The following is a 72,089-nucleotide window of genomic DNA, read 5'->3' as shown; positions in this document are numbered from 1 at the left end:
GGAGTATAAGACAAGTCAAATCAATAATTATACATAATACATAATCAACACTAAGTTAACATAATTCAACACTAAGTGAATCTAACCTAGTAGGTTCCATAATAGCAAGTACAAAACAGGTCTGTTGTAATTGATGCTTCATTCTTCTTGTTTGTAGTTCAATCGAGTAGTAGTAGTTCAATACTTGTATGTTTGGCCCAATCTACTAACGCACTCACTTCTCAAAAACATGAATGTTGCTTATAATATTAATTCAGTGCTTTCTTGTAAAAATTAGACTAATAAATAAATAAAAATAATAAAATAAATATAATACTGATTCCTGGAATGGAATTATTATTATAAAATATCTTATAATGTTCATGTCTAGCGTAGCATACAACGACTATCATATAATGTAATCTAGAATTTTATCATGTAAAAGGAAAAGAATAGGCCATAGAAGATGAAGTATTTTCTATTTAAGATGGGGCGACAAAAGTTTAATATGATTCACCTTAATACACGTCATTCTTTACCTCTTCCCGTTTTTTCTATCGTTATTCGACTGTTGATATGTTATTGAATGAATAATATGTGCAATAAAATTCAATATTCTTTCAATAATATGCTTATGAATTAGTTTCAAAACGATTATTGGATGATAATTATTGGGGAAAATAATACTTATTTATTAAAGTTACTTATAAATTTTATTCAGCAATTACAATTTTTCATCAATAATCTTAATGTATATAGCATATTTCCACGTACAAGAATTGTCAACCATATCAATGTTACTTCAATTTTTTATATACCTCCCCTACCCGAACTCAAACTGGTAAAGCACTCTGAAAGAGAAGGTAAACCTTGATGAACGGACGTTTCCTGAAAGAAAGTACAAACAGACAGAAACGAAGACATTCCTCTAAACGAATATAATAACAATAATTTCAGCAATAAACCTACAGTGAGACTCACTTCAAACTTACAGCACTCCTTACGGATAACATCAAATGCCTCTCATATAACCAATGCTGACGGTTTAAATTGAAGCTCAGTTTAGACATCCACCAGGAACTGATCCTGTAGAGGATTACAACTACTGTTACAGTAACAAATGAGTTGTCATGATTTTTTGGGAAGAGAACTAGAAGGATAGAGATTCCAGTGCGTCTTTTGTGTGAGCATACGTTTATTGGCAGCGTGTGTAGCGATGCTCAGTTGTCCGCAAATGCGTTACACTGAGATTCACTTTCTACTGTCAGCATTGGTTGAATGGGAAGCATTGATGTGATTTGCTATAAGGAATGCTGACAGGTCAAGAGTAAATCTCATGATAGATACAGTGTTGATGGTGCTACCATTCTTCGGAGAAAGCAGTAGGAACTGGATTATAGAAGGCTACTGATACTGAGCTGGCTGTCACTCAAGATATTCAGAAAAAGTGGTGGCAATCGGCTGGAATTATATGTACATTAGAATGTTGATGATCATAGTGTGGAATAGAGGGATTATGGAATATTATGTAGTGTGGGCAGAGCAGTTGATGATTTTGTTGAGGAAGTTCTCAGGAGAAAAAAAATTGTTTGTTTGAATCCTGTCATGAAAGTACAGTACTAAATAGAGTAGTAGTTGGTGAGTAATTTGAATAGTTCGGCATGATGTGATAACGTTTTTGTCCCATGGAAGATGTTGTGGGATTATAAAATGTGTTTAGCGTGGGATTGATTGTTAGCAGAGAGTATAGAATTTAATGTGTTAAAACTCTCTGATTGTTGGTTAGTTAGTTGGGGTTTTTCAGAAGAAAGAGGAATGTATCGAGTTAAGCTATTGCGTCTTGGGTGAAACAAAATCTTGGTACAGTATAGCAATACTACAGGATATATTCTTGAATGAACTATTACAAAAATAATCCCGTTACAAATATTTGGAAAAAGTTTTGATCGAATAATTTTTGTTATAATATGATAATTTTTTTATTGTATTTTACATTGAAAATACAAAATAGGCTAAGAGGAATCTCATTATCGCTGTGTGTACTATAATAGTATGAAGTATAAACTTCTGATTTTTTATCAAACGACTTATTTTTAAATTCAAGGAAAACTATTATGAAATTTGAAACACAATTTGGATAACAATTTTGCTATTCTTATGATAAAGACACGAAACTAGGCCTTAGAAAATGGAATCAATTTATGCTAGCTCATTATTCAATTACCGTACTTATGATTTTATTAACTCTATTTTTTAGTTGTAAGATTTATATTTCATTACTTCACCTGAAAAAGCGAAACCTCTTTCAAGGTAGAACTGCCTCTAGCTTAGTGATCAATTTGATTTTTGATCATGGACATCATAAATTGATATTGATATTGACATGATGAAATGGGAATCTGGGTTTGTAACTCAAATAACCAGGAAATATAACTTATCATATAATATACTAGCAGGGTACCCGTGCTTCGCTACGGGAATTAAATGATCAGATTATTTTTGTAAAATATTTATAACCTGAATTCTACCAAAGCCGTTATAATCGTTTTTGAGATCCATCATACAAACAAAAATTGCTTGCTGAATATAACTTGAATAATAGATTAATATAGTCTCGTCACTGTCATAGAATTTTGTATCCGAAAAGGTGCTCTCCCTCGATGAAAATGTTATTATATATAGGACCTTATTATATAAGTTCCATTCAAATATATTTCTATTATACTTGATTACCCAAAAATCGTTGTAAATAAATGTGATGATTAGTTGCGTTGCTATCACCTCAGTTTGAACAACACATTCAACTCTGTTGAAATATACATTCAACTGCGTATTTTAAAAAACAATCAAAAGTTAGCGATGCCTTATGGTGTCACCCAGTTGCTCTTATGCACTCATCTTGACATCAGGGAATATTTTTATTGGATCATGCAATGTTTTCAAATTATATTGCTAAATGTTATAACCACAGCTGTTAATTTTCTCTCTTCCTCTCTTTAGTTTTCAACAAACAATGGAAATTTCTGTTTCAATAAGCTGCCACTTGGATGATCAATTTTTCCTTTCAAGCTATCTCAGAGATGAGACTCAGCTCAAATTTTTGTATCACGGACCTACTATTTGCTAGGAGCATCATATGATCTGCCCTCTATCGGTAATAAATAAAGAAATTAGGCCACAGCTTGGCATGCAAATCATTGAGTCTAATCATTTGAATTATCAATTGATGTGTTGGAAGTGCTCTGTATAATAGTAGACTAATTGCAGTAAATTTTGTGGAATATTGGACGGGGCTTAAGAGTCGACCTCGACTTCATCCATTGGCAATTAATATTTCTCGTTGATAGTTATCAAATTAGCAGTGATCATGCTATTTTTGCTTTTGCTTGATGCAATTGAAAATGGAATTCCAAATCAAGTTTATTTGGAATTGGTTGACTATGGTTTCCATGGATCTCTTGCTTATTCTGGAATTTCTGGCATAGCCTATCGCTTAAGCTGGTTTACACCGAAGTTATTGACAAAATGTTGATAACTTAATCCTTATGGATTCTATTAGATTGAACGGGACTTGACTAACACATATGTTCATCAAATGTTTACATATTGTTAATAACTTTGGTGTAAACACAGCTTTACTCTTCGTTCCACTTATTCGAAAGTGTAAAAGCAGTCAATCCACTCATTCTTTCTTCCATGGGAGTCCATTTATATATAAGAGTCCATTCATAATAATTAGTCTAACATTCAATGTGGCTGATTTCTCATGTCCCAAACTTTACTACCATAAATATTAGAATAAGAATTTTTAAGTGAACATTTTCATGTCAATTTGAATAATTCTGAATAGAGTTTATTCAATCACTTTGATTATTGACTACCATTATATGATTTCTTTCTTTAATCTTAGCTTGAAACCAAAAGCTTATGTATGAAAATTTGAATGTAAATTAACATGTAACTTAATTTAATTTCTATATAAATTGAGAACTTTAGTATTAACTTGTGATTCATCAATATAAATATCAATAGGTTTGTCTTGTGTCATGTAATGACATCAATATCGGGGACCGAGTTTTTTACTGGAGAACAAAAGCATAAAAAATTAATTACGAAAGAAGAAATTATAATATCATTCATAGATCATACAGAAATGTTCTATCTAATCACAGTAAATTGAGATTAATTCCCAGAGGAATGCAAAAGTTTCCCTCAGAAAGGCCCGGTTGCACAAAAGACGGTTGAATTTTAATCCTGATTAATTTTACGTGAACCAAATCAGAGAAGACCATTTCAAAAAGATGGATCTACTTAAAATTTATCAGGACTGGAAATAGTCCGGCTTTTTTGCAACCGGCACCAAGTACCTGATTGAATGATTGCAAAAGTTCAACAGCTGAGTCATAATTTTGACACAGTCCCACACACATGAACTCGCTCACTCACTTCCATCATCAACAGACGATGAAATAATTATTATCAGCTGTTTTTCCAAGGATGGATAATAATTATCCTTTCAATGTCATTCAGCGAGTTTTCCCAGTGATGAGACCTAGTGCAATCGAATTTTTATATTATAAACCTACTATGCTCTGAATTTCGTGAGAATCGTTAGAGCCGTTTTCGAGATCCGGTGAAATACAAACATGTAAACATCTAAATATCTAAGCATCCAAAAATCTGAAAATCTTGACATATAAACAGAAATTGCTCGTTTAATAGTATGGGATGGGAGGAAATAGCTGATGGAACATTATGTTTTTTCGATATAGTTTTTAGCTGATTTTGCAACATGAAAATATCAGGTGCAGTAGCTCAAAAGCCTGTTCAATTTCAATCATGATCAAATTCCATGAGAATTAATCAGAGCAGGGGTTTTTTAAATAGAAGGCTTCTCTGATTGGTTCTCGTGGTATTTAGTCCGGATTAGGAATTAACAGACAGGACAACTGACTCTCTCAAGGCCATGGCTGCGTAGAAACATAGAGCAACAGAGGAACCAATACAACAGAAGCTGAAGAAATTAGTCGCATTTCTATCACCTCACAATAAACATCAATTCAACTACCATATGTTTGGAGAGATCGATTTTAAATTTATTTTGCCATCATCCGGTCACTTTCTGTACCTATTCTTCCAGATGTTCCATGAATACTGCAATGTTTTGAAATAAGATCGCTAAATTTGGTAACTCAACTACAGCTATTATAATCTTTTTCACTTGCTCACACTTTCTTTCTCACATTTTCAACAGAGTATGGAAACTTTTGATCAGCTGCTACTTGAGGGACCAATAATCCTTTCTGAAAGAGCTTCAGTGATTTTTCCCAGAACAGAGACCTGTTCCAAAATATTTTTTTCATCGCAAACGTACTCTATTCCTGATTTAATGAAAAAATGTTAGAGGCGTTTTCGAGATCCGTCAGACATACATACATACATATCCGCAAACACACATATTTAAACAGAAATTCTTCGCTTTAAGTGACTTCAATGATTTTGATTTCATTTAATGAGAGCTTATTTCACATAATAATAACAACGGGTATAAAAAGCGAAAATGTCAAACATAATTGAAATCGAAACTAATAACAGCTGGCGTAAAAAGCAAAAATGACAATCATAATATTGAAATCGAAACAGTAGCTATCATCTTATCTCCATCTGATCCAATGTAAACAAATTATAGTAAGATTCACATCAATGTGTCAGCATTATTTGAATGGGGAGCATTGATGCTATTAATGAGGTATACTGACAGTTCAAGTGAATATCAACGAATTTTTATGCATATTCTCCAATATTTTTATCGAAAGCTACCTTCTATTTTCTTTGGTAACACTACTAATGTTTGGGAATAATTGATTCATGGGAAAAGCGCCTTACTACTATGGAAGATATTTTTACATTAGGAAAAGCAACAACAGCGTTTTAATAAATAACCCCTTTCTTTCGTCAAGTAATTTCCTCATTCTTTGCACACAGATTCCACAACGGACACTTCTGAAGTTTTAAAAATACCCTTCATTAATCATACTGAATAATTAAAATTTCATCGAAATTGTTTAAGATATTCACGCGATCTGTCAGATATACTAACAAAATTAGATTTAACAAAATTTAAATTATTCAACACGAGACGTTTAGACTATAAATAATGCAATTATTGAGTGATTGAAAAATAAATAATAAAATAATATTCTCAGTAATAGCTCTGATTGAAGTAGCAGTACCCAATCAATTTTTCCGCGAAAAAAGAAATTTAATCTTCAACTTGGTGCCAACCTAACAAAGTTAACTCAACTTAATGCCAACCTGACAAAATTATCAATTTGGTTGCCAGTTAACAACTGTTTCGAAGAGGTACTCTCTCTAGATTATGGTTCTATATTAACATATGGTATGGACATTTCAATATTATAATTGAGAGATTGGAATAAGAAGAATATACATGCTAAGAGACGAACTTCAAACCCTTGAAAACCACCCTTAGAGTTAAAATATCGCCAAAAGATTTCTTAGTGAGCACCTAGGACTTATAAGGAAGCTATATTTCAAGTTTTGTTGCAATCCGTCCAGTAGTTTTCCAGAAATCGTGATCAGTGAGTCAGTGAGTCAGTGAGATAAGAATTTTATAAGTATAGATCATAATACCAACACAATCATGCTCCTCTTAATTGTTAAAGAATAAAGGATTAAACGACTAGAGATTATTAAACTGAAAGATTTATCTCAAGCTACTTAATGTATTGCGGTTCACTTCACATAATGGCATTCTCTTATCCATTTTTTGTGTAATTTATTATACAATAACCTTTGTGTGTAAATAAAGTATACATAGAGAATATAATACAGACCAATACCCAAAAACGACTTCTTTGGAGTCAGGGGACCTTGAAACTTATAGAAATTGGGGTACCTTAATTTTTTTGGAAAGCAATACTTTCCTTACCTATGGTAGTAGGGCAAGGAAAGTAAAATGATAGTACGTGTTCAGAATAATCTAAAGTATCAGCAAATCAGAGACCACTGAGAACTGTATTAATTAAAGATTCTTAAATGTTCGTTCCTAACAAAGCATACTTTGAGAACCTATCAAAGCCGGCTACAAGAATTACCTGAATCCTATTGTTGGTTGCTTGACGACTTTAACAAGTTTGTTGAAAAACGAAAGTACCTTTTTTTGTTTTAAAAAAGATAGTATGGTATTATTTTTTAACTAACAAATCAAGTATTTCTGGATGAAATACGTTATTAGACCATAACAAGTATTTGCCTGACAATAATCTGAAGAATTGTATTCATTAATAAGGCCCTGAGTATCAGAGCTCCTCCAGACAGATGAATCTCTTTGTTTATGTGATGACAAAATGATATATTAATCTTCATTCCACCGTCATATTCTATAATTTCCAATAGTCGATTACACTAGAATGATCATTATTATTAATATTCTCTTCATTAATAGACTATTCGTCAAAAATGATTGATTATCAGATACGTTATCAGATTTTTTTACTCTTTTCCAATAAACATCCAGTTTCATGATTGTGTTGAAGAGAGTGTATGGATAAGAGTGGTAGAGATCACTTCGATCTACACCTCTAAAGATTTCTAACACATAATATTTTGATAAGACGAAACCGTATTTATGAGATTCTTGAATGAAAAATGATTTATAGCTTAGTTTGCAGACTTTTTTAGCTGACACAGGTTGTAAATTTTTTTCAAAATGAAATATTTATTTTTAAAATATATAACAAAACTGAGTATTATATTATGTTCTCATATCATTTCTGAATGAAACGCCTACCGGTTGATTGGATATACTTTTTCATGGACTTTGTACATTCCATTCTGTGTTATAATGATGAAAAATATTGTATGAATGATAATTATGATACCCTGTGAGTTTGAACGATTTAATTCGAAGGATAATTCATCAAAAAATTATTTATAATCATTCTCTTATCGCAATAATGATATACTTTTATATACCTTTTTTATAATTTTCTCTCTGAACTACAACAAAAATAAATCTTTTCTTCGACAACTAATAAAAGAATAACCAAGAACGAATTACTTTCCATCATTGATTAATTCGAACATCTACGCATAAATTATTACAAATCAGGGTGGAACAACAGGCTTAGCCCAAAACTGTTTTTGATGAATAGAGACGAGTTCCAAAAGAAATTACTTTTCTTTACCTCTCAAGATTAAAGTTAATCACAACTTGATTTTTATTTATTTCTGATAAAGTACAGTGCAGTTTGATTGAATATATAAATGACTCTACAATAACTTGAATCCCCAGTATTATGCAGGAGTATGGAATTTTCAATAAGTCATGAGACTATCATGTGATTAAGTATAGAAGGACAAGTTGACCACGCAAAGATTATTTCAAGTGACTAGAGGCCAGCATTGGTATCACAACTACTGGACTGATGGATATTTTCACTATTGAATTATCTTGAAATAACAAGAGAGATATTGGAATGTTGACAACAATAAAGTACTATAACCTAGATAGTTTCATTTTATTTTTATCAAGCTGACAAAATTCAAAGACTAAATATTCAAAATATTTAAAAGACTAAAATAATAAAAGACTAAATATTCAAATATTCAAAAAGACTAAATATTCAAAAATATTCTTGTGAATTTATGTATGTGTGTGTCTTATGTGTTTGCCATACGCTAATATCTTATTAAATTAAGGGAGCAATTTCTGTATTTTTATATCTGTTTATTTATGTTCAACTAGGGATGTCAATCCCGGGATCCCGGGATCCCGAATCCCGGGATCCCGGTCCATTTTTGATACCTAACAATCCCGGGATTTTTCAGCGTCGATCCCGGGATTTTCGGGATTGGAAACCTGAAATTGTGAATCATATTTTTCCAAAACCAATTCAATATGGACTTTATTTATGGTGATGAATATGAGTTTCTTTAACTAATTTATCGTTCTAAGTGTTTGAATAATTTATTTTACAGGCACAGTCTACAGTTACATAATAATAAGGTCTATAGTATACATAATAATGATTGTATACTGTAGCCTACTCTTTACTGGCTTAATAGAATTCGCATTATTAGTTCGCATAATTGGCAGAATGGTTGTTGATTGGTTGTTATGCCTCTACATTTGTTTCTGTTTACACAGCACCGCAATTACCAGTCTAGACGGCGCAATATTTGCAATAGTGCTGATGGCATTTCCTTGAAATGCATTTCGAACTTTGAAAAGACTTCAGAAATCAGAAATGAAAAAGCACTAAACTTAACGATTCACTCTCTGTCTAATACTTATTCCTCTCCTCTTCTCTTTCTCTATCATAAGTAGAATATCTGGTTGAAGTAAATATTATAGTTGCTCTACGAAATTTCATTTAGTAGTGTAGTGGTTCAGTTCTCGCGTTGTTTGGTCGGTATGGCGTTACGGTCTTACAAAAAGTATTCTATTTTATTATTAATATCATTAATCCAAGTAATATTAATTCACTTTACAGTATTTGACGTAATTAAAGTGTGAGCTCTGTCCCGTCCTGATGTAGGATAGAAATGCTTTTGTCTACATAAAAAAGACTCTGATGAGTTATCTTGCTTTCCTCAGTTCTCACTGTCATCCAGGATACAGCAAATTTAAGGTAGTACATGGAATAAAACAGTTACTCCTATAATCTTGAAAACATTTATAGAAATAGAATGTTCAATTTTAATATTATTCCCAAGTATATTTTTTATTTTAATAATAGCCTCTCCCTCTTTAATGGGCCCTTTTTCATCTCCACACACCGTTACTGAACATGTAATTGAGGAGGAACAATTGGTTAAAAATGCATTAAACTGATTTTTGCCAATCCCGGGATCAGTCCCGGGATCCCGGGATTGATGTTGAATAATCCCGAAATACCGGGATTGGAAATCAGTCCCGGGATTGACATCCCTATGTTCAACGGATCTCGAAAACGGCTCTAACGATTTTCATGAAATTTGGAACATAGTAGGTTTATGATACAAGAATTCGATTGCACTAGGTCTCATCCCTGGGAAAACTTGCTCAAACACATTAAAAGGATAATATTCATCCTTGCCTGAAACAGCTGACACTTTCGTCGTCTGTGGATAGTAAAAAGTGAGCGAGTGATTCTGTGGAAAATCAAAATATCGAATCCCCGAAATTCATAGGCTGACGTATAGCCAGCTGTGAAATATAAACACGATCATACTAGAGAATTGTGTTCTATTTATCAATAAATGAAAATAACGAGCGAAGCTTGGTGCCCCGATATTTAATAATAATGAAGTACTGAACTCTAATTATTATAATATCAACATTATAATATATTTATTTTTATTGTTGTGAACTACTCTCCAAGAACTCCATTCACTTTTTATAACAGTCACTTTCCAGTACAATCTTTCTCACTTGGACCTTTACAGCACTATTGTTATGATAATTCGAATTAAACAACCATACGGTGTCATTGTTTTTTCTGGAATATGATAATCAATTTCCACTTCTATCACAATACTGATACTGACTCTATATTAGAAGTGGTAAAAATGAAAATTCTACTAGTTTAAGGATTCATTTGCATACTATAAACTCTCTCAGAGCAGCAAAGTGTACAGAGGCAACTTACAAATTTCCTGTGTTGAGGGTTGCCTATGTTCGGGTGACTAGGCGTTAGCATTGACGCAGGTTTCTTTTGCATTCTAACTCCCTGTTCTAGAATGCTTCAAGGATTTCAATGCACAAATGAACTCATCATTGTATCAGAAAAGAGAAATGTGGCAATTCCCTCCTCCCGACTGTGAATAAGTTTTGCTACAAATCTATTAATCAGAAAGTCGTTTTCATTATTACTAGTGGTTCTGTGAACAATAGACCTCACGCAGTATTCTCATCCACAAGTACCTGATTGAAACTATAGACCTTATAGAAATAGGCCTATAGCAATAGACTGGCTTCTCCATACATCTGTGTAATCACTTGTCAGCTGATTTATGATGAATAATTCTTTTTCTGATTTTTACTCTAATATTGGCGTATGAAGGAGGCTCCTTTTTCCTTTTATATTGTCCTTGAAATGCAAAATTTCCAAAAACCTTGTATATACGTCGACGCGCAATTAGAAAAGGAACATACCTGTCAAATTTTATGAAAATCTATTACCGCGTTTCGCCGTAAATGCGCAACATATAAACATTCAAACATTTAAACATTTGAACATTTGAACATTTGAACATTTGAACATTTGAACATTTGAACATATGAACATTTGAACATTTGAACATTTGAACATTTGAACATTAAGAGAAATGCCAAACCGTCGACTTGAATCTTAGACCTCACTTCGCTCGGTCAATAAATGGGAAGTTACACTAGGGCATCAAAACATGGGAGATATGAACTCCACCAATCCACTTTGCTGAAGTTTCAATATGAATTGATTAAGCGAGGTTATCCAATTGATTCAATTGGTTGTTTCTTTATAATATCTCCTCGTTCCTCGTTCCAGATTCATTCCCCAATTTTCAAGCCTTTGTTTCTCTGAACCACGCAGCGTCACTGTAGATTCCGTTCCAATGCATTCACAGTACTCAAATGAACAGTCGAGGCTTCCAAAAGTGGTTAAACTCTCCTTCATTGATATTCCATATTTTCATCCGTATAAATGATGGGATGACTAATTATACAGCTTTATCGGAGGGATGAGAGCTATACAGGATATGGATAGATAATGAGAAGACACATCATTATCAAGTGAATTCTTTTTTCAACATTTAACAAAATTACATAAATAGAACAACAAACACTCTTGCATAATATAATTTACAAAACTAAAAATAAATATACAACACAAGAAGCAAATAATATAAATAATAATTATTATTACTTTAACAATAATATAATTATTTTGATATCAATATTTTTAATGTTTGATTTACATTAATGATGGCGAAAGGAGGTGGATAAAAATTATAGAATCATGCAAGAATAGAAGTTTTTGAAGTGTGCTACTTTTACAAAAAACGTTATTAATGAATAGGTGAGTATCATGGCAGAAAGAGAAGAGGAATTCATTAGATACTACTAGTAGGAATCAAGTTTAAGAATACACAAATAAGATACATTATAGCACATGAAATAGGAAAAGGTTCGGCTAATCATATTTTACAAGATTAGTGTAATCAACCGAAGTACTGAAGAAATAGGTCAAGATGAAGACAAAGATAACAGATAATATTATTTCGAAGAATATTCTCCTAATTCTTATAATCACAGTCTCTCCAATTCCACATGAGTATGTGGAACTGACAACATATTTTTCATTCCACCTTAAAATGGATGAATTGACAGCATTTCTGTGTCTACTGCTGGAGTATTAACGATTTTGCGATTTTTCTCGTATGAGAAGTAGTCATTGAGACTTGTGGTATTAGCAGTGATAGAAGAAGAGCAATTAGAATGATTTTAAGATACCTAAAGTATTACAGTAGATAGATGTCAATTAATGAAGAGAATAAGCATCTTGCGAGACAAAGAAATTACTAAATAATATTGACATCACTTCCATTCTATGAAGAAAGTCTTTTAAAGACATGTTAGTTCAGTCGTGGAATAACCAATCTATCGATACTTCATGGATCAGAGAATAGATTTCTAGAAAGTAGAAGAAGGAGGAATATGATAGAGAAAAAAGTTATTTCGATAACAAAAGTTGATTCAAATAATTAAGGAAATACATATTAGTGCCTATAAGCGCTTGAGTGGTAGGCGCTTGATGGTGAGGAACTTGACGAGTAGGGATAGCTTGAGGAAGAGTACTGCGGAGAGCTGTAGTACGAGTAGGGAGACGAAGCTGACGACGAGTATGAATGTGGCGAATAGGCCTGGAGGGAAGCCTCAAATGCCTTTGAAGTGTACAGAGATGAAGGAACATAGGTGGTTGAAGGTGAGGAAGCATATTGGGATGATGTGGAGGTTGATGAGGATGATGGGGAACTGTAACCGTGAGATGGGTAGAATGAGGAGGAGGAGGAAGATGAGGATGGTGATGAGTAGTAGGATGAGGAGGATGGGTAGGAACTGGAGGAAGAGGAGGAGGGGTAAGAGTAGCTGGAGTAGGGTGAGGATGAGGGGTAAGAAGAAGAGGAGGAGGATGATCCACTGTTGTATCCTGAGTATTCCGAGGTGGCATAACCTGAGTGGGAGGATGAAGATGGTGATGAGGAGCTGTAGTAAGGGCTGAACGATGAGGATGATCCTGAAGATGCGTAAGGTGAGGATGTTGGTGACTGGGAAGTTGATGATGGGGAGTAGGCCGATTGCGAGTAGGCAGTTGGTGATCCATAGGTTGGTGAAGCAGTAGAGTAGAGAGGGGTTGGGATGGCAGTGGCGTAGCTTGACAGACCACCTGAAGGTGCAGCCGCTGCAGGGTAGGCATGTGCAGCTGCAGCTGCCGGGTTGACAGCAGCTGGACTTGCCAGGGCGAACGGGAACGGTGACAACTTGAACGCTCCTAATCCCCCAAACTGCGACGCTGATCCCAAACCACCAAACTGTGACCCATAGGATCCAAAGTTGAGACCTCCATATCCTAGTCCACCAAGTCCTCCATATCCCAGACCTCCATACCCTCCCAACCCTCCTAATCCTCCAAAGTCTTGGAGGTTGAACGAGTGTTGGTTGGGGACGAAGAGGGGTGAAGCATGTCCTTGTTGTTGTTGCAAGGGGTAGGTTGCAGGGAAGGGATAGCCAGCGGCTGGGTACCCAGATGCATATCCACCCGCCCCAGCTGGCATGGCAGCCGTTCTCTTGTCCTTGGGGGACGTCTCCTCATCCTCTTCTTTCACAGCTGCTGCGTTCACTAGTTGTGTCGCTAGTAAGCTGATCTGTAACAAAAATTAGAATGAACAGAAAATTAGTTTCCATGAATATTCACGATACTATAAATCTGATATTATTGAGCAGATCAATAGAGTAAAATAATATCAATTGATCATTAAAAATTAGGATAATTGAAAACATGGTTTTTTTTTATTTTATCAGATATGATAAATATGAGGCAAATAATATTTGAACTCTGAAAGTGAACAAATTTTGAAAATCAAAAACAAAGAGTCCACTTATTAGAATTCAAAGTGCCGGCTGCACAAAAGCCTGATAAATTTTGATCATGACTAAATCCATGACACCAATCAGAGAAGGCTAATTTGAAAGGTAGGCTTCTCTGATTGGTTCTCTTGGAATTGATCACGGTTGAATTTTAACAAGCTTTTGTGCAACCGGCACATAATGTTTTTACATGTGAGTAGTCAAAAATAGAGTGGAATTCCGATGTTTACATTCACTGATGTTCTGAACAAAAATCGTTCCATGAAAATTCTCATCTTTTCAAACTAAAATTTCAATTCACTCCGTAGTTTGAGATCCAGTTCCACGTATGTCTATTGAATTAAATTGAGGTTGAAAAGCGTCAACACATTGTCATTATGATAAATTGTCTTGGATTTATTGGATGACACCATTTAACAGCCGTTGAGTTTAATACGTGGAACCGATTTCCATTGATCGTAGATAATTACTTATCAGCACCAACTCTTTCCCTGAATTTTCAGGAATACTTCTGCATATCATGACGAATTTGAACTCAGCAATAAAAATTGCATAATAATACTCCTATACGCTATCTCCTGCTGTTCTAGATATCTCTCTCCTGCTGTACAATATTGAATACAACTTCAACTTCAACTTAAACTTCAACTTCAATATTGTATCAACTTCAATAGATAAACAGCGGATATCACCGGAAGACTGTGAAACATGTTCCTTCCTTGAGAAGCAATAAGGTTTAGGTCAAAGGTGAGTGAGTTCAAACATGTTTATCACCTCCTTCCTCCAACGTGCCATCAAGCTTAACGATCTTCAACGCTCCACGTTATATCCATATTAGCAACATGCTATATTGGCAACACGTGTGCAATTATAACTGGCAAAGACCTTGTGAGCAAAAGCGGTCGCCAAAGCACGTTATTCTTATGAAAAGTTGGCACTTGCCAGCAGTCGAACCAGTGGAAAGTAGCGAAAGTGGTCTGGCCGGGTCCTCTTTATGTTTGAAGGTTGCAACTTCCGACAGAAAATATATTATGCTCCGGGTGCTGTTACATAGTCGTTCTGAAAGGTTTCTCATGGAATATGCTAATCTGAGTGTAGGATAGTTTACTTCGAATTCAAATCAGGTAGTATTCTCTTTAAGAATTTGTAGTTGTGGTGAGTCAGGTACTGGTGAGTTACGAGTTTTGCCCATTGTAGGAATGACATTATATTATAAATGTTAGAAATAGGCCTAGTTTTTTCATCATAAAATGCCATCATGATTCTGAGAGTTTACTATGATAAGTCTACTCTCATTTTTATATTTTTCTCTTTGCATAATAAGAAGGACAATGATAAGTCTCCACCCTTTTTTTCCAATGGGCATTCTTTAAGTGTATCTTTAAGTGATCTATCACATTCCTCAAGATTATTTTTATAAAAGTCGCTAATATTTTGTAATGTCTAGGAGTTTCTCAGTTGAACTATTTGAGAAAATTGTACACTTATTCAAAAACAATCGAACATACAAGAGTTAGAAATAATATTTTTGATAGTTTGAAATCCTCAAATGATACAACAATTTTATTTTATTTATTTATCTATATTTTCTACAAAGAAACACTGATTAGGAGAGAAAAACTGAGGATACTCCTTGTACTATTTCTCTCCCAAATTTAGATAACATTTTAAAAGTCCAAAATAGGGTTATGATTTCACTTTACTAAAATTTAGTCCATTTTCACTCAAAAACAACGAAAACTTTAAATTGAAGCTTCCCTATAAATATAAGCACTTCCTTCCCTATAAGCACTGATGATTAAATATTAATGCTGGAAGTTTATAATGTATCTCACTACATGATATCCTTGGTGACGGTCATGTTCTTTGAGGTATGCTATCAGTAATAGTTTTCATCCCAGTAAATTATTTGGAGGTTTCCAAACTCATTAAATATCCTTAAAATTATCCAATCTTAAACAAAATTTCAAATTTAAACTTCCCATACATGTGTAAACAGCAACATCTTCAACGGAAACGGTAGCACTTTCTTTCCTGCGGAATCTCCCAGTGGATTAATGTGAGATCATCAGTTACATTCTCTTATTATGTGTTGAGCTCCAGCCTATGAGTCACTCAACCGTTAAAAAGTGTTTTAGTTGATGATGTTGTGGGTGAGTAGAAAAAGTGTATTACACAGGAAGAGCAAGAGAGAGAGAGAGAATGAAGAGAAAATATGAACGAGATGTAATGTAATGAATGAGAAAGCTTATAGAAAAGTGAGAGTGAGTCCAGTTAGATTTGGTTGTCGAAGCACGACTAACTTTTACAGTTCGTTCAACTTGCTGAACGTGAGTTGGAGATGTCAGCTGTCCAACCGGTAGCGATTACATAAAAAATTAATGTAATATTGAAAGAGCCGTTTGCAGCGGTGATTTCTGCTGTCACGTAATAGGGAGTTGATACACGTGACCTTGAGATTGTTTTCATTTTTCCCTATCGTCTCCTTCCGACACGTTTCCCTTGTAATTTCTGTTTCAAATTATTTTCTGAGAGATATTTCCTTTCATTGAGAGAACTTTTCTGAGGGACTTTCCTTGCGATATCCAATAAGTAAAATACAAATGATTACTTTCAGATTTATTTAGCGTATGGCCCTACGACACAAATCTTTATGTTATCTAACATAAGTCAAACATATAAACAATGAAGTCATCTTAGTCACACATTACTTTCAGAGTCTGTAAGAGACTCTTACAATAATCTAACGAAGCTAAATCTCATTCAGATCTTACAAGTTTGGATGAGCTGCTTCATTATTAATAGAGGGATACAAATAATATGATAATTATAATTATACAATTATTGTGAATAAGCTTTATCCAGGTATAACACGACCCGTTAATATGAGAGTTGATCAATAAGTGAGCAGTATATTCATGAAGAACTCATTTTCCAAGGAGTGAGGAGTAGCCTATACTCATGAAGAAAAAATATGCTTCAGCGAAGATTTATGAATTATTTATTTCAATATTATTGATTTCGCGAGCTGCTTGCTTAATGATCTGTAATAGGCTACTATAACTTCAGTCTGCTGAGTTTATCTTTGTCACGAGTTTGAATCCCACCAAGCCATGGTTGTTTTATCATATCACTTTATTCAAGCACATGGTTATGTGGGCATATCGAAGTATTGAGCATTGTTGAATAGGTCCATCTATAATAGTAAATTACAGCACATCCAGAAGATCTGATAGATTGAAATGGCCATGTTTAGTAGGACACATGAGAAGATCATAATATTATTCAGCAAGAACAGAATCAATTAATATCAATCAGTCGTCCTATCCATCAATCAAATCCCAACCCACTGGTCTACTGCTTGATCTACAACAATCTGCTCAGTATGACATAATTATATCGAACTAAAAGCAACTCAATTTGAACTTTTCTAATCACAAATCATAGTATGAACAAGAATAAAAGTTTAACATGCTTAACAATGTATGTTTCTCTTCCAAATTCCAATAAGACAGTAATTTGTTTCAAATTTCACTCTAGACCTCTAGAGAGTGAAAATTAGAATTCAATGAAGAAATGTGAGAAACTTGAATGAGACCAGAATGAATGGAGAGAGAGAATAAGTTCTCACTCTACAATAGAAACAATAGGTTTAAAACAAGTTCATCAGCAAGCTTTTGAATTTACTGGTAAGAAGTAATTGAAACCTGTCGGGAACTCTCAACTATGATAAAAATGTATTCCACGCTATAATCACTGATATTACTTTGCAGATCCAGTCAGATCACGTTTTTCTACTGGTGATGACAAGAAAGTGCTACCTAGACCTACATCACAGACACAAATATTTTCACCAGTTGCAGAGTTAATGACAATGTCAGTGAGCTTTCTTCCAAACCTGAAGAGCATTTGCACTTGAGCGCTGATTTCAATGGATGTTACTTGTAATAGAAGGCTCTACTAGTTGATGGAAATACACTGACAAAATCGAAAGTTGAGATCAGGCGATGAAGGATTAAAATAGTTAGATTAAGCGAAAGCTCCAGTCATGTTTTGCCACCTTTTTTCTATTGAAAAACCTGTATTGATGATATGAACTAGCTTTGCAAATTTTCCTGCGGTAATCCACAGTCTATCAGATTCTATATCTTTGAGGAAAGTCAATCAATTTTTGCAATCTAATTAGTTATAATGTGAAGTGATTCTCTATGAACAGCTTAAATTTGATTGGTATGTACTTAAATAAACAAATACGTTGAAATATCAAGTTCAATATTGTTTGGATTGTTTTATTGCAATCTTGGAAAGTTTCCAAGCGTTACCAAGGGGGAGGCATAAGAAAGGTTTTGATTATAGGATTCATTATATACTGTTTATTTATTCATTATATACTGTTATTCATTATATATTGTTTACTGTCCAATTACAATGATGATCACATCATTGTAATTGGACAGTAAACATCATAGTAGATAAGGACTACTAGCTTCATTATCCGATACATGTTCACGCATCTGTTGAGGATGGTCTCCATGTTCATACTGTAATCTCATTACATAAATCATAATCATGAACAGGAGTTGACTAGATGTAGTTCACATAGGATACAAGCAGATTTATTAATCATTAAAATGAACATGAACGTCTATGCTTATGCAAATGATTATCAGAGAGCCTTCCTTATATATTTCTCAGTAAACTATGTATTTCCCAATCATCATTTGAGAACATCTCAACTCCAGCGATTGATCAATTATCAAATCACCTACCTATATCATTCAGAAGAAGATCCACACTTCTGTATACTTCACTCATGTGCCTCAATGCTACAAAAGTTCCACTTCTAAGAATAATGAAAGGTTGAAGGAAGTTAAGGCTGTGCAAAGGCTAAAAATAAACTTTCTACTCGTGATATTTTTCTAAGTTTTTCGATTTGTATATCATCAAGCTATTAAAATGAAAAAGTTTTCTCGAGAAAACAGTTTTTTTCCGATCATTACTTTTTGAGATATGAGCGACTGAAGCTTGAATTTTTTGGACAGAACATTTCAAATTCGGTAAGATATAAATCCATGAGATTTAGAGGATGGATTCTTCATGGTATTATTGATCTAGTAAAACAAAAATTTTCTGGAAATATCAACTTTTGGAGAAGTTATTCAATTTACCAAAAATAACTCAACTAAAAGTTATTTTTGGTTATTTTTAGTAAATTGAATAACTATCTTAAAAATTGATAATGTGATTTAACAGTGGAATTTCTCCTTTAATTCTATTTGCGTTCGATTAAATTTTTCATTTTGATTTCAAGGGTGGTATTTCAAATCCACAGTGCTTCAGTATTTCAATTAATAACACTCAAATTTATTGTACTATATTCATAAAATAATTCAGAATGAGGGTTGCTGTTCCCATTTCTTCTTTGATTTCATTCTTTCTTTTCACTCTCCCTCTCATTTTAATAATGTACTTATTGTAAGAATGAAGAAAAAATAAAGAATAAGAATGTACGTTCATATCATCCAATTTTAAGCCATCATTAGAGTTGATCTAATTATTCATGAGTCCCCCTTGAATCATTATGTTGATGGAAGCAAAGGATGCTAATTATTGAAACTTATTTCAAATCAGTAACTTCTAATGATAAATTGGATACCTCTTAATCGATTATCCTTATCAATTCATACAAAGCAGGGGACCAAAAATATACCTGCAAGATAGAAGCAGCATTCGAGAATATTATGATTATGTCACGAAATAAGGAAAGAGTTTGTGAATCCGTGTGAAGGATTAACTATTACATAGCAAGTAATCCGATTGAGACAAATTTGACCCGATAGCTGAGCACAACAAAACAAATTGTTTCCTAATCAATTAAAAAATATAGAGAACTAGAACTGTGAAAGTAAATGTTATGTCATTTTTATTGCTTCGGCTTGTACTATTTTGTATTGACTATTCACGGAGGGGAAATCACATAACTTGAAATGGGAAATTTCTAATTAATCTATAAGAGATATTTCCATTGTATAACAGATTTTCAATAAAAATTATTTAGAGGAATTTATCATTGTCTATCATTGTCATTATGAGCTGTTATTAGTTTCAGTTGAATAATATAAATTTAGTTGGATTTTACACATTGAATTCAACTTTTCAAAATGATAAAACACGAATAATATTGTGATTTCATTGGTAGCAAAGTATCAAGGTAGCAATAATGCACTTGTATCCTTAATAATAATGTATCCTTTTGGAAAAGAAGATGTTACGTCTTTGTTTTGATGAGAGCTTAAATTTATATTATTAGTCTAAGGATAGTAGGCAACAGTGGAGTAGAAACAAGATCAGTACAACTATCGTCACAATGAAATAAATGTACCCAGCGAATCAGCCATTCCAATGAAGAACATTGACGGAATGAATTTGAAACTGTGGAATGACAACAATTACAGTGAGAATTTTAATCGATTAAGATATTTGATTAATCTACTTCTTCATCCATTTGCTTGCTAAACAAACAATTCATTTATGAAAGTTATTTTTGAATTGTTATCCAAAATATGTATAATTAAACAATGGAGAGGATATCAGTAATAAATTATTAGTGAGCTATGTTCAGTGTTCATTCCGAAATTTCTCAACAATAAATATTATATCTCTTTCAAGAAACAGGAAGTACTGTGAATAGAAATCTCTGGACTTGAAATACGAGGGTCATTCAATAAGTAACGAGACAAATGACCAATTTTCAACAACAGAAACGGCTAAATTGATCCATATCAAACTTTCAGGACATGAAGTTGGAAACCTCATATGAAGTTGTTCCAACATATTTCGTAAATATAATCGCAAATTGACTCAGTTAACAATGGCGAGTCCGCTTGAAAATTGCACCGTGGAAGACAAAGTGCCGTGATCAGATTTGACTGTCTGTCGTTTTGACTTTGGCTCATAGTGGTGGATCCATGCTTCATCACACATTCTTTCGAATGAACATTCTCCTTCTGTCACATACCGATTTTCCAACTGTTGACTGATTTGAAGCCATGTTTCTGTGTGAGCATCCGTGAGTTGTCTAGGCTCCCATCTTGCACAAGTTTTCTTGTACTGCAGCTTGTTGTGAATAATGTTATGGACTGTCCCAACACTCGTGTTTAATTTTTTACTTATAAATTCAACATTCAACAGTGATACGCCTATTGTCCCGAATCAACGAATAAATTCGAGATTCGAGAGAGGAATTCCCAACTTTGACTGGTCGCGTCCACTGCGTTGATTGTCACAAACTTTTGTACGGCCACTTTGAAACTGTGTTCTACCCATTTGTAAACATTTGAACGATTCAAACAATGGTCTCCGTACACTTTTAACATTATTTTGTGGATTTCACTACCTTTCTCACCTTCTGCGACTGAAAATCTGATCACAGCACGTTGTTCTTTCACGGTGCAATTCACAAGCGGATTCGCCATTGTTAACTAAGTCAATTTGCGATTATATTCACGATATACGGTGGAACAACTGATAAGATGTCATCACAAGGTTGCCAAGGTTGTCCTGAAAGTTTTATATGGATCAATTTAGCCGTTTTTGAGAATTATAATTTATAGTAATTTGTCTGACCCTCGTATTAAAATCAAATCTTTGGCGATTTAATATTTTCCTGAAGAAGCTAATATCTTGAATGTCATTTCTCCATCAATATTCTTGACATAATATTCGTCAACTAACTTCTTTGTGCTCTCTAATGGAGATGAGCCTACTGCTGGATAATATTTATAATGAATCATTCGAATACTTTCTTCTGTTCATTGTAGTTTTCACATTCATAATTCTTTCCATCATGTTTCTCCTATCTTGAATCTTCATGATCTATATTATAATCTTCGTCACTTTCAATTCGCAAATAGAACAGATTTTTGAAGTCGCGTTTTGGAAAACTTCATTCTGAACAACCCTTTTTGAAAAATCCATGGAGAAACTAGCTATCAATGTGGAATCATTAATTATAATAATTAATCATTGATGTACGGAGTATTGTATATTTCAGCCTGAAAAATATTATTCTCTGATTTAGTTAACCGATTTTTTTATTTGTAAATTCTCCATGAAGTTCTATAAAATTCAAATCTCATAGCTCACCATGAACCACAATCTGAACTAGACTCACACCTTCTCCCAATCAATTATTACATTATTGATTCTCCTAATCAGTTATAGTCGATTCTATGTATCTATTAACGAGTCATAATCACTCATTGTATCCTCTAGCAACAAATAAAGAGTATTTTCAATTTTAAAACGATGGAAATAATAATTTTCCACTTCGAACACAATGATAGAATGATTAAGAGTGTTGAAAGCATCAATTTATTAATAATTATAGAAAGATTTAAATAAAATGCATACATTATCCATCAATATGGGAAAAATTATCCACATAAATTTAGAAATAGATTTATGAATGGAATGATAATAAAGTTGCATTTAAGAATTATCAATGCATTGATGGGTGCATTCCATCAGAAAAGGTGTTATCCACTGGTGATAGAATTCACAACATAATTTAACGATAATAAAAATAGAAAGAAAAATAAAAATCTCAGTGCCCTTTTTGAATTATTTAATCACAACATGTTTCAACATTGATGCCATTTTCAAGTGATAAAATTTTTAAGTGATCACTTGAAAATGGCATCAATGTCCGAAACATGTTGTGATTAAATAATTCAAAAAGGGTACTGAGATTTTTATTTTTCTTTCTATTTTTATTGCAAGTAGCCCTATACAGAAAAGAGATTTGACGATAATATATTTCACTCATTAAAATGTAATATTGCAATTGAATTAATTGTTGTGAGCTACTGTAGCATCAAAAATAAGAGTATAATAATTCAATGCTGAAAATGTATATCTACCAATCAATATCACTATTTCAATTGAAAAGAAATGGAGAATAGTGATAAGAATGACACCAGTTGAAAAAGTTGTGAATATTCAATCAATTACCCGAAAAAAGGCACTTCCATCCCAAATGGTAGAAAAATTGAAGAAAATTATAGTTTGGAAAGTTGTGAAAATGGCTCAATATTATAAGAAGAAAATTATTGAATCATTGAGGACTCGTAAAACATATTCTAATTACTAGTAAAACATAGAATAGAAAAATATTTTTAAAAATCCAAACCTACCAGAGCAAGTCGGAGCACGAAATCTAACAACACTGTTTTGCTTCCCATGATGATGATGATGACCGGTGAGCTAATAACTTTGCCGATGTAAATATTGAGTTGACTTTACTTTCACTGAGCCGGTGGAACTTGTGACTTGCACTCCATCCTCCTCTTGCATTTATAGCCTGCCTTTCTGCGATCACCCTCTCCTCATTCACTGTTCGAATCCCTCCTCATCTATCACTTTTTATCCCGATAATTGTGCATCTCCCTGCAGTTCGCATCCATCCAGGATTATTGCATTGTCCTGTCTCACCTCTCACTCATCCACCTTGAATGGAAAGATCAAATTTGCACTGAATTTGATCCTGTTCGAGTTGATCCAATTTTTTCCGTACTCTGAGTTTTTTTCCGTTACTTCTCTTCATCCTCTATTCTTAAATTTTTCCCTTCTCCTTCTTCGTTTTTATCTCATTCTTATTCATTCTATTTTGGCTTCCGTGTTCTCTCCTTTTTTCATCTTCTTCCTGAATCCTTCTTATCATCATCACCTTTTCTTCTCTTCAGCCATCTTTCTAATCTTCTACTCCTCTCATTTCTACTCTCCTTCTTCTCTCCTTCTCCTCTCCTTCTCCTCTCCTTCTCCACTCCTTCTCCTCTCCTTCTCCTCTACTTCTCCTCTCCTCATCCTCTCCTTCTCCTCTCCTTCTCCTCTCCTTCTCCTCTCCTTCTCCTCTACTTCTCCTCTCCTCATCCTCTCCTTCTCCTCTCCTTCTCCTCTCCTTCTCCTCTCCTTCTCCTCTCCTTCTCCTCTCCTTCTCCTCTCCTTCTCCTCTCCTTCTCCTCTCCTTCTCCTCTCCTTCTCCTCTCCTCTCCTCTCCTTCTCCTCTCCTTCTCCTCTCCTTCTCCTCTCCTTCTCCTCTCCTTCTCCTTCTCCTCTCCTTCTCCTCTCCTTCTCCTCTCCTTCTCCTCTCCTTCTCCTCTCCTTCTCCACTCCATCTCATCTCCTTCTCCTCTTATTCCTCTTCTCCTTTTTCTTCCTCATCTTTCATTCCTTTTTTTCTCTCCTTTCTTTTCTCCTCTTTCTTCCTCTTCTTCTTCCTTTATTTCTTCAAGAAAGAGATTTCTCCTGATTCCTCCTAAAATTTCTCTCCTGATTCCTCCTTCACTTATTCCTCCCTCTTTTCCCTGTTTTTGCTTTTTCATATTCCCTTTATAATCCTGCTTGATCTGCATATTCTCAAAGCTTTCTTGGATTGAATACAATTTTCATTGAATTGACTGGTTAGAGTAGAGAGGAGTTTCGGGAGAATATCAGATGAGAAAATAAACAGTAATCTAGATGGATTAGATATCAGGATGATGTTTTCCCTCATACACATCATTCTTCTTCCCTGTCATATAAGTCTCTGGACCTCTAAATAATGTCAAAGATGATTAAGTGCGAAAATTCTCAAATATTTAACAGTGAAACAAGAAACTAACTCAATATTACGGAATTCCTCCACAAATACTAATCGTCTGCGTGTGGAGGAGAAATATTCCTCCACATAATAACCATATCGTAAAATCAAAATGGTTACTCAAAATTTGAGCCATGTAGTCAAATGAGAAAATAGGAAAATGATTTCACATCCCATCAAGTGAATTTCACTAACTTGTCCACTTTGCTGCAATTAATACCACCATTGTTTTCTGATAAGTTTTAATCGTAATACAGTTACAATTGTTCACTATGATCTGAAGGTATGATAGGAATCTCAACTGTGAAGCTGGGTCAACACTATTCATATGATCTACAAATATGTTTGATGAAACAACAATGAACAAAAATTTCTTTGAACATTAATTTGTTAATTGTGGACCCAGCTTATGCGGAAACTTCTATACTCTCCAGTACACCTAAGCATATTATCAAGCATATTATCGAGTCAACCTTCAAAATTAAAATTCCCAAATATTCTTGGACCGAAAATTAAGTGGTGGAGCAGTGATGTGTGATTTCATAACCTAATATTAAACAACATTGACTTTTTATGAAAATTTGGGAGAGAAAATGCCTAGTATTTTCTTTCATGATCATGATTATTGTGATTATTATAGTGACAATGAATATATAAATGAATATAAATCATTTGAGAGCAAAATCTTGAAGAATTACTGTGTATCATTGAATCAATAATAGAATAAAACAGTTCATTCTGTTTCTTTCAAACCAAACTGAAATTCTTCCCAATTTAAATAAAATCGATGCACAGGAGAAGAAGAGTTCATAACATAGGAAACATAATTTCAAATTGATGATGAGAACCATAATGAGAAGTGATTTAAGCTGGATTTTTTATCGGCTACTCATGAGTTTCTGCTTCACAATTTGCTTCTTCAGCTCTCGATTGAAGATTAAAGGATGAATGAATTGAACATGAATTAGAAAGAATGATACTGGAATGTAAACACGAGCAAGTTTGTTGCTGCGAGTCCAACAACCTCGGGTTTTCATCAAAGCAAGCAGCTAAGGCAAGGTGGTGGAAACAGTATTTTAAAAATCGTACTATTTATAATGTGTTAGGCTATAATCAAACATCAAAAAGTACAATTACTCTATCTTTCACCTATTGAGTAGGCTCACTATTCAAATAGATGACTTCATTAAACCCTTACCAAGATTTTTTCTAGCAAATTGCATAACACCCATGCAACTCCGTTCAACCAAACCTCTCGCAGATTGGTTTTCATTATCTGGAGCATTTCGATAAAAAAACTGCAACGGTAACCTACATTGTTGCACAGAAATACGAAGCCGGAAAAGGAAAGTGACACTTAAAGTTCAAAACTATGTAGAGTAGTCTCTCTCACAGACTAAGCAAACCAAAACTGCTTACTTAAGTTTCAGTGTTACGTAAAGCGGGTGACTTTACAGTTGCAAGACAAAGTTCTTTGTTGAAAAAAATGTAAGCCAAAATTCATATGGGTGCTTATCTGCAGCTCATCTATTATGGATGATGGGGAAGTACAGAATTGGAATTGTAACATTCTTGTATAGCTTTAAGTTCAGAATAGGAATTAAGCTCTTTGCTCTTTCTCAATTCAATCCACTGGTTTGGGAAACCCCTTCTCTTCTTCATAGCGAGTCTTGAAAGAGTATTCTAGAAGAGATGGAGCTTTTTGCTATGACAATCTAGAGCTCTCTTCAGCTATTGTATAAGAACTTTGATATTTCCCCCTTCTTCTATGACAATCCATATTTTTCATTTGCTCTAGTATGATAATCTGAATTGATCCTTGGCTCTTGCATCACAAACCAAATTTTTCCTCCGCTCTTCTATGACAATCTAGGATGTTTCCTTTAACTCTTATATAGTGATCTTCATTTTTATCTTGTTTTTGCATGATATTCTCAATTTTCTCTCTGCTCTAACAAGACAATCGAGATTACTCTCAGCTCTTGCTTGATTATCTAGATTCTTCGTCAACATTAATTGTATACTAATCTGGACTGACTTTTCAGTGCTGAGTGCCGACATTACCTTGACTGGAGTTGGACCAGTCTTTTCATAACCCTTATCACAAAATCCTTTCCATAATAGAACCTAATCTCCTGCGCTATTGTGGGAGATCTTGTAGTGGAGTAGTGATAAAGGTTTCTTTAAGAAACAACAATAGGTGATTAAATCATGGATTGACCAACACATTCTTACACTGAATGCCAATAAGAGTGTATATATGGTATTCTCACCAGCAGCGAGCTCTCTCCCCAGAGATATTCTGAATACTGGTATCAGAATACACTCTTCAATCTGTCTTGAACGGGAAAGATTGCGGACTGGTGATGGAGATTGTGATTGTCATTCATTAAAAAACGTGAAAGGAACTAAATATCTAAGAGTCTTTGTAGAATCTCATCTTAAATGGAATGCACATATAAATAACATGTGTAAGAAAATGGAACACATAATTCACAAATTCCATAGATTGAATGAGCTCAATGACCCAACTATAATAAAGATGGCTTATTCAGCATAATTATGCTCAGTCCATAATGCAATATGGACATCCATTTTAATAAAATCTCCGTAATTCAAAGATATATTTTAAAAGCTGCACTTGGAAGACCAAGACGATATCCCAGCCTTTTTGCAGAGTTCCCAGTTTTAGCAGTGAGACAACTTTACATGAAAAACTTAATTCTAGCCATTCATATATATAAAAATCTCTTTGAAACTAACATTCCGTCGTATAATTTCCGTTCATCATCTCATTACAGCATTCCTAGAACAAATTTAACAGTATGCCGCAGGCAGTTCATATACATGAGTAATAGATTGATGAATATTTTGCCAGACCAATTAATCTCAGATAGATTTAATAAATCAGCCATTAAAAATATAGAGAGATGGATCAGAAGTAACAATGTTTTTCGCCTCATGTACAGTTAGAATCTACTTTATTAAAAAAAACTTTTTTCATTGATATTATTTTCACAAAGTTATATTTTTTTCAGATATTATATTACTACAATTATTATTATTTAACTTATTTATTTATTATTACTACCATTCAAATAAAATGTTTAATCATCTTTTATGTTTATGTTAAATTAAATGAAATCTTTTGGTACTCGTTGCTAGCACACAAACTTAGGTTTTGCTGGCAACGCCAGTTAAATTTCAAGTTAAAATTTTATTTTTATTCTGTATAAGTATGAAGTATTTGTTTTATTCATTAATTTTATCTTTATAATTGGCAAATAAATTATTTTGATTTCAAGACTGGGGTTGGACCAAACGAATGAATGCTTATTCTGAACAAAAATTAATAAAAATCTGGATAGAATCACTATGAAAACTATTAATCTATGAGAACTAGCATTGGATTCATACACCTTTGGAGACATAATTTATCATGCTTCTCATATTTTGGACTGTCTCTATTGTTTTATTCTTCAGAAAAAGTGCTCTAGCTCTATGTTTGTTTGGCTCAACCCCAGCCTCATATATATCACTGAACTGAGCTAGAGTGAGACCTGTTTATTTTCTGTGACCATTACTGTTACACATAACTCTAAAGAACTCTATAGAGTTCTGTGACAAAATGCCTCATCTCAATGAGTATTATGATTGTTTTTTTCTCGAACAGGTATTGAACTAGGGTTCCTTTTCTCTAAACCAATTCACATTTTCTAGCCAAGTAGCCAGATTATACTGTTGTACTTTCATTTTGCGCTCCGTATTCTTCAGTAATTGATTATGTTAAATAAATAATAAACAGCCCAATTGAACCACACTCGCTCAAGTGAGTATGGAATTCCAACTGCAAACCTGCTAGTCGCTGGAACGTGAAATTAGTCTGCTATTAAAGCATTTTCAAGCCTATATGAGAATTAAGATGCTTCTTCAACCATGGATTTAATCATGTTAGCTCAGAGTGTTCATACAAACTCCATGTAAGAAGAGGATTAAAACTATTTAAAACTGAAATTGAAACTACTTACAGAATTATTAGTTCGAGGGTTTAATCTACATTTTAACTCGACATAGAATGGAGTGTATTGCTGTACAAGATTGTCGAACTCGATAAATTGATTGATTTTTATAATTTTTGGCTATTGAGAAGATCTGAAAATTCAAGCGCATTCGAAATAATAATTTATCTCTTGAACACTTTGTTCCTAAATCCTCAGGAAAACTTGATCATTCGAATCGTTGTTTTGTTCACCTCCATTGATTCCTGATAGAAAATCATCTGCGAGATCAGAATATATCCACTTGGTGAAATCTCTACTTTTCATTAGAACTTTGCCGATAGAGGTTTCAAGTTTATCAATAATAATCAGAAAGATGATCAATCCATCAATCAATTCAACTTTAAACATCGATGTGTGTCTGATCAATCCATGAAAGTCAACTAATTTCTTTTCCGATAACAATCGGTTCATTTCTTCTACAGTACAATAACAATACTTATACTAATATATATCTACAGTAGATTGATAATCCGCACTAGACTGAAAGTTGCAGAGAAGGTCGCATATCAGTGTCAAGCTTTGAATGATTGATTAATTACAACTGTTGTATAATTTGACGGATGATATTCTCCATACTTTTGTTTTCTCTGTCGCAAAGAAAGCGTAGCTAGACGTGCTCTGTTTTTCAATTAAAAGATCTGAACTTGTGTAATCCACTGACCATCAAAGTAGTGAAGTATTTGTGAATGTGGTAGGCCTGATAAGGCTGTAGTAGATGAAATTTCGTCGTTGAATAATATCGGCTTGAAATAATTGTATAATCTATCACTCATTGAGTTCATTGCTCTCTAGTAATTATAACACAGTAAAGGCCTTTCGTATTGGGCTTATAAGAAAGTCTATTACATAGACTACTATGAAAAGCCACTATTGAATTATAATATGTGTGCGGGATTGTGCATCAATGAATGATGCTCTAATTGAACTCAACTGTAATCTTCCTATGTAAGATTATGTACTATCAATAATTTGACAATACTATCAATCCATTAGTTGATTGATCTTAACTTCCCTTAGCACCGTAAGTGGTGGTATGATGTATTAAAGTACATTAATCAACAGTCTTACCACATAAGTACCGTAATTAAGTACTTGGACCAATTGAATTGGAACTGGACTTGTTTTCATGTAACCCTCGTGTTCTGAAGTGATTAATAAGAGTTATCGTTGTAGTTCCTGTGATTCTGTTCAGTGTACACTAATTGTCACACGTTGACCACGTATTGAATATTTATATTTATTAATAGGTTTCAATATTGTTCATACTGTGCACTGAAAACTGAAAACTACAAACCAAAGTCGATTCAAATGATTCAAGTTTATGAATTTTTGACAATGCTTGCCTATACAGCAAAGAAGGATTGTGATATAATATAATAGAGATGGGGCTACAAGGTTGAATAAAGGTAGGCTTATAAGATCGGATAAAGGTTTAAGGTTGAATGAAGGTATAGTAAATTAAAAGTACAGAGAAATTCAAATTCTTTATAAGTAATGAAAACACCGGGTTGTTTTCAGAAATATCACCAATTTATTGTAAAATTACAAACATGTTTCAACACCAATGGTGTCAACTTCAAATAAAATCACAATGGTATCATTGTATCAAAATCACAGTGATATCATCTTCAATGGTATCCCAGATAAATTAGTGATATTTTTGATAACAACACAGTGTTTTAATAATGGATAGATATCACAACATCTCACCAGCAACATTATCTTTCTTTAGAAGCATTATTCCAAGGATAAGGTCTCATAAACTTTTAAATTCTTGTTTGAAATTCAAAGTGAATTCTCGGAAACAGTATGTATAATAGGCTACAATGATAATTTGTCAAGTAAAGAGGATAATCTTCTCAAGGAAAAGAGATATCACCGATTTCTTGAAACAAAAAAGCCCTTTTAAGAAGGTTCAAGTCTTAGTTTTTCTGTACATGGAACAAGAATTGAAAATTCAAATACTAAAAACAACAATTTCAGAACAATCTCTTGATCTAATTGCAGCACCATTGGGGTATTGGAATGCTGGAGCATGGTATAGTATCATCAATAGCTTTCTTTCTTATGCTATTATGTTGGATAACCACTTTCCCTCGTAAAGTTGTGGCTAAAATTGAGTGTGAACTGCTTGTTTTCCTAACAACAGGGCAAATTATCAACCACTTTTTTGTAATAATTTCCTGTTATAATAATTATTGGAGGAAGTAATTCAAGCATATTCATAAATTTCCTAATCATTCCAACCTTTCATAAGTTTATATTTTAAATGAAGAATCACTGAGAGGGTGTGAATAAAAATTAATTATTGTAATTCAGTCATTCAAGATTTAAATACTATTGATTGATAAATTTTTAATCATAAATGCAATTGATTGGAATGCCTACACCTCCAGGTATTATCATTTGTCACATCAAATATACCGACGTTACCGTTCTTAAATACTAAACTCTGAGAAGCTCTCCACTTTACCACAATATGAAATTAATTGTTCCATCGTTTCTCAACTCGATTAATAAAAATTGAAAAATTCAAGCAGTTTCAATAACACTTTCTAGTCCGGATATAGAATAGCCTACATAAATGACTATCATATTATTGACTCTATTACATGAACGACTATTATGATAAGAAGATGTATCATTACCTAGCTATATACCTAGGCTATAAAACAACCTAATAGATTGCATACACACAAAATACGATTTGAATATTGGCAATTTGAATATCAACTGAGGTCTCTCTCCAATGGGTTCTATGAGGAAACACAAGAAAGTCTATCATAATAAGATATATCTCACTACAGCTTATCCAGGCCTACCTTAGATTCAGGTCCACATATTATATACGTGGCATGCACACAAAGCATAATAAGATTTGAATATTGGCAATTTAAAGTTCAATCGAAGTCTCTCTCCAGTAGATCCGATAAGAAAAATACATCACTGTCTTCTAACGAACCCTCATTATCATGCACGCTGCCTTGATTGGCTTGTATAAAATGATTTAATGCTTGAATTATCATAATGACAATGTCCGGACCAATCACAATGCACCGTATATATTATCTAAATGTATAATACGTATGCAGGATGGCAGATGGATAACGTGAACTACGAGAGATTCACTTCTAAATTTCAGCAGTGTTTGGATGGGGAGCGTTGAGGCAATATGTATAAGACATGTTGACTGTTAAAAGTGAATGAATCAGCAGACCCATAATAAATGAATTAGAGTGAAGTGTTCAGATCAATGGTGAAAGACTTTCGCCTGTGTTGTCTTGATTTCATTATGCAATTCTTGAAAGTAATACGCCCTCTATTCTCCCAGTGTTTTGTCATTCTTTCTTCCGCTCTGCGTTTTGTTATGAAGCTGCTCGAATTACTTGTTATGGAAAGCAGAAGTTGGAAGTATTCTTGTCCAAGTTAGGGCAAATAGTACAATGATGCTATAATGTGTATCATGAATCAAAGTTGTATTTCCCACAAGCAATTCACTGGAGAATACTAGAATGTATTGTACTAACATGTATATGGATGTGTATAGAGTGATATGTGTGTTGTTCTTGTATCTCTGTAATGAGAGGGCTAATTGTCTAAGATTCATAGCCTGAGGCTTTATACTCAATACAATAGGTATAAATTTTCAAATGAATGTTGAAAGGGATTATTTTGTCATTAAGGAAATTGATGTGCTTTTACAAGCACCAAGTACTCCTATAACAAATTGGTCTATCAATCAATTACGTTAAATGTCAAAAATATTAACATATCAGAAATGATAGTTTCGTGTGATACTCTATGTATAATACATTGCTTTCACGATTAAATAAGAGGAAATAATTATCTATCTGATGTCTCTAGAGATATATATTATTGGTTGACAAAATGAGACAGGGATAAGCTAATAGTTACAATATTGAGGTAATACAGTATTTAAAAGACTGAACAGAAACAAGGCTGACTCGAGGAGTAATTCATAGATTGTTTTCTTCTAAAAAATAGCATGCAGCCTTGATCAAATATACATAATATATTATATGAATAAGAAATACAGGGTGTTTCAGAATTAGTTTCGAACATTTCAAGGTATTGTTCCTGGATGATAGGAGACTACGAATCGTATTTGTTAAGTCGTATTTGAAGTGTCCAAAACTCAGCGGTTATCCTTATAGCTGCCATTTTTTTTTTTGTCTCTTGTAAATTTTCTGTACCTTGAAATGTTCGACACTACTTCTGAAACACTCTGTATAATGAACACGTATATATGTTGGAAAAATAATACCCTGGTAATTGGGTCGTGAGGGCCTAGGTTATAAGACATGGAACAGATCATTACAGGTATATTTTCCAGATAAATATACAATCTATAATTTTTAAATTATTTCTACAGAGCTTCTTGATAGTTTTATTGTAATATAGAATCACTTGTACAAGACTACTCTTCCATTTCCTTTGAAGTTCAGATTGGCCGAAACCGGTCGTATCACAAGAAATAAAAGGGTACTAGTGATTCTCCATAATAAAAATATATTCTACGAATCAAATGTCTATAATCAATAAATGAGATGATCGAATCCATTCCAACTGATTCTTCCTTAACAGATACAAAATTAAGTTGGGTTTTAAGATCAGCTCTATATTGCTCTACTAAAAGAAGGCTACTGTGAGTAGTAGGCCTACTATAAGTATCATAATATGGGTGTGAGAGATGTAGTGTGTGATCTCCAATTTCTAGGTTTCCTATCCACTCCACCAATCATTGAGGACTGCTGAAGAAGTCGAATAATGATAATAATCATAGGTGAATGTAAAGAAAGAAGCTGGTCGATGGTCAACAAGTGAGTACATGTGTGACTTTCTGTCTCCCAATCATAATTTCAAGGCGTACATGCGACCACTTCCAAGTGAAAGCGAAATCTGAAACGCAATGATCCTAGCCAATGTGCATGCATAAGTTGAGAGCAAATATACACAGATATATTTTGTGTAAAGTATGATCCTAGTCGATGCATGCATAAGTTGAGAGCTAATATACACAGATATACTTTGTGTGAAGTCTATGCATAATTGATCATGAATGAAATATGTTTCTGATAGTTGCAGTGATAGAGAGAAGCGAGATGAGGAAGAGTATGTTCATGTAGAAAACGCTAGATGTGGAGAGTCAGTTTGAGGAAAAGGAATATTCACAGGAAGAACTGAAAGAAGAAATATTTAAAATAATTGATGATATAGAGTTTACTGTGATATCAAAATCAAATGAAGATTTTTCCAATTTCAATAGAATATTTTGTCAAATTTTATTTTTTATAAAATTTTAATAGCGCAAATAACAATTGAAGAGATGAAGAGATATTTCAGACTCGATTCAAGGACTGTTGTTGAACTTAATATATTCAATATTAGGTATAATATACAAACTTATTTTGATTCAATCCAAGAGATCAAGATCCATTAGATTTTTCTCTTCTGGGTGAGATCAAGAGAACCAATGTTAATATATTGATTTTGGAGCTCTTATAGTTGTTGTAATTTAGTAGACCTTGTGACCACCTAAGTCACCGGAGTACCGAAGGCACGTTACTTATTCAGAATTACTTGATCTTTCGGATCTCTTAATCTCATCGTATTACAAATCAGATAAGATACTACCTTTCAAGCTATGATAATGGATAACAATGTTCAATAAAAATGTATAATACCATGTAGAATCTAGAATAATTTCATTCGAAAGAACTAGACTATCTACCTCAATACCACCAACTGGTTCTTTAGATAATTTTTTTTAATATAATATTCAAATCCGTCCCTTCTATTGACCATAAACTTACTTTACTGGATAATACTGTAATATGAATTTTCTATCACAATTGAGAATCAAGTATGTATCACTCCTCTCATACTTCATTCTACTAGAACATTTACCTGTGCAACTTCCGAAATACCTATAGTGGGGTTCACATAAAACTGTCAAAAATCCTTATGTCAAACATCTATGCGCCAATTCAACCAATGCTGACAGTCGGAAGTTATTCTCACTATACCACAGATCAGTGTTATAGATAATATTCTCTCGTGATTTGATTCGAGTATCTGACAAAACTGACGCCTCCCATCACAATATTACGTGCAAGGCTTTAATATCAGAACTAGAGAAAGAGTTAGTCGACCAGTGGGAGATCGGGCACCAATGAAAACAATAATTATCGCAATCTTGTCCCCGTACTTTGAGCAGAGAGCACACCGGACATAATGACTGAAGAGCACTCTCACCTTTCTCCGCATCATTAGCCTTGGCAGTGTGCTGTTACACAACGTAACACTCACAGACATCACGCAGATCAGCCATCGACATTTGACGCGGCTAATTTGAATAAATAAAAATGTGCGCATATCAAACGGTTCAATTACCTTTCTCCTTTTGAGCTCCAGTTTGAGAATGTCCCGGTGTTTCTTTTGGTAAGTTATAGTAAGATTCTCTATCATACCTGTAGCATTCACTAAAAAGACAGCATTCTGTAGACATTCTCACTGTATCTGTAAACATTGGTTTTAATATAGGAAGCATTTATTATAAGGAGTGCTGACACACCGACAGTTTAGAGTGAATCTCACTATAGCATGTTGGACAAACCTGATAGTTGCAGGAATTTGTTGTTGAATGACAACTATGTTTTCGGTTGAATGTCAACAAACTTTAGCATTGGATGACCACAAATTCATTAATTTGTTAAATGTCAGGAATTCTGTTGTAGTTTGTTGAAGGAAGAGAATAGCCTATGTTGCGAGTATGATGTAGGCTTCTTGTTGATCCTTCCTCAATTTATGATGCATAATTCGGATTTTACGATGTAGGCCTACTCTTGTATTTCTAAATGATGATCTCACTCTCACTGAATACATTAGTATTGTGATAGAGCAGTCTCGTAGAGTGATCTCACAACTAATGATCACTTGATTTTCAAGTGCTCACTAGTGAGAAAGAGACTCAAGTCTTTGAGAAATGTCTCTCTGAGAGACTGCTCTTTTAGAGAATAGATTGATATACAACAGCGAATTATCTTAGTAGTTGGATCAAATCAAAATTTATTCTCTTCAAGAAACAATAGACAATATAATGTTAAATTGTTGTTTTTCGATAATTCTTCAAAATAATAGTATTTTTAATATATGAATATTTCGTATTCTAGTTATAATAGTGTGATAACTGTTTTGAGGTTAAAGATGATTTTGTATACCTGGGTTCCCTCGTCGATGGTAAAAAGGAAACAACAAAGGAGGTGGAAAGGAGAATTCTCCTGTCCAGCAGATGCTTCTATGGTCTCTCCAAGTATATAAAAAACTAAGTGCTGAGCAGAGCCACAAAGTTTAAAATATATCGCTTGCTAATCCTGCCAGTACTCATGTATGGCAGTGAAACATAATTACTGTCCAAAAAAAGACGAGAGCCAACTCAAAGTTTTTGAGAGGAGGGTACTGCGAAGCATCTGTGGTGGAATAAAAGTGGATGAGACCTGGCGGAGGAGGAAGAATGAGGAGCTCTACCAAGTATATCGTGAACCTGATGTGGTCAAAATGATCAAAATTGGTAGACTGCTATGGGCTGGCCACCTTATTCGGGCAGATGAGACATACCCACCAAGGAGACTCATGCTGTACAGGATGGAAGGGAGGCGAAGACCAGGAAGGCCGAGACTGCGCTGGATGGACGGTGTTGACAAGGACGCACAAGTGATTGGAGCCAGAGGTTGGAAAGCGAGGGCGGAAGACAGAGACGAATGGAGGCGAATACTGGAGGAGGCCAAGACCTGTAGCGGGTTGTAGCGCCACTGATGATGATGATGATGATGAGTTATAATAATGTAAAATATTTCTTCTATTTTTAGTTTTGAAGCATCTAAATTTGAAAATCTACTTTGTGAAAATACTTGAGGACTGAAAATTTTGTGAATTGAAGAACTACAATACTTAACCTATTTCGGACTGTGTTACCTAAATTTGGGAGAGGAATAGCACAAGGTTACCTTATTTTTCCTCTCCCTATCATTTTGATAATGTACTTATTGTATAAATGAATGAAGAGTAAATACAAATAAATACATCAAATAACCCACAAAAACAAATAATAGTAGATCAATACAATATTTCACAAAAGAAAACAGTTAATTATAATCTGTTCAGTTTTCACAGAATTTTCTTCCCGCTACATTGAGAAGAAAATAACATGAGATTTCCAATAGATAGAACATTGAAACAGCATACATTTGCTTGGGGTAATTGTATTGCTAGAAAAAGTATATCATAATACATTAGAGAGGGGTGAAGTTTCAAGTTTAGGCCATTGAATACCTATTATAAAGGAGTGAAGGTAGAGGGTTTTCCATTTTTGTTTTATGAATTTGACAAGTTATAAATACAAATGTCTTGGTGAGAGCTCTCAAAATTCAAATTTATGGTAATTTTATTTGATTAGGCCAATTCTCGTTGATTAACCAACCTGGGAGCTGGGAAGCTGGAATGACTGCGGTTCAACAACGGGAGCGTAAAAATTTCAACCTCCTCAAACTTGCTTTGAAATTGTCCCGCACTCAAGACTACAGGTTGATTAGAACAGACAGTATGTTCATGAATATCAAAGTTAGTTGGATAATAAAATACCCACAGCAATTAGAATTATTTTTGAGTTCTCTTTTAAACGTTACATAAAAATATTCACTTGAACAAGGTAGTAACCATTTACAGTGCAACCAATGTAACGAGAGTTATTACACTGCTCACTCATTTAGGTTGAAGTGAGATAAATAATTGAGCAATCGGAGAACAATTTCTTCTGCTATCCCAACTTGGAATCACCAGTTCAACAGCGTACTCAAATGAAATTAATGTATTGATCTTTCCTGTTTTCTAATAGTAAGAAGTTATTGAATAAAGTTGCGGAAATATTAGATATATTGCAGGCAAACAGTAAAGTATAGGAAGAGATTTTAAATTTGCGCACAAATAAAACTATCACTTAATTTTTAAGGGCAATATTTACGATCGACCGTAAAGATACTGAACCAATAACTGAAGCACAGTGTTTTTGTTTGAGTTTTGAACGACTTCGGAAGCAGGAGAGTGATAGAGGATTGAGAGAGATGGATGTGAGGGAAGAGATGAAAGAATGAGAGAGTGGAATGAAGAAACATAGAGTGAGAAACGGAGAAATGTGGAAGAAGAGACAAAAGAGTAAGATGTGAAGGAAGAGGTTGTAAGAATGAAAGAGTTGGAGAGTAAAAACATGAGGATGAAAAGAAAGTATGCATTGATTCCATCTGTCATCCAATAGGTTCCGGTCAACTCTTGGGACCCCATTCTGTTCTTCCGACATCAATAATGTTATTTTTAATGGTAATACCTATTACCGCTTAGGGCAACTGTTACAGAGTAGGGGACGCTTTTAAGATGAAATGCGCCTCTCGAACTTGGTATGTCAATATTACATAACCGTATAATACAATCTTCGCCAGCTTATTATTTATATGGAGCAAAGGTTCTCAAAATAATCGTTGGATCGCTTTTAATCGAGAAATGTTGTTATTAATACGTAACTTTTGAAAGTTCAAGAGTGAATCTGTACGTATTGGAGCTGATGAGTGGTTCTGTACCCTCAGGGAGTTAATATTGCTACAAATTCACTTCGCATCGAACACTATTTTCTAACCTACTTTTATTGCTGATTGATTTGGAACTCATTTCACCTTCCTTTATCCTATATTCCATACATAGGAACAAGCATTAATCCAATAACAACTAAAAGGTAGATTCAACCCAATTGATTGCAATGATTTTTTCTCTACGTTTTCACCAATATTGCATGCAACTATGTAAATATGAAGAGAGATTTATATTAGTTACAGTCAAATTTCGATATTCACATTTTCAAAATCACATAGAAAGAATTCAATACAAATGCTACAATTCGAATTAAAATAACGCTAACAGAAAGTTATTCCAAATTCAAATTCTTTATTTGCCATAATACAATACAATTTTTTCAAAACAAAAACACAATTAAAAACTTAATTTGAACATTAACATGAAATAAATAATAATAATTCTCAAAATTAGCTTATAGGCGTTGCCAGCAAAACCAGAGGTTTGTGTTTAATTATTTGATTATAAGCTTCTTGGTGTGAATAATAATAAACATTCATTTATTACAAATTGAGTTAGCTACTTAATTACTCTTTCTCTCTCTCTCTCCCTCTTTCGTTGAGATAAATTCTTATACAGAAAACTATAAAAAACCAAATGAATTTAATGAAAGACTCCTAATTCATTATTAGATACTGAGTTTTCCGGAAATAACTCTCCCTAAGAAAAACTCATATTATTCTTTTGACTTTTTCTGTGAGTGTATCAATAATTTCTTGATAGAGGAATGTATCCTATGATTAAAAAAATATATTTCAATGATTCTAAAATCAGGTTTTTTCCATAAATAATAAATAACTCTCAAAGAACAACTCATATTATGTTTTTGACTTCTATTAGAAGTCTATTAGAGTTTCAATGACTTATTTTTATAGGATGTATTCAATGATTTTATATTATTCAAAAACAATAATTCGATGATTCCAAGAATTAGGATTTTTCAGAAATAAAAGAACACCTCTCTCAAAGAACACCAGAATATGTTTATTGAATTTTTCCATGAATGTTCCATTTCTAATGGTCATAGGAATGCATTCAATGATTCTATACAACAACAGCAACAAGTTCACTCCAGAAACTTCATCAGCTGACCTACGAAGCACCAGACAGCTGTGAAGCTCTGGAAGACGACCGCTGACTGTTGGACGACCTTGACGAAGGTCGCAGTGATCCGTCAATGCCCTCGCCGACGCCGTCCTCCGTGCTCTTGGCGGACGAGCGTCGCTGCTCGTCTATGGGGATGGCGGGGGCGCCGGGACGCCATCCGGCCGGACACACCTCGCCGTACTTGTCCACGTGTCGGAACGCCTGCACCAGCCGGAGGGTCTCGTCAACCGAACGGCCAACTTGTAAGTCGTTGATAGTCACCTGCAAAAATTATCAAGGCTTAAATTATACAGAGTGTCCCCACGAAAAGTGTTACAGTCGAAGATCTTAGATTTTAAATTAAATTTAAAAATGCCTTGTAAAACAAAAAATGCCTTGTAAGATTTTCTCATGTCAACCTTAGTTTTGAAGATGAATAGATTTTTCGATATTTTTAAAATACGTCAATAACTAGAAAACTATTAATCAAAATCTAATTCTAAGGATACGGTTGGATATGGTTATTCTGTCAGCTGTGCTTTAAGAATTAAGTTTTTTTTTGTCCTTCAAAATTATTTTTTTAATATATGAATATTTTTGTGATAATAATGTGAAATTTTTCTTCTATGTTTGGTTTTGAAGAATCTAAATTTGAAAATCTACTTCGTAAAAATAATTAATAATTGACAATTTTGTGAAGTGAACAACTATACAAGACTTGACCTATTTCGGACTATGTGTAACCTTACCTAGATTTGGGAGAGGGATAGCACAAGGTTATTTTTCTCTCCCTATCATTTTGATGATGTACTTATTGTATGAATCAATAAAGAATAAAGAGGATGAAATTTCCAATAAGATTTACTCAATGTGATTCTTTGTTTGAGGATTTTGAACTTATTATCCTTATGAGTGTTCAACAGTTTGAAATTTGACTTCGAACTCGACGTATATACTTTTCAACTTTGATCGCTAATAAAAAGTTCAAAAACGTCAAACAATTTATATGAATTTTATTAGAAATTTCTACCTCTTCCCAAACACATCCTCTGAATTAGATTTGACTGACTGTTATCTATTTATTGGCGTTTTTAAGATAAATACAAAGCAGTGAGAGCTGAGAACCTGCAGAGAGCTATTTATAAGCTGTCCAGTCTCTGTCAAGAATATGACTTGACAATATCTCAACAAAGGACTATAATATATAATATGGTTCTCAAGAGGAAAGAGACAGTAAGGACTAAGATTGTATTAAATAATAGTATACTAGAACAGGTATCAAACTTCAATTATTTGGGCTGTGATATCACTTATAGGGAAGGAAGATATACTGATCAAAAAATGCATCGCTTCCAAAACATATGCGGTTCCTTACAAGGAATTTGAAGAATATTGCTAGCCAGATCACTAGGCTTATATTTTACAAAACCATAGCCGCACCAACACTTCTGTATGGATGTGCTCGATTCTAGCTAGCATAGCCTCTAAATCACGCTTATTGATAGAGTCATTAGACGAGTTGTCCGAGCCTGCCATCACGGGAGTTGAATCACTAAGTGATCGACTCAGACATCAATCTTAAACACACTTTTCACAGTTCCAACCGCCACTATAGCAGACGACGGAAGAAAAATCATCGCTGAATTTAATAAATCAAACTTATTTTTTCACCCATCTGAGATTTACCGAGGATGGTATTAAAGCTGAACATAAATTTAATCAATATCGATAAAAACTTGAAAATGATAAAATATTCAGTAGACCTCTAAGTTTGTGTTGAAAACTGCTGTTTCAAGACAACTCAATATCACCTGTCGTACAAGACCTCGGTCATCAATGATGAACAGACCACGGAAAGCAGTTCCAGTCTCCTCGTCCAAAACCCCGTAAGCCCGCGATATCTTGGTGGACTTGTCGGAGAGGAGAGGCACCTTCACGCCAGCCAAGCCTCCCTCCTCCTTGGGTACATTGGCCCAGGCCAGGTGGCAGTATTCACTGTCTGTCGAAACTGCTACTACCTGTCAAATTTACAATTAAACTTATTTTATCATTCCAATTATTATTCAACTCTTATGGGTTTTTTAAATGAATATTTTTATTGTTGAAATATTTTATATACAGTATCATAATATCTATAATTATACAGTATATAATAAAAAAAATATTGTATAATATATTTTTATTATTTATATTGTGAATAATAGATAAACTGAAGTTTTCTTCGAGTGATAAATAATTTATTTATTACAGGTAACAGCTTATTTGTTTAGGTACTGTGTAATAGCTTATTTTTTAGCCTTTGTGTATTTGTGTAATTTGATATTAATAGATAATATGTGACATTGTACAAATAATTATCAGATTGTAAAGTATCAGTCTCCAGTCATTTAACGAAAAAATGCTTTTTTGAACTATTTTTGAAGACACTACAGTTTTTTTAATAATAGTTATTAAAAACAATCTTTATAATGATTTATGCAGTTATTCATTTCAAAAAATAATGAGCTCCGCGATATGTGCCGTACCAAGATTTTTTTTGAAATTGAGTATTCAACTCCATCGGAATTGATATACTTGGAGGAACAAAGATGGAAAAACTATGTAATTGAAGAATGTCACTATTTCCTTTAATTATTAGTATTATTAATTCATTCTCTTATTCATTCATTTATTTAGGTTGAAACAGCGTAATATTATTGGGAGCAAGCCCAAAAATTCTTTTAAAATTTACACTATCAACAGAGTGCTGTAATATTTTTCCATATTGAGGTAAAAAAGGGATATTGTCAGTTTCACATAATCTCAATAAGTTTTCAAGTTTAATCATGATTTGATTGCCTGTTGCACAAATTATGTGAAACTGAGGTGAGAATATCTCTTTTATTTCATCTTAACCTTTTCTCTTCCTGAACTTAGTTATCAATGGTGTTTACGTCTTTATCACTTGATGTTATCTTCTCACAAATTTATTGTGACGAGTAATATTGTTGGATGGTTACTCTCAATGAGCCTACAGCTGTAACTGACTGCGGAAATATCTGTTATGATAGAGTTGTTGTTATTAAAGCAAAGATTATTACTGCAGTGACTGGTCCAGGTAATAATAATTGGTTCAACTCCATTTCGTAGTTCCCCGTTGCTGGAAACAATCAAGGAACAAACTCGACTCAACAAATTATGCTTCAAGTGATTTTTACAGCAAGTAGACCTGAGCACGACAAACAACAATTAGACTAACATGTAAAGCCCTGTTTTTATATCCTGTATTATTGAGAATAATATAGCTATATTATCTGGGGAAACAAATCCTCTTGTTGGACTATTCAATACACTTTGTGCTTGAAGGAAAAACAAAAATTATTTAATCTTCTTCCTTTTTCATAGTTTTGTTTATAGATGAATTGATTATAAGTCATTATTAGGGCAAAGTTAGTACTTCAGGTCCTCTATTCCACACAACCCACAATAGATGTTTACACTATTCTATTTCACTATTTTCACTTATAAGATGTTTACACTATTGTGTACTAACTAATGTAGGTACTAACTGATATACTAACACAACACAATAGATGTGAATGGAATAGAAACTATTAATGTAATAGAATTTTCAAATAGATTGGGAAAGAAAAATAGGTAACTACCATTTGTTTATTTTCATGATCGAACAATTTAGAAGATGTAAAAGTATATTTCTAATTATGATACACCTACATATGTAATACGATTCACTAATAAGTCAAAGTAGGCTACCTATTCATAGATTTGAAAAAATCCTTGGAGAAATCAATATTTGTTTTATAATAATTTATTAATTATTGAATAATGGTCCTTGACACAAAACTACATTAACTCTTGAAAGGAAATTGTTACTTTATAAAACGGAGAAATTATCAGAATGGAATTTTGGCACTGCCAACAGAAGTAAAAAGTGTGTTGGGAGCTGCAGAATTGAAGACTTTGTTAGCAAGAAGTTGCAGAAGTAGCTTATCATAGCCGACTATCTAGTCAATAATAATATTATTGTCAATAAAACAATTACCTATCGTTCTGTAAAAATGGTGAAGAAATTATTCATATCAATTCACTTACAAGATAACAACCAATGTAAATATCCAGTTAGAAATGGAGAGTAGAAGAAGGAATTCGAGGAGAAATTAAGTATACCGAGAAATCATAAGCGAAAATTAATTAAAAAATCAATGAATAACAATGTAATAATGATTATAACACTAATTTGGACAATTTCAACGATAATAATCAATGTCTAATAATTTGAAAATTATTTGATATTTACCTCACACTCACACTCTCTGAACTCATTCAGTCGATCTGAATAGGCGAAGAGCTCGGTAGGACAGACAAATGTGAAGTCCAGAGGATAAAATAGCAGCACCAAGTACTTTGATTGGAACATGGACAATGAAACCTCTTTGAACTGTCCATCAACCACTGCTGGCCCAGAGAAGGGAGGGGCTGGCTTGTGAATGTCCGGTATCAACATAATCGCAACTTGGGAATCAACATAATAAAACGTTCAACTAAATCCAAAATATTACGCTGTAAACTATAAAAAGAGTTTGATATTACAGCATTCCTAAATGGCTATTACACATTTTTAAGAAATAAGTTTTATTTTAATGATAGCAATGTAGGCCTATAATATTTGAATTGGAAAAATGATCTCTATATTGTACCCATATTAATTCTGCATTATATTTTGGGCAAATCATACGATACCTCAGTATCATTTGAAACAAATAATTATTCAGGTAATCATGTAGGTAATTGCTAATAATGATAGAAAACGTAGATGCATTTTAATAATCCATAAATATTTATGGTTCAAAAACTAAACCACTCAATTTAATTGTCAATTTTTAATAATAATGATAAAGTTTATAAAGGCTTTTGGATCCCCTAAAGAAGTACACTGTCAATCTCTATATACTATCTATAATTAATTATCTGTACCGTACTACCGGTAGTGGGTGTTGGATTTGTTGTTATGTTGGTAATATTATAGAAAGAAAGATTGACAGTAAAGAAATTACCAGTACCTATGTTTTTTTTCAATGAAATTATAATACTATATGGCATAGTAGAATTTCCCATCCTTAATGGATAAATATAATAGCCTATACAGTACTTAAATTTAGATTTTATAAAATTTATCACTTTGTATATTATCAAGATTGTAGACTGACATTATTACAAAGTTAACTGTCATTGGACAGAAAAGTAACAACAATATGTTATACAAGCATAATTATATTCCAATGTTAGCAAAGATGTAGATAATCGTTTAAAAAGTTGGTATAAATTTTATGTTCTGACAATTAACAGTAATTTTTTACAATATATTATTCTTAAGCTGCGTTTACACTGTGTAACTTTGTTATAAAACTTTGTTATATGTAACAAGTTATATGTAACTTTTGTTAAAAAAATAAGTTATAAAACTTTTGTTATACAACAAAAGTTTGATTGACAAAATAGAATTTGTAACATGTTATAAAACAAAAGCAAGTTTGTGGGTCTCTACAGTAACTATATTACTCAAAGTATGGCCATTGACTGTCACGTGGTACAAATCCGCCATTAAGATTATAAACAAACATTATAGTCCTATCTTATTCATTAAAAATTATTCGGAAATTTGGAACTTATCACTTCTTTTACCGATTGGAAACGTATTTTGAACTTCCGATGAGTTTGGTATAAATTTTCGAAGGCAAACTGATTATACTTTGATATAGATCAATAAAGTTTATTCAAATAACATTAATAACGCTTAAAACATCAATTTTTCTTCCCTCGGGCGCGCATAAGTAGGGTACACCTCAAGGATTAAAATTCAAACACTCATAACTTTTGTCACAATGATCGGATGTCATTGTACCACAGCTCATTCTTCTCGGCTGGTCAAGGCGGTTCAAAAAAATGCTTCATGAGTATTCATGAGTCGAATTCGATCGAAAAATATGAAATTCATCCCTGAGTGTAGATTAACCAGTACTTCAATACACAAAGAAATGACAAATCAAAGCTATGTATCTCGGTATCCCATTATTATAAAAAAGACTTGATCTTGAATTTTAGAATTGAATTTGAATTTTTTCCTACCAGTTTTAGTTGCTGCACACGGAAGAATATAATAGGTAATTGTAATGTAAGATTCGATCGTAAAAAATCAAGAAATCGAAGATACTTTTCCCATAAATTAACGGTCCAGGCATTGATAGGGAACAGTGATTCAAGATGAATTTTAGGCAATTATGCGTAGAGGATGAATTGTCTACAATAATTTGGAATCAATCATGAGTTTCTTGATGTATCAGACTCTTGATTAACAGAAAAATCGCGAAAAAATGAAAAACTGGAATCACCCTTTTTAAAATCGGTTGTAACTGACTAATAATACTGGAATCGAGGGTATTCTTTGTTGTAGTGGAAAGAAGAAATACTTTTCTACATTTTGAAATTTTATCCGAAGTATTTCACAATATTTGGAAATTAGTCATTTTTTGTGAATTGAAATACTGTTTAAAGTACACTCAAGGATGAATTTCTCTATTTTCTTGGTCGAATTTCACATATAATGCGTAATTTGGAACCGCCTTGACATGCTGAGAAGAATGAGCTGTAGTACAATGAGATCTGATCATTGTGTCAAAGTCAAAAGTTATGAGTGTTTGAAATTTTGATTCTTGAGGTGTCCTTTTACGCGCCTCTCCACTAAATTAAGAGCATATAACGGGTGATTCTCATAGAACATGATCTAATGAACTTATATCATGGTGCGAAATCTGAATGTGATGACAATTGAGTTGCTGATGACGAATGAAGCTAAAACTCAAGTGTTTTCCAAAATACAAGGATCAATGTTGTCAGGTTTACCTGGAAATCTATGTATAAGATAGAGCCTGTAGAGCACAAAACTACGCTCAGAGGAATCTTGAATTATACATTTAAATGGTGACAATCGGAAGATATTGTAGATCAAAGACTAAAATTCATCAAAATGATTTTTTTCTAATTTTACTTATTTTTGAAAAATTGTAAGTCAGTACTCATTGGGGATAGAAAGTTCCAAATAATCTCATTTTATTAGTAATTTAATAATCTAAATAAAAGGCGGGAGCAAATTTTTCTGATCAATTACAGGATTTGGCAGAAATAACATAAAAAAGACTGGAAAATGAACCGAAAATACAAGGTTTTTGGGCCACTCTGTATCTAGCACAAGGAAATTTATGTACCCAAACAATGTATTGAAAATCAGAACTACAATATAAAATGCAAGAATAAATGTATATTTAAAGTACTGTAGTTGCAGAAATAAGTATCAAGACTTTAGCATTTAAATAAACAAGTTCAAAAATCTAATCAATTTCAACAAATAAAGCTCTCAAATGCTGTTATCGATTAAAAAACTCAACAATTTTCAGGTGGGGTCCCCCCCCCCAGGTCAGGGTTCTGGATCCGCGCCTATGTAAGCAGCTGATGATTCAGCTACTTCCCCCACCACCTATTTCAACTCCATTCTATAACTTGTAACATGTTATGAGTAGTAAAACGTTTTTATAACACATGTAACAAAAAGTTAAAATACTTTTTGTTTGATATTTACCGACGTCGTGCGGGAAAGGAAAAACTTGTTATAAAACACGAAATTATGTTATCAAACACAAAGTTACATGTAATAAGTTACATGAATTTATAACATTTTTGTTAAAGTTGTTATATAACCATAACGTTTTATAACAAAGTTACACAGTTTAAACGTAGCTAAAGGGAAAACTTGTTATATATAACACAAAATTATGTTTTAAAACACGAATTTACATGTAACAAGTTAAATGAATTCATAACATTTTTGTTAAAGTTGTTATATTAGCAATGTTTTATAACAAAGTTACACAGTGTAAACGCAGCTTTAAGGTGAAATATATTATTTGTTATCTGTCAATATTATTCAAGATTATCCTATGATTTATGTAAAAGAATATTTGACTAAGCTAAAAGAATTATAATTTTTGTTACCGATCGCTTTATCTAAGTTGTAGTACTGGTATACAAATCTGTTTCAGTTCTTAATATTCCTGGAAGCGTTGATGGTTTGGATTATTTATGAGATTTTTTAAAACTGTAGGCAAAATTGATGATTGTAAAAGTTGGGAAGTCGGTGTTTATAGAGTTGAAAACGATTGGTTGTTTTTTGCAGTCAGCTGAGCTATGAATCCTAATTTTATTAGAATTGCAAAATTCAAAAGCATAACATAAATTTACACATTTTCAGCATATAATTTGGATTTTCGTTAATAAAAATTCAAAACACCTGGTAATGTTGATAGATTTTTATTACACCACGGCGAATAGAAGTGTTAACTGTAATATTACAATACTTTGACACTTTGAATTTCAAATTGGGCGCTGTTAATGTAGATCGATTTTAATCGAACATCGATCTTTTCTTCAAACATCGATATTCGATATCCATTCATTAGTTATTTGGAAAAGATCCATTTTGGTTTAATAAATTATTAAAATACATTTGAGAAATATAAATCAAATCTTAAAATTATATACAGCAATGACTTAGAACTAACCTAAATTAATTAAACTCTAAAATATGTGTTTTATTTGGTGCAGTTGGCAATGCAAAACTAATTGTTTTGCATATCCGGTTTCCTTTTGCACTTGCTCTCTTCTGCCATGAGCTGGTCTCTCGAAATGTGCTTTCTGCAATGTCCTTTGATAAATTTATTTTAAAGTTTTTTTTCTGCCAACTTCTTGAAACTTATATTAATTTTGTAGTAGATTTTAACTTAGTGAAAGCAAAATATGCTATGAGTTCTTGTTTTTCTCTTGGTAATTTTTCTGTAATTTCTAATTTATAAAATGTCTTTCAACCTAACCTCCCGAGCACATTGTATGATTTTTCATGCATTAACAATAATATTCTGGATTTTTGGTATGGTGTTTCTTTATTATTATTATAAGGTTTTATTGTTTGTCATGTTTGAACTCTGTAATATGCTTGAAGTGTTGCCTATTACATATTTCTCAGTTAGCCAAAATGCTTTCAAGTCATTATATTTTCCCTTCTTATATTGGAATTAGTTATGTTAGGATAAATTTATACAGGGCTACCCATGATTTATATAAAAGGAAACTGATGTCTTATCCAACACAAGTTTTGGCCCAACTGTCCAGTACAGGTTAATCACCGAAACACCTCATAACTTATATTTTTTTAATTTATTACCATGAATCATATAATTCATAGTCTGTGTCTTTCTTTCAAAACCAGATCAATGGGTTAATTTTTTCAGAAGTCCTTGTTTCCTGACTTAAAAATCATGTAAAACTGCCAAACAATCGCAAGATGAGATTGTACAAATTTAGCTAGAGATCACTCAATCAACAAGTTGAAAACTTTGAATTTTTCAAACAAAGAATCTAATTACTAAAAAATACAAATTTGTTGACAATGAATCTTGGAACTTGCTCCACGTAGTAGAGTACGATTTTACATAAGTTATAGTCTGCAAATCATCAATAAAATAAGAATTGAGTAAACTCCAATCTATTTAAAAGCTGTAAACTTCAAGTTCACTAAAGCTGCGTTTACACCAAAGATATTAACAAAATTTTAATAGCGTATCCAATCCTTATATTTTTCATTAGATTGAACAGAAATTGACAGACACATATGTTCATCATGTGAATGATAAGTTATGTTCAATCTAATAGAATCTATAAGGATTAAGTTATTAACATTTTGTTAATAACTTTGGTGTTGCATTTACACCAAAATGTTTATTTTTCCTTCATAGATTCTAATCGATTGAACATATAACTCAGCATACACATGATGTATGTATGTGTTTGTCAAGTTCCATTGAATCTAATATAATATATAAGGACAGAAAATGAACATTTTCTTGATAACTTTGGTGTAAACGCAGCTTAACTTATTTCATCCAGTATCAGAAAACTAGACAATCTTGGACCATATTAAATTGAACTAGAGACTACCTACTCTAAAGAAATATAGCTCATAAATATAGGCTCTATATTCACCCTGATAGGAAAATGAAATATCTTAAGCTGCGTTTACACCAAAGTTATTAACAAAATGTTAATAACTTAATCCCTATAGATTCTATTAGATTGAACGGAACTTGACAAACACATATGTTCATCATGTGTATGATAAGTTATGTTCAATCTAATAGAATCTATAAGGATTAAGTTATTATAATTTTGTTAAAACTTTTGGTGTAAAACCAGCTTAAGTAATGTTTACTGTATAGTATCATTCACAAATGAACTAGACCACATTTTTTTGTAATTGAGTGAAACAACATATTAAGGAGCTCTATTGAATAGAATACTCTACGGTACTTGACAAAAAGAAGTGATTATCAATCAGTTTTAACTTATTTCTATATTACTAGATTTCCCACTGGATTCATAATTATTCTACATAAACAACAGAATGTTGAATCCTCTTGATCCTCCTCTTATTCTCTCACTGCCACAAAATAATATTACATTTACATATATCATAGGAAAGTTTTCTATTGATAAAAATATAACAAATCTGATTGCTCATAACACCTCCTTAGGCCTGGTATAGATAGATTCAATACAATACTTTCTGTAAAAATCCATCAACCTATTGGTATAACTAATTCTTTTGGTTCACTTTTTTGAATAGGTGGCACTCCTTCTTCTACAAGTATGTCACGTTTTTCTGCATAGCAGTCCTCTTTTTCTGTCAATTTTTTTAATGTCGGTACTCTTGTAATCTTATTCCTGAATCTTCGAATAGGTGTAGTAGTAAAGTTCATGCATTTTGCATACAATTCCTCGTTGAATAAATATATCATTTGCACATGTAGATTGAAGCACAATTGCACTCTATTCTTCTTACAGAATGTTGCACGAGTCATTTTTATGCAAAGCTTAAAAAAGGGCAATGGCGTTAGGTCCAAGAAACAGATAGGCGGTGCAAATTTCTGGATATACACTGGAAAAGAAGATGCAATCAATTAAATCATTGGTAGAAATTTTATATTTATCACTCCTTGAAGATTATTCTCACACCATTGGAGTGGTATACATATAATGATCTCCATTCATGATAGGCTATTTATGTAGCAATCTGAATGATTAATTCATGAATCATCAGTGTTACTAATCTTAAGAATAATGGAGTGATTGAACTTATATGATCTAAATGACTTGAAGTGAAGAATTCTAATAACTTAAAGGGAATTTGTTTAAATTTGAGCATGGTCTATTATTACAGTAATAATAAGCTATAGCTGAAAAGAACCATTTCTTTTTGTTACTGATTGAGTGTACATTATTATTATTTATTATAAGAGAATGGAGACATATTTTCATTTTACAGATCTATTCTTGTATTTCTGTGACTCTCTATTCCATAGTTATTTTCATATTTTATGTTTAGTATGTAAGATGTAAGTTAGTGTACCTACTTAAAAGTGATATTCTATATATTTCCTTCAATTTTCGATAGGTCTACTCTATTTGAAATGCCATGTTCTTTATTTCAAATTTCCAATTAAATCCTGCATGAACAATAATTATATAATTATATCGATTCTACTTCCTTATACTATTCAATCCTTCTTTAAATTTCAATAAATTATCTTGCTCTTAATTTTCAAGCAGGAAAGCCCCGCACACACACATCGATTTTTGGTCGTACGATATTTTGCCGTCACTATGAATTCAATCAGATTAAACGGAACTTGATGAACATCATCTGTTTGAAATCATCTGTTCAATCTAATAGAATTTATAAAGATGGCAAAATATCGTACGACCAAAAATCGATGTGTGTGTAACTAGCCTAACTGATGCTTGAATCCAGTACCTACAATATAATAGCCTACTTATTAACTTACTTCGGTAATGGATAAATATAGGCATGTGAAAATAGCAATCACAGATAGTGATTTGAACAGTGGAAAATAAATAAAATATTACCGAAATGCTACCGTACCTACAAATATAAAAACGTAAAAAAATGCATTAAGAATATCAGATGCTATGTATCGAAAATATCATGTTCTATTGTGGATAAAAACAGGCCTGTATAGAATGTTGAATTAAAAACATTCAAAAGGGAAGGAAAAATATGCAGTAGGCTACGGTAGGCTAATACCAGACACAAACAGGTTTGTTATCCTTACGCTTATCCTTTCTCTATGCTAATACTGTATGAAATTCTCATGAATGGTACTTACACCCATTTTTCTTCGTGTGGAAATTTTTCCCATAAAGAATGCTCAATCTTACAGTTGCTTCTTCCCCTTTAACATATTTTATTACAATTTCAACTGAAATAGATCAATGAGTAATGAATATCATATACCTATAATCTATTCCAATAATATTCAATTTTTTACAATTAATTGAAAGTTGCACTCATTTTTATTGAATGAATTTCATTTCTCTCCACAAGTGAACTAGCATAGTGAGCTCAAAAAATTAATCATCATTTAATAATTAGAAATTAATATGAATGAATAAATTGCTAAGAAGTGTAATAACGGGACTTGAAAGAGTCTCAGTAGGCTATTAGATAATAAGAGTAAAGGCTATGAGGCTCTAGCTCTATTTTCTAAATGAAAATATTCATTTTGAGATTTTTAGACGTAAAGTAATTTCCTTATCCTTTATTTCATTTTATTTATTGATCTATTCATTCATTTTACGAAATAGTATATTTCGCACCTAGGGTCGAAAATGAGACTTTTCCGGCTCGAAATCGGTTTTCAAGTCCGAGGCCGTATTTTTCTCCCGAATTTTTGATAAAATTACAAAGTCCGAAATAGAGTTCATGTCATGTCAAGTTTACATAAAATCAAGTTTATATAATGATAATTATTGGTGATTTACACTACCTACACTACCATACTTATTCATAAGTATCATGGTGATACTGCAACTACATGGTAGAGAGCAACTCTTTCATTCATGAAGCATCTCTGTGTGATCTCCATCTAGGGGATCTAGCTGTTGTGATACAGCATACTTATTCATAAGTATGGTAGTGTAGGTAGTATAAATCATCAATAATTATCATTCGTTGTATATCGTCACCATGATATTATTCGACCATACCATACTATTATGGGAAAATATATTCTAGAACAAAGAACATGAATTTACAACCATGAATTTGAATTTTGCAAGTGGTCGACTATTATATCTATAATATTTAGGTATCGCTTGAATTGAATTGAATAAGAATTTGTAGAAACAGAAGATTAATAATTTGAATATCATTATTGCTACTTACATCCAAAATATTTTTCCTCCCTAGTTTGTAAGTTTTTGTAAGTCATAATTGCCTTTCCAATAATGATGCGAGACAGAGTATAATTAAATTCAAATTTCCCTGGAATTTAAGAAGAATATTTTTGTAATAAATAAGGCCTGATCATCAATTATTATATTCTTCCACCAAGTCAACCGTTGATGATTCTATAAATGCATCCAGTTATGGTGGAATATATAGTTTCCGGTAGGCTATATATTCAATTATTGGCTGAATAAGTTACAAATAATAATTTCTATGATGTACAGAGTGAGTCATATGTATGGGAAGCCTTCAATAAGTTGAAAACTGTGTTGGATATAATACTGTAACTTTCAGGATAAAGTATTGGTCAAATACTCCACCTTTTGACGTACAACTGAATTTCAACCCCTCCTATGATACTAGTAGGCCTATCCAAATTGGCGGCTAATTGAAGTTTTGGTTTTTACTTGAGAATTCAATCAGCCGCCATTTTGGATACAGATATCATAGAACATTTTTATTGATGTCATCTTTCTTGTTTTAAAAATACCTTCAATATGATGTACCACACAATTAGTGTTTACATTTGAAATATTTGAGTTACAACCCCTAAGTCACTCCCTTATGAGGGGTTGAAATTCAGTTGTACATCAAAAGGTGGAGTATTCGACCTGTCAGTTACGACCAGGTCAGTAATCCTGAAAGTTACAGTATCAGGCTACCACCAGTCTTCAACTTATTGAAGGGTTCCCATACATATGACTCACTCCTGTATACCTACAGTGATTATCATATGAAACTAAATTTACATTTCATGGTATTATTATTGATTCTAATTAAAAAAAAATAAAAGCAGTGGTATTAGCTGGATATAATTTTATTTTAACTCAATTTTGGTATCCTTTATTCAGCAATTTCAAGATTTGAACTTGCTACTGCAGCTATTAACTTCACCACGACAAAAATTCTCATTGTAAACGTTAACCGCTGGCATTATACTGGTTGTTATTAATATTGTATTTGAAAATGAATTATTGAAATTACTGCAAAGAAATCTTGAAGGGCTGAGTATTTTACGCTCTTCACACTCATTGATTTTTTTTTCTTGAAGACTACATCAACATGTTTTCCACTGTGATTGATATGATAATTTGTCAAATTTTTAGCGTCTACCTCGCAATGCTCATTTCTCTACTGAGAAGAAGCTTAATGCTGGATTTGCTGATACGCTGCTTCTCCTCAGAAGTGAAAAATTATGTTAATGCAAAAAATGTTTGAAACAGTCAAAACATCAATCAAAAACATGCTGAAATCTGTACCGTTATAGAATATATTATGACATAGTACCGGTAAACCGGGGTGACTTTGTCCCAATTTTGAGGAGTTGAGATTGTCCCACTTTTGCAATCAATACTTAAGTTGCAACAAATCTCTTACAATATATTTTATTGTTTTCTGCAATGTTTGAAGAGTATTTTTCATTATAAAAAGTTGCATTTTTCTCCACTTCAACAAAGATATATTTTTTGAAATTAAGAGACAATGTCAACCAGGGGTTGGGGCGACTTTGTCTCACTTTGAAGAATATTTTGAAAAAAAGTTTGTTTTCATGAGCTAGACAAAGTGAAACTAACTGTTAACCTTTAAAATGAATATTTATATTGAAAACAAATTAAATCCACTTCAAAAAATCACAAATTTTTCTTTAAAAATATTTCAGTTTCTGCAGCCTAAAGATATCTTTTAGTGTCGCTCTTTTAGCCACAGAATCAGCTGAAAATGAATATTAAGATCGTATTAATCTCAAGTAAGGTGAATATTTTTTTTATCCTATTATATTAAGCAAGCAATTTCTGTATATCTGTTTATATTTTTATACCTGATGGTTATCTGGTTATTTATGTTCAATGGATCTCGAAAACGGCTCTATAACGATTTTCATGAAATTTGGAATATAGTAGGTTTATTATATAAAAATTTGATTGCACTAGGTCTCATCCTTGGGAAAACTCACTGAACGACATTAAAAGAATAATTCATCCTTGGCTGAAATAGCTGAGACTTTCGTCATCTGTGGATAGTAAAAAGTGAGCGAGTGATTCTGTGGAAAATCAAAATATCGCCTCCCCAAAATTCATAAGCTGACGTATAGCCAGCTGTGAAATATAAACACGATCATATGAGAGAATAATTCTCAATAACTATTCTTATTATTGATATTTTATTATTATATTATATATTAGTAATTAATAATTAAACAGAACAATATTATTGTGTTATGTTTATCAATAAATGAAAATAACGAGCAGAGCTCGGTGCCCCGATATTCGGGTAGAATACATTATATTTATCATATTTAGATTGTAGTTGCATCATATCCTGCATGATATCACAATTATTACACTGGGATAAAGTCACCTCAATTTTAACCTAAAATTGACCTAGTTGTATTTAACTAGTAGACATATATAGATGAAATATAAAAGATTAAAAAATAATACTAATGAAAGAAAACTTAATAATAACTGAGAATAACAAAAACATATTCTCACACTGAAGTTTATGTTAACGGTCTATGTACGTTCCAATTTACAATCAAATTATTGACAAGCTCACACCCTGTTTCAAGTCATCCCCCCTCAAACTGTATAATTACCAAGATGCTGGTACAACTTCTTTTTGAAAAGTTTAAACGAACCACAAAGAACTATATGATCAGGCAAATCATTCCACTCTCTTGAGGCTTAACAACAAAAGATTTATTAAAAAATACTGTACGATGCAGAGGTATCTGTAACTTATAGCGATGAGCTCTTGTTCGACGTTGTGGATTTACATCAGTCATGAAGGTGAAAGCCTCACGAAGATACTCTGGACCGTCATTTAGAACCAATAGTTTATATGTCAGACATAGAATGAAGAATTTTCTTCGTTCCTTCAATTTAAGCCAGTTGAGATCGTTGAAGAAAGGATAATATGTGCATCCCTTCTTGCATCATATATGAACCTCACAGCGAAATTCATGGATCTCTGCAATCGATCATTCAGTTCATCTGATAGATCACCGTAGACAATTGAACAGTAAAGAGAAATGGAAGGATCAAAGCGTTCACCAATGTAACTCTAACAGATTTCGGTAAATAGTTTCTGATCCTTTTAAGCTGATGCATTCCACTAAAGACTCTATTACACACATGCGTGTTTGCTCATGCCAACTCAGAGAACTATCAATCAAGATGCCCAGAACCTTAAGGCACTGAGAATATGGTATTTCTATACCACTGATGACCACAGCCGGAGAGTTGGCCAGATCCAAGTTATTCGTCAATCTGGGATGACCAACAATCATACATTTGGTTTTCACTGGATTCAATCTCAACCCGTGTGCATCAGACCACTCTACCAGTCTAGCAATATCCGAATTCATGTGATCTATGGATTGACGAAAGTGTTGCACAGGAAAATGGGAATATATTCCCATACATAAATGAGAAGAAGCTTAATGCTGGATTTGCTGATACGCTGCTTCTTCTCAGAAGTGAATAATTATGTTAACGCGAAAAAATGTTTGAAACAGTCAAAACATCAATCAAAAACATGCTGGAATCTGTACCGTTATAGAATATATCATGACATACCGGTAAACCGGGGTGACTTTGTCCCAATTTTGAGGAATTGAGATTGTCCCGCTTTTGCAATCAATACTTAAGTTGCAACAAATCTCTTGCAATATATCTTATTGTTTTCTGCAATGTTTGAAGAGTATTTTTCATTATAAAAAGTTGCAAAGATATATTTTTTGAAATTAAGAGACAATGTCAACCAGAGGTTGGGGCGACTTTGTCTCACTTTGAAGAATATATTGAAAAAAAGTTTATTTTCAAGAGCTAGACAAAGTGAAACTAACTGTTAACCTTTGAAATGAATATTTACATTGAAAACAAATTAAATCCACTTCAAAAAATCACAAATTTTTCTTTAAAAATATTTCAGTTTCTGCTGCCTAAAAAGATCTTTTAGCGTCGCTCTTTTAGCTGCAGAATCAGCTGAAAATGAATATTAAGATCGTATTAATCTCGAGCAAGGTGAATATTTTTTTTATCCTATTATATTAAGCAAGCAATTTCTGTATGTCTGTTTATATTTTTATACCTGGTTGTCTGGTTATTTATGTTCAACGGATCTCAATAATTAAACAGAACAATTATTGTGTTATGTTTATCAATAAATGAAAATAACGAGTAAAGCTCGGTGCCCTGATATTCAGGTAGAATACATTATATTTATCATATTTTGATTTTATTTGCATCACATCCTGCATGATATCACAATTTTTACACTGGGATAAAGTCACCTCAATTTTAACCTAAAATTGACCTAGTTGTATTTAACTAGTAGGCCTAATAGAACCCTAACCAGTTAAACTATGGATATTATAGATATATCAATTGAAAGATAATAAAAAGGACAAAATAATATCTACTCACCGATAAGATGAGTAAAGACTTAAGAGCTACATTATTGGCTTTACCAGTCATATACCCGCATCGACCGGGGTGACTTTGTCTACCACGGGCTGACTTTGTCCCACCTCGCGGAAAACTGTTCAAATCAGTTGAATATCAATCTAGCTCTTAATCTATAATAAGTCTTTTAGAAATAAGTTTTCTAATACGAAGTTTTCCGACAACGAAATCACAAGATGAAGCAAGCAGTTCCGGTTTAGTTTTATGTCAATAATTAAACTACTATATCGAGAATCGAAAAGATAGGTATCGATTGTAGAACCTCGATAATGATCAGGGCTACGGGTATCAATGTTGAACATTGATTTCGGATAACAGAGATCGGAGATAACTGATTTGAATATTTTTCCGCGAGGTGGGACAAAGTCAGCCCAGGGTAGACAAAGTCTACTCCGGTCGACGGGTAGGTATATGACTGGTCTAAAGCCAATAATCTAGCTCTTAATTTAGTCAAGATACAAAACTTATTATTATCTGTTTCATACAGCAACTTAAGTACAGTGCTCTCAGTAAAATTTTTGGGTATATTTATTCAGAGTAATTTGAAGTGGAATCGTCATGTAGAGTACCTACACTATTCCAAAAGTTACCAAAGGTATTTTTATGTTAAAAAAGTTGAAGGAAATAGTATCTTTAAAAATATTATAAAATGTTTATCATAGTTATGTCCATTCTCAACTTCTTTATGACACTATATTATGGCAGCCATTCTCAATCTTCATTTGTATTACAGAAAAGAGCTATAAGAACAATTTGTAATGTACCCCCTTCAACTCACTGTAAACCGTTGTTCATAAGATTGGAAGTCACGAGCTTACCTTGTATTTTCATGTTAAACTGTCTGTTTTTTGTTAAGTTAAATCTACATCTATTTTCATCATGTAATGCATCAAATTTTGATAAGCAAGCAAAATCGCTGATGGAAAGAATTTTTATGGGTCTTGAGCAAACAGCTGCTCTATTATCGCCAAGTGTGATAGCAACAAGTGAAAGATTAGATAATAACGGGTACCATGGCTAAAATTAGAACAGCCGAATAGAAAAGAATTTTATTTGCTATTTATTATATTATATAAAGTATTGAAATTTTGAGGTTAGGCTATAATACCTACTGGTCCACAACCTAATAATCGATCAAGCCATGTAATTTGAAATCTAGCCAGACACCTTGGCAAAATTTTGTTGTAAACAAATAGTATTCAACTAGAGGATTTGGTAAGCAAATGGCGACTTATTGTAAAAAGGAAAAAACTTATAAAATGCACAAAAATTTATTATATGTAATGAGCATGTACAAAACACCAAAAAAAAAAAAAAAAAATATTAAGGAACAGGCGTATGGATACATTTGTGAATTTTGCATGAACCAATCAAATCACAGTAGTCAATGGGCGGCAATAGCAAGCCGATTCAAATTTATCTATAGATATTTTTATAAATGATAAGAATTTATAAGTTATCACTACTCAGTTTATGTATCGGATGTAGTCCAAATAATTGTAGAATATAATACCTAGGATATAGGGAATAGCTTAGCAGATTGGCACAAACTATTTGATCTTTTTAATTGCATAGTAGTGGAATATTTAAATATATGCAAATTTGTAAGTTGGAAGTATGATCATAGCAAATAGGGGTAGAACAGAGCCCACTTGCCTGCCAGATGCTGCCACTAAATTTTATAGAGCACAAGTCCCTTTTTGTTAAATTGTACATTTGAGAAATTAAAAGTTTGAATTCATTAATTAAAATTTGTATAAGACTTAGTGATGCTGTAGTAAAGCGTAAGTCATTAAAATATTTATTTTATTCCCTTGGAGAAGACGACTTCGGCCACCAGAAAATCCAGGACAATAGGAAATTCGGATCGCCACCAACATCTTGTGGAATTCAGCATGTGAGTGATAAATTATCGAAATATATAAATTTAGGGCACCCTCAGTGCTTTGAGTGAAACAAAAATATAAAAAGCTAGCTCATTGGAAGGTTATAAATATTAAAAATTATTATAAAACTTGTGCAAGTCTTAAAAGGTACAAGAAACATATATTACTAGTTAAATGAATTATATCAAATGCATATGTCTAAGGATACACAGATTAAAGAAATATTTAAAAATAATATTATAATGTATAAATGCTCACTCAATCATTAATTTTATAAGCACATTGTAAAGATATAAATGTAGCTCTTGTTCACTGGATAAATTAATTTATCTAATTCCACCAGAGGTCAAACCTTAAGCCCTGAGATATATACTGTGATCTATATGTATTATTATATTTGGGATTTGTGATTCATCAATTGATTATTTTTATATTTTTGGGAAGAAGATAAATATTGAGATTTTTAAATCGACAAGCAGCAGCAAGTCAATACCTGAGCTGCATAAAAATAGTTTAAAATTCGATAGTTTTTGATCTGCAGAGTCTGCAACCTCTGTCGTCCACTCAGATCAATGCCACCGACGCACCGCTGAACCCGGGGATAGCAGATATCAATGTCGAGGGGGGCGAGGAACAGCCCGCAGATCCAGCATCCCAGGAGACAGAGTCACATCTGGCGAAACAAAGCATGTTGTCAGATACGGAACTAGATCCGTTAATAAAGGTAATGATGGAGCAGACTAGCAGTATGTTCAATATCATGTTACAAAGTGCAATGAGTAATATGATGCAGGAGATTAAAAAAGAAAACACAGCAATTAAAGATTCAAATAAACAGGCAGTAGAGCAGGGTATGAAGGAGGCAGCAGACGCAATACAGTCAGTGGAATGAAGGTTGGACACTATTGATAGCAAGGTAGAAAATTATAGGGAGGAATTAAAGGTAATGATAAATTTACAAAAGGAAAATCAGGAAAAGATTACGCCGGATTAGCAGAAAGAATAGATACTGTGACATGCGAATTAAATGGAAGAATAGATAACCTAACAGTACAAACCACCGCACCAATTCAAGAAACAGCTACAAGCCTTAAAGCTGATTGTCAACAGGAAATTCAGAAACAGATTACAATTGCTAACCTGAATATGACTTCTATAGTAGATAAAAATACTAATAATATTGCAGCTATTCACAGTAAACAGGCCAGCATGTATACACAAATGAATCAACTACAAAGTAACCTAATTCAGAACATAGAAACATGTAAAGCTTCAAACGGAACTCTACAAATACAAAAATCAACTTTAATGCAATTAAACCAAGAGATAGAAATTAACAAAACTGCAAGTAATAATCAATGGCAAGTAGCGCATGAGAAACTAATAGAATTAGAAAATCAAATCCAACAACAACCCCATAGAATTCAAACAGATAGTATCAATTCAAATGATATACTGAATGGGTTAGATAGATTTGATAATACTGATTGCCATTTGCAACCTCAACCATTTATTGACCAAATAAAACTAGTTCAAACTCTTGCACCCACCTCTTGGAATATGTGGTGACTCCGCTTAACCAGCTTACTGAGTGGTGAACCCCTGTTGTTTTTTCGGAGTAGAGCCCATAAATTTACATTGTTGGAGGAGTTTATCGCTGTCTTCCTGGAACAGTATTAGAGCAGAAGTAAACAGTTGGATGCACTAGCAGATATTATATCATGTGACTTCAATCCCAATTTAGATGGTGCATATACTACTTTCGTCACTGCCCTACAGTTCAAGAATTCTCAGCTGGATGAGCCAATAAATGATTCTGCTTTAGCAAATATAATCTTAAAAAAGCTACTTTTTCCGAGTTAGAATGGCACTCGCCACTCAACCAATAACTGGTTGTAAACACCTGATATGGCATACAATCTGTGATGGCAATACCAAATCACCGGTCAGATCAATCGTATACACAAAATCAATATAATTCAAAGGTTAATTGGCACACCAGCAAAGCTTATGAATCGGTACCATATGATCACTTCTGACTGACCCCTTGTTTTGAGCATAGCAACGATCAGAAACAAAATAGTAGCTGGAATAATGGAAGTTTTCAGAATCATCCAACAAACCATTTTCCACAACAAACAAATCAAAGAAATTATTATGATGGCCGTGATCGATTGAACACTAATAATGATTATGCTCACAATAATTATAACAGAAATTATAAACTGCCACCACAACAAATAAGTACAAACTATACATTAGCACATGCAACCAGATTAAACCAACAAAGAACACAGAACCCAACACCAGATAATCCACCACCAAACACAGAGAAGACTACAGCTAAACAAATATGACTATATGATACCCCCCCATACAACCCACATAGGCACAGAAAAAATAGATGAAGGAAATAAAGATACCTCAGCCTCATATACCACCTTTGTGAATGATTTACCGGAAATATTATTAGAAGAACAGAAACAAATACTAGAAACCAACTCACCACCAAAAACCGCCGCCCACCATGCACTTAAAACACCCTGAAAACAACAACCCCTATTAAGTATCCTTTTCCCCACCGAAGATCCATCACTGCAGGAAGAGCAACCTGCCACCGAGGAACACCAGGATCATGCAATCAAAGAGTTGGCGAACACAGAGCAGGGGATTCATGGCATGCATCCGCACACAGGACCTGCACCCGCGCACCAATGGACTCCACCGAGGCAGACCAAGGACCCCAAGATGGAGGACCGAGAGGATGGCACCAGGGAGGACGGACTACCAGACAAAAGGAGCATGCACCGCAAGGCTTGGAGGCAGAAGCAATGAGGGAGGAACCGCGTGCGCCAATACAGTCCACATGCACACTTCAAGGAGCCGAGGAGGACACTGGACGACCAACACCAGGATGGAGGACAGGTTGACCGACAGCATGCATCCGCGGCACATACACTTTAAAGAAGCTACTCAGCATTGTGACCAAAAGAATGGACCTAATAAATAGAATGAAACTGGAACAGCTAACAAAACTACTATGGATTCATGCCAGGATAATGATAAAGTGGATTACCATGGGAGATTGATGAAGGATGGAAGGTGTTTGAGAAGATTGAAAGAAATAAGAAGTAATATAAAGAAAGTGAAAGTACCTGGCTACTATGTTGAGAGGTGATATTATTAAAGAGATGAAAAATGTATTGAATTACTGTTTTATGCTTGTTATTATAGCTGTGATGATAATGGAAAGCGATGTTATTGATGTTATAATTAAGACTGTGTTATTGTTGAAGGAATTTGTTGACTGTTGGAAGTCTTGTATGGTGAAATTGTTTGTTATTAAGGCTGTGATGTTTGTTAAAAATTGTGATGTTAATGAAATAATGAAGGGGATAATATTATTGAGGAAATTTATGGCCTAGGAAAAAACTTGTTTCACGAAATTGTTTCCTGATAAGATTAAGGTTTTAAACAGTATTATCAACCAATTACTGACCTGTCTTAATAAATTTGGTATTGAAGTATCACCTCGTGTCACTAAATCCGATTTTTAATTCACTCCAACTGATAGAAGCCTGTAACAAACCAAAGCACATTTTTTAAATATGTGTTTTCTTTCTAAGCATTGTTTAAAAAAGAGCACAAGAGGGGATACGTGGAATAAAATAAGTTAATTACCTTAAAGTGTGAAAATATCAGAAGTTAGGTTAACTGGAACCAATTGAAATAGAAAGCTACAGAATTGTGATGTAAGAAGCAGAAATCTAGAAGTTGTAGACTAGCAAATGCCCACTAAATCAAAAGCAAAGAGCCTGTTAAACACATGTTGATATAAAGCGCCTGTTATATGCATGTCAATAAAATGATTGTTCCCAAAAAAAACTATTTATATATGTTATTTAATGTATCAGTTGATGTTATACAAGGTGCGGCAGGAACGATTAAGCAGTTTGTTTCCATTGTCACATCAGCTGTGATAAAGTTACAAATTTCCACATGGTCTGTTTTTGTTTCTTAGTTAACCCCATTTCAGTAGCCAACATGATTTGGACCGGTGCTCATCGTGGTTTTGCCGTTCGCGCTTATTATGAGAACAATAAATCTGTGATCGCTACACAACGAGCTTTTCGACGACAGTTCAACATTCCACGCAACAACGCCGTTCCGAATGCAAACACAATTCGGTCATGGATTCGGCAGATGGAGGAAACTGGTAGTACACTGAAAACAAATACACATTGTCGTCGCAAGTCCATTAGAACGCCAGAAAATGTGCAGAGGGTAAGAACAGCATTTGAACAATCACCGGAACGCTCTGCTCGACGACATTCTCTTGCATTGGGGATTTCAGACCGCAGTTTAAGAAGGATTTTACATTTCGATTTAAAGTTTCATCCTTTTAAAATAATGATTGCTCAAGAATTACGCCCAGTAGACTACGCCAACCGACAAAATTTGTGTGAGCAAATGCTTGCTCAAATCCCTCCACATGCAGCTTTTTTTAGTAGTGACGAGGCACATTTTCATCTTAGTGGGTGCGTGAATAAGCAAAATTTTTGCTACTGGGCTGAAGAAAACCCTCAAATTATTCATGAAAGACCTCAACATTCTCCTAAAGTGACGGTGTGGTGTGCCATATCACAATTTGGCGTGGTTGGCCCCTACTTTTTTGAGGAGGAAGAAGTGACCGTGACAGTGAATTCCCAACGTTATGTTTCGATGTTGAGAAACTTTCTGCAACCCAAATTAGAAGAGATGGTTGAAGAACACGGGCTGGCGGATTTGTGGTTCCAACAAGATGGAGCTACTGCTCACACAGCTCGAATTTCACTAGACGTTTTGAGAGAGATGTTTCCGGGACGCCTAGTCTCTTTGAGAGGTGATGTTGGGTGGCCTGCGCGGTCACCAGATCTGAGCATTTGCGACTTTTTTCTTTGGGGATATCTGAAGGAAAGGGTTTTCAAAGGCCGCCCTCACACTCTAGCAATGTTGAAACAGCGGATTATTGACGAAGTGAATGCCATTCCCCGCGATATGTGTGCAAGAGCTGCTGAAAACTTCAGAGATCGCCTTCAACAATGTATTGATGCTAACGGTCGCCATCTTCAGGACATAATTTTCAAAAACTAAGTAATATAAAATGGTATATTGAACCGCTTCAGAAAATAAAAACATGTTTCCATTATATATCCTGAGTCACTTTTTATTACTCCTAAAAAATGCTTAATCGTAGCTGCCGCACCCTGTAATATATTTATTTGGATGTTTTATATTATTATCATTGTTATTAACACGTTGTTACCAAAAAACCTCAAATGAAACAAGTTACTATAGGAAGCCAAAACCAATTGTAGCAAAGGAAGAATTGTACCTGATCTAGAGAATATTAAAATAAGAGACCTGAAAATTGTAAATGATTTATGAGCCCCAAAATTGTTACTCGAAAGTGTTTTTGGAAGAGATTAATTGTATGAACCAAAATGTTTGTTATGTAGAAAGTGGGTTGGCATCACTGCCGAGCGGCAGATTTTAAAATGTTGTACTATGATTATGGAGGGAAGAAATGTATTTAAGATGTGATATTTTTATGTTGATAAGGAGGAATTTGTTATTGTCTTGATGGAGATTTAAGGGGGGCATATGCTGAGAAGGTCTGCGAACTGTTAAGAAGTTTTGAAAGTGTTTTCGGCAGATTTTTCTAGGTCATGTTGATGTGTTAAAGGAAGAATTTGTATTAAAAACATTGTTGATTCTCAAAATATTTTGAATTCAAATTCGGGGGCGTGTGTAACAAATCAAATTCTGATAAGCAAGCAAAATTGCTAATGGAAAGAATTTTTATAGGTCTTGAGCAAACAGCTGCTCTATTATCTCCAAGTGCGATAGCAAAAAGTGAAAGATTAGATAATAATGGGTAGCATGGCTAAAATTAGAACAGCCAAATAGAAAAGAATTTTATTTGCTATTTATTATATTATATAAAGTATTGAAATTTTGAGGTTAGGCTATAATACCTACTGGTTGGCAACCTAATAATCGATCAAGCCATGTCATTTGAAATCTAGCCAGACACCTTGGCAAAATTTTGTTGTAAACAAATAGTACTCAACTAGAGGATTTGGTAAGCACATGGCGACTTATTGTAGATAGGAAAACAACTTATAAAATGCACAAAAATTTATTATATGTAATGAGCATGTACAAAACACCAAAAAATAAATAAAAATATTAAGGAAGTATGTATATTCAGTAGGCGCATGGATACATTTGTGAATTTTGCATGAACCAATCAAATCACAGTAGTCGATGGGTGGCAATAGCGAGCTGATTCAAATTTATCTATAGATATTTTTATAAATGATAAGAATTTATAAGTTATCACTACTCAGTTTATGTATCAGATTTGGTCCAAATAATTTTAAAATATAATACCTAAGATATAGGGAATAACTTAGCAGATTGGCACAAACTATTTGATCTTTTTAATTGCATAGTAGTGGAATATTTAAATATATGCAAATTTGTAAGTTGGAAGTATGATCATAGCAAATAGGGGTAGAACAGAGCCCACTTGCCTGCCAGATGCAGCCATGGAACGCCACTAAATTTTATAGAGCACAAGTCCCTTTTTGTTAAATTGTACATTTGAGAAATTAAAAGTTTGAATTCATTAATTAAAATTTGTATAAGACTTAGTGATGCTGTAGTAAAGTGTAAGTCATTTAAATATTTATTTATTCCCTTGGAGAAGATGACTTCGGCCACCAGAAAATCCAGGACGATAGGAAATTCGGATCGCCACCAACATCTTGTGAAATTCAGCACGTGAGTGATAAATTATCGAAATATATAAATTTAGGGCGCCCTCAGTGCTTTGAGTGAAACAAAAATATAAAAAGCTAGCTCATTGAAAGGTTATAAATATTAAAAATTATTATAAAACTTGTGCAAGTCTTAAAAGGTACAAGAAACATATATTACTAGTTAAATGAATTATATCAAATGCATATGTCTAAGGATACACAGAATAAAGAAATATTTGAAAATAATATTATAATGTATAAATGCTCACTCAATCATTAATTTTATAAGCAAATTGTAAAGATATAAATGTAGCTCTTGTTCACTGGATAAATTAATTTATCTAATTCCACCAGAGGCCAAACCTTAAGCCCTGAGATATATACTGAGATCTATACCTATTATTATATTTGGGATTTGTGATTTATCAATTGATTATTTTTATTTATTTTTGGAAAGAAGATATATATTGAGATTTTTAAATCGACAAGCAGCAGCAAGTCGATACCTGAGCTGCATAAAAATAAATGCATACATTTAATGATTTAAAAGCACATGGTAACGTTTTGTGCTAAAGAACTAGTGAGCTAATCTGTGATATTTTATTTTGATATATTTGTTCTTATTTTTACTATTTTTTGCTTGTTGCTCTATATATTTCTATATTTATTTATTTGTTGATATTTTTCTGTGTAATATATGTATCAAATTTTTTATGGTGTATCCTTTATTCATTTCCCCACTTCCATGCATGACCAATCTCATATTTATTTATCGAGTTACCAGTATTGAAGTATTAAGAAAATTACCATCCGACTTTATTCTTCACCGAATAAGTTGGTTTGGACAGCGATATTTAGCGTTGATAATCAAATCTTTGGAAATTATACCTTCCAGAGATTTATATAAATTGCGCAAGAGCAATGAATTGCGGGAGCTCCTGGGCGAGCCTGTAAGAGTTTTGTCTAATTTTTATTCTAGGAACCACAACCAGAATTACCAGAATTTTTTACTCATGCTTTACCGACTGCAGCCAAGCCAGGCAAACCGTTATTCACAAAAATAACGTCAGAATCATGACAACATTAATTCTTATAACACAAGGAATAAATCGAATCTAAGGAATGAGTACTGCTCTTACAAATCCAGCCATATGATTTTTAAGGCCTTTTCAATAAAGTTTTATAACCATTACCACCAAATATTCGAGGTTTGACGCTCAGGGAATTTAAACAAAGAATTACGATTAAAAAAAAGTTTTTAAAGTGTAGATAAATATTTCAATGTTAACATGTAGTCTTTCTAGGTTTTTATGTAATTGCTTATGATGTATGATCTCTAATATAGTTTGTAATATTGACGTGGCCGATACAAATTGTAAAGTGTCTGTCTGTGGCAATAAATTGATTTGATTTGAAATATAATATATATATCTTCTGCTTTTCTATTCATATTAAGTTGAAAACAAATTTCAGTTTTGAATCAGGTCAGTTCAGTTTATGTTCTTCAATCTGCAAACTCTATTATTTTTATGAATGTTCGTGAAACAGGAATATAGCTCCAAATTCCCTATTTGTTATTCAATACCTAGCAAAGACTGATAACTCTAAATTATCTTACAGGTTTACATCAACAAGTGCATGATAGGTGCACGCTTTCTTCAATTGCCGTAGTAGGCAATTAAATTAAAATTGCCTATTTGAATACTGGTACCTATGAAAAATAAGATGTGTGACAATATAATAGGCTACGGTACCTATGTAAAGAATCGAATGCTTACATAAACAAGTATGAACTTGGTGTAAGTGCACGTCCAGTGCCAACGTACCTATTATCAAATTTTTGGTTGGGATCGATTTAGTATGTTATTTTGAGCACAAAATCACAAAAATTAAACGGCGCTCACTATTGTTTTTTAAATAAACTAAGTTCAAAGTAGCACAATGTTACATGCATTTAACCTATGAGTAGCGGCCATTTTGATTATTGAAATCATCAAATTATAATATTCCTAATCTGAGTTTTCCTAACCCAAAGCTTTTCATAAGCTAAGCTTTCCTATAACATAAAACTTTTCCTAACCTAAAGCTTTTCCTAACCTACAGCTTTTCCTAACCTTAGCTACTTATGGTTGCTACTTATAGGTTAAATGCATGTAAAGTTCTGCTACTTTGAACTTAGTTTATTTTAAAAACAATAGTGAGCGCCGTTTAATTTTTGTGATTTTGTGCTCAAAATAACATACTAAATCGATCCCAACCAAAAATTTGATAATAGGTACGTTGGCACTGGACGTGCACTTTAGCCATGAACTTTTACCTTCTAAAGATCTATTCCAGAGTCTCATTGAAGGATTGAACACACAATTATTATTAGGACATAACAATTCGGGTTTCTCATGTTGTATTTTCCTGTTTTTTCCTCCTAATTTTTTCTGTTTCGCCTGCATTTGAAGTGAATATCTTGTTTCCAAATGGTCTACTTTCTTAATTTGGATGTCGTTTGGTATAACATTTAGTGGAACTGAAAATATATTTTTCATTCCACCTTTATATGGAGAAATTCCACAATATCTGTGTTTTATAGTGAAAAAGTTAGAATGGTCTAAAAAAGAAAAAAACGATGTAAATTTTATTTTTCTAAGAACATAATATTATTATAAGGCTATAATATTATCAGGCATGGGCGTAGAACCTGGGGGGACGCGTCTCCTCCAATATTTTATTGTATATGTTATGCCCTCCAGAAAAATTTATTGAAGATTCAAATTATGGCTGGTAATCAAAGCAAACAATATTTTATGGTATATGCTATTCCCCTCGGAAAAATTTATTAAAGATTCAAATTATGGCTGGCAATCAAAACAAACGATACAACTAATGCTTTTCTATTATGCTGGTTTTTTGTGAATAATTTTCATTAAGTAAAACTTAAAACTATTAACTCAGAATTCACTACAACTAATTCGAATTCGATACAACTAATGCTTTTCTATTATGCTGGTTTTTTGTGAATAATTTTCATTAAGTAAAACTTAAAACTATTAACTCAGAATTCACTAATCTACCACTGCCGAATAAGAGGATTTAAAACTGATTTGAAGTAAAATATGCTTTGAAAATCACCATTTTTATAAGCTATTTTTATAAAAATCTTTGCTGGAGGCACCCCCCAGACTCCTCAGTACGTCCCCCCCAATGTCAAACAGCAATCTACGCCAATGTTATCAGGTGCTTAAACGCAGACTGCCTCTTTCAAATTCATTGGGGAGGGGAAGGTTAAAAATCAAATCTTCAGGGAGTCCCGAAAAAACGTCAGCAGTGTTTAGATGACTGAAATCAAAATTTTGACCAAGTTTTTTAAGTAGTAACTGACGAATTTATTCCAATTTCGGGGTGGGGTGCGCCCATGGGCTAGGTCATGTCTGCATGGTCATCTACCTGGTGCAAATTGGAGGAACTTTCAATAATAATTACCTACCATTTTGTCCATGTGAATTGCTCTGTACTCTGCTGATGTTTGATCCTCTCTTTGTTAATGATTTACGCCTATGAATGAGCAAATCATTGGAGCCTCGATCGACATGTATTTCTGCTCCCAGAGGTATCAAAGTGTAGCCGATGATAACAACAAACAAAATTAGCTGATGGAAAGGAACATTCATGGGGTTTCTTGGAGTCATTGGAATAGCACTGGTCATCTGAAACCAAAACTCATTGAAATCGAATATTATCGTTTATTATAAGTTGCGCACATCAATGTGAATCGCATGACAATTTTCAAGTCATGGTTGATGAATGGTTGAAGCCGTCGTCATCGCAGGCATGCGTTTGCAGTGATGTGCGAAAGGCTTAAATTATATTTTAGTGTGATAAGTGAGTGATTAATGAGTTCAATGATAATAAAATAGACTCATACTTGCTACTGATATTGTGGTAAATGTGAATTAAGTAATGAATATTGCGTCAAATGGTACGTGATGGAATCCAAAATTAAATCTACTGCAATCAATTGACGATGAAGATTATTTAGCATTTCGAGTATGGAAGTGTTTTTTGATTAGATTTATTTTACCTGCAAATTCATTCTCGTGTTGATTTCAATTTCTTAAAATAGAATGGAGTAGAATGAATTCTCACATATTCTGTCTAAATAATATAATACATTTCCTTTGAGAGAACGTAAACCAAGAATATTGAAAATACTTTCGATAACCACTGACAACTGTAACAGTTTGAGAGTGGATTCATCATCCTAGTACATGACAAGGCTATTATAATAATATTACATGCAGATAGTTAAATGTAGAATTCCAATCCTATTGTTTAGACATTATTTATAGAAGAATGTTGATGAAATATGGTATGTCCTGATCTGATTGAAAATCCATTTTGAATAAAAATACATACTAGATATAAGTTTATTATCAAACCACAGATTTATTGAAAACTTTGATATTATTGAAAACAGGTTTCGGTTGTTAGCCTACACCATTATCAATCTCTGGTGAACAATACTATCCAATTTCTATTCAATAAGAATAACTATCACTACAATATCACCTTCACAGCTACTGAGAAAGTAAAGATCTATATTTGATGGATTTCCAACAAATAAACATTTTGAAGCTCCGAAACATTAAAATTTGATGTTAAATCTTAAAACAAGATTTATTGGCGGTTCATAGTTCCAGGAAACATAAGGCTAGTTCATAATCCAATATAGTGTAAAAATGTGTAATAATTATCATTGAAATTGATGTTGCTTTCCATGACGAAACTCCAAGAGGCTGATGAAGCTCCTCTTCAGGAGTGAAATGCATTCCTCATTACTCCAAGAGAAGTGAGTGTTTTTTTCAAATATTTACTTGTAACACAGTGTCTTAACCACAACAAAGTAATTATTATTGATCACTGAAGCTTACCTGTAGACGTGGATAATAAAATGTTATTTTTCAGAGTAGGCCTATTCAGAGTTCACAACTAATTTCATTCATCTATCATTGGAATAGCCTAGGTCACTTCTCCTTCATTTTTTTAGATAGATTATACATTTTTAACTCAACAAAATCAAATCAATACTATGAAGATTGTCAATAAGATTGCTCTGCTCCACTATTTTCAACTGGAGCCCAATAGTTGATCTCAATGTTATAATTTACAATTCAAATGAAACTTTTGGTAACTTCAAACACCTAACGTCATTGATCTGAATCATGATTAGAATAATTAATTCTTGTTGCAATTGCAACATAATTACATGTATTACACATTACAATTATTCTTATTGTTCATTTTTCTATTTAGAAATTATCAATATTTACATACTTGAAAAATTCTAAGATTTGTGCTGTTTCCTATTTCAACCGTTTAAAAAGTGCAGTTATTTATAGCCATCCCATAAGAGCTAATAGTTTCCTTTTACTGATAGATTTATTGTTTCCTGTTGGTATGTACTATCATGGCAATGAGATATACCATGACAGTGACATGGCTCTGTGAGTCTAAAAAATGAGTTTATTTTTTACTCTAGAACTTATTTCAAATAATAGTTTATTCATTAGTGAACAAAAGTCCATTCAGTAGCCTATTATTTGTAAAATTATATTTTAATATTCCAAAATATATTAGCTGAAAATTGATTACTGTAGGCCTACCCTATAATTTGGAATGACAAAATCAGCTCAATAAGTGATCAAATATATTCCCAAAAATCATTTTCACTGATTGTATTCTTCGGTTAAATTGAGTTCAAATAGTGTGATGCATGACATGTTGATTCGAATTATTGCGCGTGGATGCAGTTGGAAGTAATTACTTCATGGAATTGACCTGTTTCTGTGATTTCAATTATTGATACTCTTCAAAGGCCATAGGCTATAGGTCACCCATTCACATATTTACTCATAGATGATGACTACGGTA

At 33.1% G+C, this 72,089-nt stretch overlaps 2 protein-coding genes across 8 annotated transcripts; both read right to left on the bottom strand.

The window, feature by feature from the left end:
• Positions 1–11,751: 11,751 nt before the first annotated feature.
• On the bottom strand, positions 11,752–23,580 carry LOC111057113 (putative protein TPRXL). Its single transcript, XM_022344556.2, has 2 exons — positions 23,308–23,580; positions 11,752–13,890 (listed from the first exon to the last, which is right to left on the bottom strand). Exons 1-2 carry the CDS (start codon positions 23,353–23,355, stop codon positions 12,745–12,747), a joined length of 1,194 nt encoding a protein of 397 aa, XP_022200248.2. The 5' UTR covers positions 23,356–23,580; the 3' UTR covers positions 11,752–12,744.
• A 15,895-nt stretch (positions 23,581–39,475) lies between these two features.
• Positions 39,476–71,294, bottom strand: LOC111057114 (peroxiredoxin-2-like). Of its 7 annotated transcripts, none has more exons than XM_039438064.1 (7): positions 68,485–68,677; positions 52,947–53,045; positions 51,889–51,981; positions 47,645–50,639; positions 43,896–44,110; positions 41,410–41,616; positions 39,476–39,880 (listed from the first exon to the last, which is right to left on the bottom strand). In XM_039438064.1, exons 5-7 carry the CDS (start codon positions 44,100–44,102, stop codon positions 39,605–39,607), a joined length of 690 nt encoding a protein of 229 aa, XP_039293998.1. In that variant the 5' UTR covers positions 44,103–44,110; positions 47,645–50,639; positions 51,889–51,981; positions 52,947–53,045; positions 68,485–68,677; the 3' UTR covers positions 39,476–39,604. The 7 variants fall into 7 exon arrangements, with proteins under 7 accessions (XP_039293998.1, XP_039293999.1, XP_039294000.1 ...); XM_039438065.1 differs by lacking the exon at positions 68,485–68,677 and adding an exon at positions 57,437–57,657; XM_039438066.1 differs by lacking the exon at positions 68,485–68,677 and adding an exon at positions 54,297–54,426.
• Positions 71,295–72,089: the final 795 nt, after the last annotated feature.

This window comes from Nilaparvata lugens, chromosome 11 (genome assembly GCF_014356525.2).
Source record: "Nilaparvata lugens isolate BPH chromosome 11, ASM1435652v1, whole genome shotgun sequence".
NCBI classification, from domain to species: domain Eukaryota; kingdom Metazoa; phylum Arthropoda; class Insecta; order Hemiptera; family Delphacidae; genus Nilaparvata; species Nilaparvata lugens.
Note: the sequence above shows the minus strand (reverse complement) of the source record. Positions and strands in the feature narration are given on the sequence as shown.

Coding starts and splice junctions, on each gene's coding strand:
- LOC111057113 (XM_022344556.2), bottom strand. CDS start 23,355: ATGGGAAGCAAAACAGTGTTGTTAGATTTCGTGCTCCGACTTGCTCTG. Junction 13,891..23,307: donor TCGTGCTCCGACTTGCTCTG/GTAGGTTTGGAT, acceptor TTTTTGTTACAG/ATCAGCTTACTAGCGACACA.
- LOC111057114 (XM_039438063.1), bottom strand. CDS start 69,865: ATGACCAGTGCTATTCCAATGACTCCAAGAAACCCCATGAATGTTCCT. Junction 51,982..52,946: donor GGAGGAAAAATATTTTGGAT/GTAAGTAGCAAT, acceptor GATCTATTTCAG/TTGAAATTGTAATAAAATAT. Junction 50,640..51,888: donor CCACACGAAGAAAAATGGGT/GTAAGTACCATT, acceptor CTTCTTTTCCAG/TGTATATCCAGAAATTTGCA.